Source organism: Trichosurus vulpecula, chromosome 8, assembly GCF_011100635.1.
Source record: "Trichosurus vulpecula isolate mTriVul1 chromosome 8, mTriVul1.pri, whole genome shotgun sequence".
In the NCBI taxonomy this organism is placed as follows: domain Eukaryota; kingdom Metazoa; phylum Chordata; class Mammalia; order Diprotodontia; family Phalangeridae; genus Trichosurus; species Trichosurus vulpecula.
Window position 1 is genome coordinate 17255395 of NC_050580.1, and position 72089 is coordinate 17327483.

Sequence of the window (72089 nt, forward strand, 5' to 3'; positions counted from 1 at the left end):
TCATAATGACAACTTGGGTCTTCAGAGCAGGGCTGGACATATGCTGAGGCTGTGATGATTGTATTGTTGTCCTCCTCCATTTGGTGATTTTTTGGCAAAGGTAACTGAAGTGGTTTGCCATTTCCTTCTCTAGCTCTCTCACAAATGAGGAAACTGACAGAAACAGGTTAAGTGCCTTGGCCAGGTTCATACAGATAATAAGTGTCTGAGGTTTGATTTAAATTTAAGTTTAGGAGCCAAGTCCAAAGAAATAACCAAGTTTCACAACCTGACTCATAAGCAAAAGAGAACAGATATGAAGAAAAGCCAAAGCTAGGTGCCCTCAACTTCCTAAAATGAAGGGAAATATATTTTATGCCCAAGTGCTATACCAAATAGAACAATTTTGTAACTCAATTTGTGCTTCAAAATATTTCATGTCCTCAAAACCCTTTAAATCATATTAGTGGTTAATTTCCAAAGTGTCAGCAATATCAGTGTCTTGGCAACCATAAAGACTGAGTATGGATTTATGTTTCTATTTTGATGTCTTTAATGTAAACTATCACATTGCTAATTGCTGTAAAAGCTGGACTTTCAAGAAAGCAATCACATTCAGAGATAACTAAAAAGTGTTCCAATGAGCAAGTTGGTTGAGCCAGGAACTAAATGAAGTTAACCTTTAAGAAATTTCTAGAAAGAAGTCTAAGTCAGCTTCTTCAATGAGAATCTGGTTCTTCTTGACTACAGAAAAAAAATCAGGTAACCCAAAAACTAACCTCATCTTAGGTGAGAAAGATTGGTACAAATTCCAATCTCACACTTGGAAGGGATTTCAGAGGCTACCTAAACTGGATAGCTCAACAACAGTCTGCTCTACACCACAACTCCATCAATTGATCAGTTTGGGCAGCTTTTGACCATTACTTCCTATAGTTCCATCCTCTAGCTGAGAATAGCAAATCTCACCTCCATCTTCTACATGACATCGCTTCAAAGCCTTGAATGCAGATAATATGTATGCTCTGACTTCTCCTCTTCAGGATAAATACTCCCAATTTCTTCAACTGATCCTTGCATAACAGACTATTTTTGCTATCATGTTAACCTCCAATTCAAATGCTTAATGACACCCATCATTACCCCTTTATGTCTTCTCATTCGGCCCTTCTCTATTGGATTTCTGACCTGGTCACCCTCCTCCGGACATGCTACAGTTTATTAACACCCTGTCTATAATGAGACATTCTAGTGAGAAGTGAGCACAATACTCTGGGTGTCAACTGATAAGGGCCCTGTGGCAGAGAAAGAGCTAATTTGCGATCATAAGGAACATTTCATGACCAGGGACCAAATGAAACCTCAGGTCCAGGCCTTTTCCCTAAAAGGAAATAATCAGAACAGGAAATGCTTGCCAATTTCAGAAACCACTTACAACCTGAGACACATTTCAAGGGAGTTGCAGAAATAAGTGGAAAATGGTTATGGCTTGATTTTTGTATTTCTTTAGTTTAACTGTATTTTTCCCCCATTCCCATGATTATTACCTATGTAGCCCTTCCTTAAAAGGGGGTTGATGACAAGTATGGCTTTTGTTTTGTTTTGTTTTGTTTTGTTCTTAGTTCAAAGGAAAAAACAAAGCATCATGGAAGATGACATTCATCCTAGGAAGGAAGAACTGGGGAGTTCTAGAGCCCTGATGAAAAAAAAAAATTAGTCTGGGGTTGTGTGGAAGGGTGTCAGTTCAAGTCATTTATAAAGAAAGAGCACTGCTACCCTCAACTCAATAGAATTAAGAGTGGATGAAGCATTGTCTGGCTCAGTCACCCTCTTAAGAGTGACCTGTCTAGAAATAATGTGCCACTTTACTGGAATTGAGGGACTTTTTCCCCTCTTAAGTCTCCCCTCTGCCCCTCTTCCTCATCCCTGCATTGCTTAGGTTTAAATAGTGTTTATGTTATAATGGGATTTGGCTTTAGACAAACATAATTGGAATCTATTATTGCTTTCTGAATATTTCCTGTAAAGAAGTGAAAAAGACCATGTAACAAGCAAAAAAAAGATGGAAAAATAGCTTTAGGCTTCTGAATTATGAAAATATGCTTAAGTGTGTTCTCTCTCTCTCTCTCTCTCTCTCTCTCTCTCTCTCTCTCTCTCTCAGAAGCTTCACCTGTCACTCACATACCCTCAAATAAGATAGCCTTCCTCAAACCTCTTGATTATGAGAGAAATTACATTTGAAATATTTCTGTTTCCTTTCCTTTACAGAGGACTAACCTTGTGACTTAGCATTGAAAAATCCATAAAATAATTTTATAACTTCCTTTTGTCATAGCCTATTAGAGATAGAGGATAAATGTGTGTGTGTATGAGTGTGTGTGTGTGTATGTGTGTGTGTGTGTGTGTATTAGATAACATGCTAGGCTTGCTGTCATCACCAGAGGAGGTAGTCTGAGCTGGGGGGAAGAAAGAGCTTAAAGTGAACAGCTCTCCAGGGGATGTCATGAGGGAATTCTCGAAGCATTTAAATCTAAATGGCTGAAAAGAGGAGAAAAAAAATTAGCCTTTCTAGGGCCAAGTCTAGGCTCCAGTTGGTTCTACATCAAGAGTCCAACTGGAGGGAATGAAGAGGAGCTGTCAACCCAATCTTGTGAAAGAACATGCTGGAACTACTTGCTCAGAAAACCAATATTCACCAATATTCCTGGGTCAGGATCCATTCTGGCATATCACAATTCATCAAAGCCCAAGAAAGAGGAAAATCAGTACTCAATAGCAGCTACCACCTGCCAGATGCTGTGTTAGATGCTGGGGACACAAATACAAACAAAACAAAAAAAAATAAAACAACAAAACAGTTCCTAACCTCATGTATCTTAGAATCTAATGGAGAACACAACACAGAATAGAAAGCTGGAAAGCAGGGCAGGGGAACATGATGGAGAAGCCAAACAAGTCCAAAATGAGTGTCCCAAGAAACAATGTGTCCAAGGTATAATGGAGTCCCGAGGTAAGATGCAGATTTTGATACTACTCCCCTGTTTTGGAAAAGGTTCCTACTTTCTGTTCTCTTCCCTTGAAAAAGTCTTGCCAGTTAGCATCCTTTGTCTTCTAATAACATACCATGGTGCTTGCAACATGGTAGGCACTTAATAAGTACTTGATTGTTTGATGCAAAAAAAGATTGATTAATGGGATAGATGAAATTACTCATCACGTCTATATTTCAACTAGATGACCTCGTAAATGTCAGAGGAGGAATATAAACCCACCCTATTATCTTCAGCATGGTTTGATCTCTAACATGAACTTGGAATTGAGGGGTGGAGGGAGAAGACTGAAGTCTGGCCTTTTATTTTGTTCAGGTCATTTAGTCATTTAGTCCTTCTTCCTGATTCCAAGGTGGAAATGATATTTCTAAGGTGCTTATTTATCATTGCTCAAATGTAACATTGTAAAGGAAAAATCCAGACTTAAATTCAAGGAAAGGAAAGAAAGAGATGATCCGGGCTCTGACCTTAGGATCCAAGAAGACTTTGCCCAGCCAACAATTTTGTTAAATGTTTCAAGGACATTAAAATAAAATAATCAAGAATGAACACTGACAGATTTATTCTATCATTAGTCTCGTCATCTTTTTCTTTGTGCTTCTCAAGTATGTATTGATCAAAAAATTCATTGCAAATAGTGATGCCCAAGTTATTTTGGTTTAGCAACCTCAGGGATACGTCTGGGTTGAGAGCTCAGCTCAATCAACAGGAGCATCTTATAGCTTTCAAGATTCTTTTTTGAATCTCTCTTTTTCTCCCTCTCTCTCTTTCTCTCTCCTCCTCTCCCACTCTCTCTCCCTCCCTCTCTCTCTCACCCCCTCTCTCTTCCTCTCTCTCTCTCTCTCTCTCTCTCTCTCTCTCTCTCTCTCTCTCTCTCTCTCTCTCTCTCTTTCTTTCCTTTTATCTCTCTCTCCCTGCCTTCAAATACAAATTGGGCTAAATGATAAAACAATTTAGTTACAGTTCCTCATTAATGCATTCAGCTTCTACTGTAGACACCAGGTTCGATACTGAGTCTAGAATAAAGTAATGTTGTATACAAAGAGAGCACAAACAAGAGGAAGGAGTACCTGGGTGGGAATTAGAGGGCCTGGGGTAAGACCCTGACTCTGATGTTTCATACCTGCAAGATCCTGACGCCTCAAATAAATTCACTTCCAAATTCCTTAGAAACATCAAGGCTACAGTACAAGCCAAGTCAAGGAAAATCACTAAATGATTCCCAGAAGGGCTCTGGAGTTTGGAGTTCCACATTTTCTAACCCAAAGTCTTTCCTTTCTGTTGTCCCACATAGAGGGAAGGTGGGGGGAAAGGCCCAGAGACAAGCCTATCCCTGAAAGGAGATTATTGTCCTTTAGGCCTTGGAACTGACATCCATAACCTCTCAATAGGGAAGTACAGCTAGCCACAAAATCTCAGAGGGGATTTGAGGCTTGTTTTTAAATATGCAAGAGGATGAGCTAGGTTCTGGAGATAGAAACATGCACACACACACACACACACACACACACACACACACACACACACACACACCTTCAATCTACTTATATTTTAAACATTTTAAACAAACTTCAGTGTTTTCACTGCAATATGAATGGTGTTGGTGAGGTGATTTAGGTAAGGTCCTATGGGGCCTAAACCTTATGACACTATTCAATTCAATTCCATATAAATCATACGAACGAACGAACACTCTACTATGTACAAGGCACATTGCATACAAACTTTGTGAATCTTAATTTTCTCTTCGGTAACCTTTCTAAGGTTCTTAATGGCTCTAAATCTGTGAAAATATTGAAATCTATTCCACAAACATATATGAAGAGCCTACTTTGCTCAAGACACCGTGCTAAGTCATATCCAGAGATCCCAAGACAAAAAAGCCAAACCTCTTTACAGATGCTAGGAAGCCACCTAATTTTAGATGCCTGGATGTGTATTGACTTTTGTTCTTCATTCTCAAAGAGAACCAAAATGACATCACTACGTTGGGGCCCAGGTACGGTGTGTCCAGCGCTGGCTGATCAGACTGATATGAGCTCAGAAGGTTCTACCACAGGTTGGGCACAAAAAATCCACATGAGCATTTGTATTGGAGAAGTCTGTAAAATTGTACATCTCACGTTCCTTTTGAGCTACAGAAATTTCTCTTGGTTTGTAGAGCACAGAGCCTTCTTTGATGTGGGCATGCCATGCTGGGTGGTCCTGTATGTGTCTAGTAGGTTTCACCATTGATTCCAAAGTTCTTCAGAAAAAACTTGGGGGTGTCTTTTGTAGACTGTCCAGGTTTCACAGCAATACAACAGTGAGAACAGCACAGCACCTCTGTAGACCTTCTGTTTGGTAGGCAGTCTAATACTTCTTCTCTCCCACATTTTCCCTTCAGAACCTCCCAAACTTGAGATAACTCTGATAATTCATGTGTCAACCTTATCATCTATGTGTACACACATGTAAAGTATACTGCCAAAATAAGTGAACTTATCCGCAGTATTCAAAACTTCTCCATTTGCTGTAACCAAGGATTTCACCTATGGCTGTTGCAGTCCTGGCTGGCAGAAAACCTCTGTTTTCTTGATGTTGATTGGGAGGCCAAAATTAGCGCAAGAGGCAAAGAATTGATCCATACTCAATTGCATCTCAGCCTCAGAGGATGTATTGAGTGCACAATCAATCTACCTAGGATTGGTCAGAGAGGTAGGAGGAAAATCAAGGAGTCACTGTAATGCCAGATTTAAGTCATGAAAAGGAATCTGCCTGGCTCCAGGCCCAGCATTCTAGCCATTGTGTCACCTAGCTGTCGAATGGAGAAGTACCTAGATGACTTTTCTAGGAGTTTAGCTATGGCAGTGAGGCGACCTATGATGTGATAGGCAGAAGAGAGAGCAGAAGCAGGAGAATTTTTTTATTATGGCTATGACGATGATGACAACACGACAACGACAATGTTGTTGTTGATGATGATGATGATGATGATGATGATGATGATGATGGTTTGGTTTTAAGAATGAGCGTGACCTGCATACATTAGGACGTAATGAGGAGGGAAGCAGTATATAAAGGAAGCTTCAATATAAAGGGAAAAGGTTATCCAAGGAGTAAGATCCTTGGAATATATGGACTCAGAAATTCAGAGGAGCATAGGATCAGACATTTAGAGTAAGAAAGGAAGTGCCTTGCTTAGTTTCTCAGAGCTAGTAATTATTTAAGGTGAGATTCAAACTCAGGTTTTTCTTGTCTCTGTCTTCAAGCCTCAATTAAAACCTTACTTTCCTCTAGAAACCTATCCTGACCTCCCTATGATTGCCAGTGCCTTCCCCAAATTTTCTCCCATTTATCATGTATTTATGTATGTACGCATGTATGCGTGTATATAGGCATGTGCATACACACATATGCATATATATGTGTGTGTGTATATATATATATATATGTATATACACACTTTGCAGGTTGTCTACATGTAAGTGCAGGGGCACCTTAAAGCCAGAGACTGTTTTGGACTTTCTTTCTCTGTACCCCTGACTTTTGACACAAAAGTTTTAACATGTATCAGGTGCTTAATCAATGGTCCACGGTTGGCTTCCAGAAGACTTCTATACTCTATTTCCTATACTATGCTGCTCAGTTGTTATCAGCAAGGGCAAGGGCCACATATTCCTTAGTATCTGCAATGGAGGAGAAGAAAATGTTGACTGATGAAGAAGGATTTCAAATTTCGATTGAGGGAGGAGAAGAAGCTCACATAAGAGAAAAGACATTTGGGAAAAATGCAATTATAATCAAAGATACATTCATGAATGTAGACTTATAGCAAACTGGGATACTTTGCTTGTTACCCCACACAGATTTGGTGGGCCCATTCTCTGGTCCACATCATGAAAAAGGTTGCGCAATTGGAGATGGTCTCTCTATTTGTCTAGCTTTATCACCAAGACCTCTGCCTATAAGATTCTATATGTGGGATTCACTGAGACACTGCACAAACTAGGCAAGTTTCAAGTTAAAATCCTCCTGCTAAAATGCAAACTCACCTAGATTGGTGGAGAGGTGAGCTTGAGAATCCCAAAGCATCACAATGAAAGGCTAAGTGAGCTACCACCTGGGAAATGTTCAATGATCTAAACCAAGAGCCTGAGCTGCTTCTCTGTAAGACCTGCAGCCTCACACAAACCTCACAGTGAAAGGAAAAGTGCCAGAGAGATTTTGAAGAGAGCTCTCCCCTCCCACGTGTGTTGTGTCTGCGCTTTAATGTCACTTTCACAGTGGCTTTGCAAAAATGGGCTGCATTTATTCCATCGGTGGATGCAAACTGATGGCTTGGAAAGGCCTTCCCCTGAGGGAGATCAGAAACTTTTCAGTACCTTTAACAAGATGTACCAAAAGTCTTAGTGCAGCTTTAAGCTTCAGTGCCTTCCAACCGCACCGTCTTCCCATAAACTCTATATCTTAAAGAGTGGCTAAAGTTTAAGGAACTCATTAGAAAAGATAGTGCTAGGTAGTGTCAAAGGCAGAATTTGAACTCAGCCTGGTAGTTCTGCCCCTATGAACAGTTCTCTATCTCCTGCATTTCTCCTTTTCATCGATGAATATGAGAGAGAAAGAGAGAGAGAGAGAGAGAGAGAGAGAGAGAGAGAGAGAGAGAGAGAGAGACAGAAACAGACACAGAGAGAAACAGAGATAGAGAGAGAGAGAGAGGGATACAGAGGCAGAGAGTCAGAGAGAAATACAGAAGCAGAGAGGCAGAGACAGAGAGACAGAGGCAGAGATAAGAGACAGACACAGAGACAGAAGGAGAAACAAAGAGACAGACAGAGAGACAGACACAGAAAGAGATAGAGACAGAAACAGAGACAGACAGAGATACAGAGAGACAGAGATACAGAGACAGAGAGACAAAGAGAGAGAGAGACAGAGAGAGATTGTGTTTAGGACACCTAGATAAGAGATCAAAAGGATGAGATCAGTGGGTGAGATAACAGATTCATTGGATGAAGTAGATTTAAAATTTGAAAATTCTTTACATAAATTATCTCATCTAAGTATTATAAAATACCCCCTGTAGTAGGTGCGGTATAGGGTCATTTTATCACAGTATTACAGATGCCTAAATTGACATTAAGTGACTTCATCATTTTCATGTAGATGTAGAATTTGAATGCAGGTCTTCATGACTCCAAGTCTAGTACTAATGGCTAAATTTTGAATCTTTCAGCTAAGAAGAAATATTTTTCAGGTATTCAAAAGTCCCTGCTCTGGGGATAAGGAGAGTTTGTTTTTCTATGAGCTAGTAGCTTAAAGGTCTCACCCAGTTTTAAATCTAAGATCTTTCTCTTCCTTCTAAAGCCCTTCTACACTCTCAGGGAATTGATTGTCAGGGTGACTTTACTGACAAGCCCCTTGGCTCAAGAGCTAGAAAGGACTTGATGGCTCATAATCACATGCCCCTCCGACTGATCAAATGTTCAGCTACCATACCTGTTAAAGATCACTTGCTAAATCTGAAAGGGGGGTGAAATCAATTTGAACAAAGAGATTGTCCACTGTGGTAAAATAAAATATTGTGGATGTCAGGAACAAAATATACATGCTGTATCCTGGTTAAGACCTGCTTTAGTTGTTCCTGGACATGTTGGTTATCCTTCATTCTAGAAGAGGACCATATGTTCCTGGATCTATCCCTCACAAGTAACCAGGCTGGGAGAGCATCGCTTTGGCACAGTGATCAGACATTTTCACTGCTAATGAAAAACTCAAAATATCTATAAAGAAAATACAGTCTAATAAATTACTTCAGTGGATAGAAATGATGTGCTGGCATAAACCAGTGCCACTCCAATTCCCCAGCATGGTTTTTGCTGTTGTTGCTGTCTTAAACATGCAAATTAGCTGCACATTTCTTGCTGAGTAAATTTAAAGGTGCATTTCACAAAAAGCCTTGGTAGTTTCAAGGTCTTCTTAAAAAACCTCCCATTCTCATCTACAACATGGGGAGGTTTCCATAAGGAAGGCGAGTTCTGATCTGATCGGGCTTTAAAAAAAATGAAACTATTTAATTCAGTTACTTCACAGAATTTCTCAGGGAATATAATACTTCAAGTTTTTATGAAGGAAGTTGCTGAATTTAAGAGAAAAAAATTAAAAGGAAAAGGAAATTTCAAAGGATATAGATCTTTGGTAGAATTCATTTAATTTTATCTCTTAAGAAACCCTTTCATAATGTTGTGAATTTATAGAAATGTTTCATTTCATGAAAACAACCAGAAAAAAAGACAAACAAAAAACAAAACCAAACAAAATAACTAAATTGTTAACACTTACTTATTAAATAACAAAAAATTTAACGGGGCCATCTAGGAATCTCAAATTCAACATGTCCCTCACCAAAATCATTACCTTTGTCTTTCATTCACCCTTCTTTTAACTTATATTGGGCTTGCTGGAGCAGCAAGGTGGTCTAGTATAGGTTGTTGTACTTGGAGTTAAAAATATGTGAGTTCAAATCCTGTCTCAGATAACCATCCGTTAGTCAGTCAATAACAATTGAAAAGGACTTACTGACTTTCAGGGATTCTGCTAAGCCCTGTGTGCTCCTGAGCAAAGTAACTTAGCATCTGTCTGACTTAGTATTCTCATACATAAAACAGGGACAATAACAGTATCTACTTCACAGGGTGGTTTTGAGGGGATAATAAAAATGTAAAAAGCTTTATAAATTTTAAAACATTCTAGAAATGCATTTCTGCTGAGGAAACCACCATTCTTTCATCTAGGCTCAAATCTTTGGCATCCTACCCAAAACTTTATTTCCCTATATTTAATCATTTACTACTTCCGTTGTTGCTACCTCCTCAACAGCTTTTACATCTGCCTCCTCTCCGCTGTGGAAGTACTTCTAAGATTGTTATGTTTGTTTCCTAAGAGTTGTCTTACCAGGCAAGGACACTGGACAGAGCATAAGCCTGTTTTCCAAAAGGAGCCAATCAGGAGCCTGCAGTGAGCTGAAGTCTTGCTCACTCCCAGATGCCTTTGCTGTCATTTGCTAGCTGACCTTGCTGAGCTGTGCTGCTCTTCCCCCACATAAGCCTAAACCACCCTTTCGGTGAACTGCTCCTATGAAACATCCTACTTCTGTGTCCGACCTGTTGCTGGGAAAGATTGTCCGTTCCTTTTCAACCCTTCCCTGAACCTCCCCTTTGTGATTTTCCATCATAAATCTCCCCTTCCTCCCCTAGGTTATGGGCTTTCTTGTACTTGAGCCTAAGCACTAGGGTCTGATTTTCACCCCAACACCCTTTCTGCTTTGACCTTGGCTTGTACTCCTATGCATTTTGAGCAGTGGGTTTCGGCTAGTTGACACCACTCTCACTACAACTCCATCTCAACTGCCACCACACTGATCCAATAATTCAATTCAGTTTAAAATAATAAAGTGCCTACTGTGTATCAGACCTTTCCATTCTCTTTTGAGGAAGTCTTGGATATGAGTCACGCTTAAGCTTTTCTACCTAGAATCCAGGGTAGGGGCTTAAAGAGTCAGCTTACATAAGAAAAAATTGGTCCTGACCTTTCTCTTTTAAAGCCACACTCTTTTCTCTTTCTTCCCCCTATGCTGAAGCTAGTTCTTTGGAGTCTCGAGCTGAGGGATCCCTTAGTTGGTGAGCAGACAGACTCCAACAAAGCCTACTGGGATGTATATTTTAAAACCAAAAAGTTCCATGTGATTCTTGAGGAAATCAAATATTTAACTGAGGGGTAGGCTTAAATAGTGAAAACCTGGGGAGGACACTTCATTTGCTCTGCCTCAGGGCATCCCATGCTACAGTTGAGGAGCAGAGATGAGCTTTCTAGACCACATATGAGGTTAATGACCTGCCCAGGTTCATCCACCCAGTAAGTGTCTGAGGTTGGATTTGAACTTAGTTCTTCCTAACTCCATGCCCATGTGCCACCTAGCAAAGCATCCCAGTCCAACCCCCTCATATAGTAGATGAAGAAAATGAGACACACAAAGGGTCAATGATGTGCCTAGGGTTATAAAGACAAGTAGCAGAGTCAGAATTCAAATTCAGGCTCTGTGAGTCCCAGTTCAGTTCTCTCTCACTGCACTGCAGCAAGTCAAGGAGAGAGTACAAATCTTCTTTCTAATAGGTAACATCTGTGTGTTCATAGGCCCACCATCGCATCTCTCTAAGCCTCAGGTTCATCCATAAAACAAACATAACTATCCATGGTCCTTCTATCATGGTGTCATTGGAAGGATTAAATGAGATAATGGATATAAGGAATTTGGCAAACTTTAAAACACAATATAAATCTCACTTATTATTAATACACCAAATAATATTGCTGAAAAGATGGTATTTTATTAAACCATGTCAATTTTCATATTATTTTCAGCTATATGTTTGAGCTTTTTCTCTTAAAATATCATTACCTTCCTATTAATGAATGCAGATTAATTTTTCTAAATATTTCATTCAATAAGTTATTTTCCACTTAAAAGGTAAAAAAGGAAATTCCAGTCAAGATGAATAAATGCTATAGCCATCTACAAAAGCCAGCTGATTTGCATTCAATTGAATGATGAGAGTAAACTTTGTCAGATTGCGATGTTCCCTCAATGAGCTGCTTGTCTGATCTGGGAGACAGTGCAGGATTTTCTGTTCCTTTTATCTTTGTTTCCCTTTCAACTCTGTCCTGTGTGTTATCATTTATATACATGGTTATAATTAAAGCTAAAAATTATGGCACAGCATGATATTCCCTTGTAATTTTTTATTTTAATGAGGACTACAAAGATTATATCCACTCAAGTGTATGAGATTGGATTGATGGGAAATGCTTTAATTAAGTGATACTGAAAAAAACAGAAGAGAGAGAGGTGGTGTGTGAGCAGAGCAATTTGAAAGTGTAACATGCAGTACCTGATCCCCCATTGTTGATTAGGAATCCATCTTATGCTAAAATCTTCCTTTTAGTCTGTGAGTTCCTTGTAACGGGAAACAAAAACATCTGAGCCTCATTGATCAAATGTCGGAGCTTCTGTAGGAGAGGTCCCGGCATGGAGTGCCAAGTGTGATGACTTACAATGTCAAATTTGGACCTTAAATTCTGCAACATGGTTATTGTGTAACCAATAACAACTATTGGTTAGTTCGAAACTGGCTTGTGAAGATATTATCACTTGGACTGCCAGACAGGAGAAGAGAATGTTTCTCAGGTTCAAGCAATGGGAATACAAATATACTTAGTGTACTTTGATAATGAAAGGGTATATGTCTCTCATTTTCCTTCAGATTCCATTTTTGTTAGATGTCAGGCAGCTCACAAGTGAACCAGTGAAACCACTGTGAAAAAGGAGACCATTAAGGACAGTATGAAGAATAGATGTTGCACTAATAAAATCCTTGATGAGTACCCCCAGGCTAGAACTGTTTTAAAACGTACCTACAAACAATTAATCCTTGAGATTGGAGGTGGACAGCAGCAATCCTGTCCTCTAGCCAAGGATCTGATATAGGATTAGTAATTCTCAAAATTCTCTCTGATTGCCAATTCATATTAATCGGAGGCTGAATAAGAACTAAGAAAAAAAAAGGTCAATGTACTCTAAAACCCTAGATTACATTCCCATCTTTAGAAAATAGAAGCAAGGGCAAAGAATAAAAGATGAATAAAAGGGTATGACATGGTTCTCTAAGTATGGGAGAAAAAATGCAAAAACTCAGAATGAGCTAAGCTGGTTAGAAAATCTAGAGATAAAAAGAACAGCAACAAACAGTTCTCTTTGTTTTGTTTTGTTTTGCATATATTGAAAGTAACAGGAGGTTAATGGAATCTTCCTCATGATCTGACCTTGTGTTATTAAAGATTTTGCCAACAGAATACAAACTCTTGTAAATCTTCTCAAGCAAGAAAGGCTTGAAGGATAGGCCAAGCAAAAATAACCCTGAGTTTCTTTTGCTCATGGATCACTCTAATTTAAGTGTGTGGAGGCTTTTCTCTAGATTATTTGCCATAAGCTAATAATATTACAACCTGTGTAACAAATAATGACAATGAGTCATATGTATTCCTTTTATGCTTCTGCAGGGAAGATGATGGCATGGTGTGGAAAGAGGCAGAAGAATCCAAGAGGATAAAAGTTCTTTAAATATTCACTGATATTAAAACAACTCTAAACCCTAGAATTTCAACTTTGTTTAATAGGAAAAGAACTGAAACCCTACTGCAAGTTGGGGCCTCCATCTACCTCAACATTCTATTAATAATAAAATAATGACTGATTCAATGAACATTTTAATAAATAATTCTGGGAAAGAATTAGTTTGCAAAAGTGCAAAGGTTGGCATCAGCTCTCTATGTACAGTCATATCATTGACTGGTTAAAGCAAAGATTAAAATAAGGATCCAATGAGAAGGAAGGATAAAGAAAAGACAACACTATAAGCAATGGAGCAACTCTTGCCCCAAGATGTCCAGATCAAATTATGAGAAAGGGGGAGGGAGTGATTCCATGAATAATAGGCAAGCATGAAGATTTGCTCAGGGTAGAGACCTCCTTTTAGCAATACACATTAAAACCTGTTTGAAACAGATGCCTGTTAGAGGGTATCTGAGGTACATAAAGGTAAGGGCCTTCCTCAGATTCACATGCCTAACAGACGACAATAATAATACTGGAACCTAAGTCTTTCAGACTCTAAGCTTAGTGCTTCATCCTCTATCACACATTAGTCTCAGAGAAGTTTAATCAATGCAAAAATAAATAGAGTGAAAAAATAAAAGAACCACAAAATATCAGCATTCAAAAAGCATCTCAGTGGCCAGCTAGTCAAATTTCAACCTGAACGAATATCTCTTCTCCAACAACTGATATAATCATCATGCCCAAAGTTTACCTGGTATATGTCCACAATTATCAACAAATATGCCTTCTTATACTTTACATAGATGATAGAAAGACAGGTGGATGGATGGATGGATGGAGAGACAGAGCAGTTAAGAATGGACCACCCTTCATGGTAGAGAAGAAAGAGCACTAGATTTTTAGTCAAATTATAGCTGGGCTTCAAATGCCAGCTTTGCTACTTAACACTTGTGTAACTTGGGGAATTTCAATTAGCCTCTTGGTTCCTCAGTTTCCTCCTTTAAAAAGTGAGAGAGTTTTACTCGATGGCCCCTGAAGTCCCTTCCAACCCTCGAGTTAAAATGCTATAGTGCAATGATAATTATGGCTAAATCCAGTTTCTATAGCATCTCCTGAGCACACAAATTCATGAACTGGACCAAGAAATAGTTTTGAAAAAATATTTAGTGAAATATTATATATTCTACAGAATGTAGTATAATTATTTTGTGTTATGTAATTATATCTAATATATGATTATATATTATATCTATATTCATTCATAAGACTTTTTGGAAGTATGCATTGTCTTGTGCTTTGTGTATGCTATCCCAAAATGAAGAATTCTCTACCCCTACGGAGTTTATATTCACCCACTGCGAAAATACAGCTATTCTTCTTTGCCACAATGCCCAAACAGTACCATTATGCATTGAGGCTATCTTTAATGAAACAAATAAATAAGCAAAAAGGAACAGGAAGGAACTCACAAATGAGCTTTCACTATTTTCCGGTCATACAGCTGACTTGCAAGGTGTAAAGAAACTATGACACTGTTGTTTGATTAAATTGATTATATTTCAGATAAATGGATTACAGTTCTTCACCTTTGATAATTACTCTGAAGAACAAGTCTAATATAGTCTGATAATTTGAAATTTGCATATTTGCCTCCAATTATTCAATAAATTCATCAAATAATCAACCAAAAAGTATTTACTAAGTAACTACCATGTGCCGGCCATTATGCTAAGCAATGAGAATGTAAATGCCAACATGTGTCTGCCCTTGAAGAGCTCACATTCTAATGAGAGAACATAGCAATATATGACATATACAAAATGAATACACTGTGTCTTGAAGAGAAGGACCCTCAAAGGTAGAAGTGGAATGGGGAAGGTGAGTCAGGAAAGAACTCATGAAGGAAGTGCTATTTTGAAAACATAGATCCAAACAAAAAACAGTGACCGCAAGATTCTGTAAGGGCAAGCAAAGTGGCTCTTTTTACTGTTTTGTTTTGTTTTTTCCCCTTTTGGAGAGCTTCTCAGCACCAAGGCAATCAAATGCCTTTGATTGAGTCTTGCCTTTGTTTGTAGGAAGCACCAGACCATTTTGTTAATTAGGTCACAATTAGAAGCCCTTGAGAGGTATGAAGCCCTCAGGCCCTGAAAAAGAGTACACACTAAAACTCTTAGAACTTCAGGAGGAGAGCTTTTGCTTGGGGGCTCACTCATTGGAAAAGTGTTCCTGTGACTTGGCCAGATGAGACTCTGGGTAGCATTTAAGGAACCCACCCCCTGCCCCCACCCTGGTTCTGAAACCCAGATTTTGGTGCTTCTCTCTCTGGTAATTATGTATGTATCGCTATGGACAGAGAGTTAGAAGCTCTGTCTGCTGATTTGTGTTATTTAATCTGTTTATTTATTATATTTCTGCTTGTAATTTCTGTTTGTGTTTTCTCTGAAGTTCAGGGTGCTGACTTTCCCTGAACTAAGTGCATGATATATGTATGTTTAGTGGGACTGGTAACTCCTTAAATTTGCTTTCCTTAGAAAAGCAGATCAAATAACCTGTGCTAGTAGCCCTCCTGTGTGCTGGTGTTTTTGGCCTTACAAAGCCACAATAGTGGAAAGTAGCTTTGTTGTTACAGATTCATAAGTGAGAAGGGACAGCATTTATTGTCATAATTACTAAGGATTCCATGTTATTCTAATGCAAATATTATCTGAATAAATTGTCATTTTTTTCCCACTGTGGTTACTTGCCCCACTCTTCTCTCATTAGTATAAGCCTCCCCTGCTTTTGTGTTTTCTTTGATTCTAATCAATGCCCTTCTACAAATTTTATGTAGTATTCATATTATGTGAGGTTTTCAATATGGCCTATATTAAGTTTGAAACGATTCCAAGACAATTGTTCCTCTAGCTATCCCTGAAACTGACAGAGTTCCTTCTCAAGCCTTTGGAACAGTTTAACCAATATTTGTTGGGAGTTTATTCTGTGGCTGTATGTGACCATCTCCATGATATCTCCTCTTCCTTCCTATAAACTCCCTGAGCTTCTTCTGATAGGCCACAGCCTGGCACCCTGTAACAATGGACAGCTTAAAATGAACTGAGGGATTTGTTCAGTGTAATCCACAGAAACGCTAAGGTAATTTTAGAAGAGTACGTAGGGGATGAAAGCTATTCTTTCGAATATTTCCTGAGGAGGCTAAAGAGACAAAGCTGATGGCATCCTTATAGACTGAGTGATCAAATTTGTCCATTATGAAAAATCAAAAGTTTAACTTTTCATCTCTTGACAATTGGGCTTCAGGGAGAAAGGCACCAAGAAAAAAAATATCACTTGATAAAATATAGCCATTTCCAAAAGCCTAGAGTAAAGGTTATAAGATGGATCATTCACTCTAAAGACCTAATGGGCTGAACTACTTTTCCATATTGAGGTAAAATTATAGGCTGTGGTTTTTGAACAAATGGCACCAGCAGGTACCAATTTGTAGGTGCAATGGGTCAGATGACTTCGCAAGCCTGAAATGGAAACAAGTATTCTACATAATCAAAAAGGAACAAAGTTCAACTAAAATGAGCCTTTAAGGGTGACCAAATGTCTAACAAAGAGAGAACGTTTATTCTGAAAAGCACAAATTAGCCCTGGCTGTAAGTTGTGATGAATGCTGTGTTGATATAAAATATAAGCTAGAGATTTCAATACATAAACACTTGAACTCGACAAAGAGAGGGCAAATTTTTGCTTCAGGACATGTTCTCATTCTCAGTCTTCCAATAAAGAGATATTTAGTAACAGAAAGCAAGAATGGAAATTAAAATTATGATTTCCCCCACCTCTGCAAATGATGGTAGAGATCTAAGTAGACTTCTACCACCCAGTTACAAACTGGAAAGAAGGGTTAGGCATTGAAGATTTAACAATGAGAAATTGTTGGAATTGAAAGTATAGATTATTCTCGGTAGAGACAGTTCCTTCCTTGTTGGCATATATCGACAGCAATGAAATCACAGATCTGCTAGAAGAAAAGCAAAGTGAAATATGGACAGATAAATACAACATTCATCTAAGGAGGGAAGGAATACTAAAAACTCTGAGTATCAGAAACCTTTTCCTCTAGGACACAGAATGTAAACTGGGACTTATAGGAAGCTACAGATTTCATGTGAGGAGAGAGTACATGACTCACATGTGGAATATTGTGTACAATGGCGTGGAGGTGAGAGATGTAAAGTTAAATTATAATAATACCAAAAAGGCCAGTTTGATGGGAAAGCAGAGAGTGGGAAAGGCCTTAACACTCATGGAAATGCAGATTGTATGTAGATTGTAAAAAGCTTTCAAAGCCAAGCTGAAGAGTTTGTGTTTTATGCTAGAGATGATCGAGGGCCCTTGAAGATTCTTGAATAGGGAAATGATATGGGAAAACTTATGTTTCTGAATAATTATTTTGTCAGCTATGTGGTAGATGGATTGGATAGGGGAGAAACAGTGAAGAAAGAGAATCTGTCTTATCTAACCATTTTATCTTTACCGTAACCAAACTCAGTGTTCTGCACACAGCAAGCACTTAATAAACGTTCTTGGAATGATTTTACTAAATGTGTTATTGCCCGCTTGCCAATAATTCAAAACGAAATGCCAGACAATAAAAGCCATCAATGATTCTCTTATAACGGGTTCTTTTTGCTTTTCAATTTTTATGAGACATTTCAATAGGAGAAAGCTGAAAAAAGGAAGAGAGATGACATCTGTAAAACATGACAGTATGAAAGATTATGCAGCATATATTTTTGCAGTTAAATATTATGATGTAATATAAACTCGAGAAAGTTTCATTTATGGGCCTTTCAATTTATAGACCATGAGGTTACTCCCGAATGGAAATGAGCACATTTTGAAGGAGCGACCCCAAGGTAGACATAGGCCCCTAAGAGACGAGTAGGATTTACTCTCTACTGAATATGCTTCAACAATAAATGTACCCTGTTACTATAGAATCGTGGGATCTATTCTCCAGCCTAAATGTTGCCAGCTCCTTCAATCAGTCCCCATACAGAATGATCTCAAGGCCCTTCCCCATCTTGGCTGCCCTCCTATGGACGCATCCCAGTTTTTCTACGCCTTTTCTAAAATGCAGCCCTTATAACCAAACACAATGAACCAGATGTGATCTAAATAAAGCAAAGGAGGATGGATGAACACGGCTGATACGGAGCCTCTCAGAAGCAGGGAGAGCACAAAAAGGAGACTTGTCACAGAGACGGGTGTCCTCCCCACCTCCACAAACCCAGATCTTCTCTATCTCCTAATCCAATGATATTTTCCCCCAGTGCACAACATACCTTGTCCTCAAATGTGGCTTAATAAATCTGTGTTTATTGTGTGCTGTGCAAAGGCATCAATTTCAAAATGTCCTGCTTCTCGTCTGAAACCAGAGACAGGAATTTGTCATGTTACCACGTGATGGGAATCTCCTCTGGACATTCCCTGCTGCAATATACCTCCCATCCAAGTTACCTCATGTGTCATTCTGGCTTATTTAAATTTTCCGTGATACAAATAAAGATCACAGATGATAAGGTCCTAGATTTGGAGCCATAAAGGACACTCAAAATCATATAGTGTAACCCACCTCATTTAAAAGATGAGGAAACTGGGTCTCAGAGGAGTGGGATTTGCTCAAGAGCAGGCACATTGGTTTCCAAGATCTGAATCAATATCTCTTGACTTATGTTAATATCCATACTTGAGGGATTCCAGCTATGAACATGTTGCCGAGTCTCTCAGTGCCACAGGGAACTCTCCAAGATGAGAACTTATGGAGGTTTTTTTTTTTTTCTTTAAATCTGTGGAGGGAATTTTCACAATGGGAGTTCACATGGCCCATTAAATGAAAGAGTTAGACAACACTTTCCACTCAATTTGTTGTTGAGTCATTTCAATCTTGACTGACCTTTCATTACTCCATCTAGGGTTTTCTTGGCAAAGATACTGCAGTGGTTTGCTATTTCCTTCTCCAGTGCACCCATTTTTATCAGGCAATCAAAGGTTAAGTGATTTTCCCAGGTTCACACAGCTAGCAAGTATGTGGGACTGGATTTGAACTCAGGTCTTCAGAATTTGAACTCCAGGCCCAGTGCTCTATCTACTGTGCCATTGGCTCCTTCCTATAGATAACATATAACAAGATACATACCTACATACTCTTACACATAAACACACATAAATTAAAGGCATCTTTATAACTTTACACTGGCTCCAGTACCATATTATATTCTGAATAATAAGCATTTTTCATCCACTCTGTTTTTCCTGTGTGGGTAGTCGTATCAATCCCTTTCAGGTTACTTTGGGCTTCAGTGTAAGCACTGGAATTTGAACCCAGGATCTGTGATTCTGTTAGAGTTTCATCACACTGCCTTCCTTATACTACTAAGACTAATGCACAATAGTATCTCTAAATTAAATTGAAGAAGTGTAGGTAGAAAAGTAGGGAGAGAACAAGACTCTGACTTCCATAAGGACCCAAAACCCAATTCAGACTCATCTCTATTTATACAATAGCCATGTAGGAAAATAAATTTGGGCACACCAAATTGTTTGCCCCACATTGGCTTCTAATATAAAAGACAAGTGACTGCTTCAATTATAAAGAGCCCAGCAAGAGTTCAGATTTACTGGAAGCAGGCAACAGCTCCAGTCTAGAAGATTTTAATTTGAACTCACCCTTGGATATTTGGGCCTGCTGAAATTACCTCCTAAGCTTCCAAGGCCATCATTTTCATTTAAATTCTGCTGCCACACAGAGCCCAAATGTCAAAACTTAGCTCAGTGTTTAATGAGTGGATAAATAGTAGAAACCACATCTCTCTAAAATGCAACTATGCTATTGTTAGGGACTTATAGCATTCAAATGTGACATTTACTTCCCTTTTGTGTGGCTATTTTAATTTTATTTCCTATTATATTCTCCTCTGATTTTAGAAACTTTTTTAATAGAAGCAGAAAACAATCCCTCCCCCCATTTATTTTTTGGTTTGTGTTTGTTTTTCTTTGGTGTTCACATGAGCTGCATCTTAGTGTTCTAATTCCCAGCTCCCAAGCAATGGATAGTGGAGTTTTTACAGGTATCCTTCCAATATGAAAAGTTGTTGATCCAGGCAGAAGAACCCCCAAAATTGCTCTTATGTTATATGGTGTCAAATTCAGATGACCTCAATGTGGAAAAGCCTGAGAACTCAGAGTCAGATGCCATCTCAGAGGTGATTTAGACCCACTGAAAGGTGAATAGGAGTCTCTTCCACAACATAGGGAATGAGTGACCACCTAGATTTTGTCTCCAGACCAACAGTGAGAGGAAGCCCACCACCTTTCAGAGGCAGTCAAATTCCCTTTGTGGATCAATCAAATTGTTTAAAAAAAAAGGTTCCTGACAGGACTCTTTAAAACTTCTAATGATTGTTCCTAGTTTTGCTCACTGGAACTGAACTGAACAGATCTGTCCCATCTGCCTGGAATGCACGCCTCCTGTCCTCCAGCTCCCAGAGGCCCTCTCTTCCATTAAGATATGACTCCAACAATAGCTTCAGAATAGAACCCTTCCTGATGACCGTACTGCTATTATTCCCTTCCAAACTACCTTGTATTTAACTAATTTGTATTCATTTATATTTAGATTAGGATTTATCCTTATTACTGTATTATTATCATTTGTTCTTTTCATATTTATACTGTATATGTGAATGCATGTATATTTATATGCATATATGCACATATACAAATGCATATACGCACCCATATACACACTCAAACTTTATAGGCTTGTCTTCATCATACAAATGTATGTTCCTGGTGAGTAGGATTGCTTCAGTCTTTGGACATGCACATGCTAAGTGTCTGGAACAGTACTAGCCACATAGAAGTATTACAAAATAAAAATACTTGCTAGTTGTTGATTGGACTGTACAAATTTAATAATCTCCCTCCCACATGGCAGCTTTCAAATACTTATATAAAGCCAACATGCTTCATCTCTTTATTATGATTGCAGAAAAAAGTGATGGGCTGCAGAGCAGGGAAGATACAGGGAGACTTCATAAAGACAAGGGATAGCTAAATCATGGTTTTATGTTTCAAAAGTAACTATCTTTTAACTTTCTGTTTCTCTTTCTCTGTCTGTGTCTGTCTGTCTGTCTGTCTCTCTCATTTGTGTGTGTGTGTATGTGTGTCTTTGTGTAATGTATCTGAGTTGGGGGGATGTCTTCAGGTCTGGAGAACTTCTATTCTGATCCTTTTGATGGGTTTTGTTTGTTTAGTTTTTGTTTTAGAATAATACAAATGCTTAGTATAGTCCTGTCACAAAGTTTTTTGATTTGTTTTGATTTTTTTAATGTCTATTGTTTGTTGACTGAAAGGTACTGAACTTGGAGTCCAGAAAATCCAAGTTCAAATCCTACTTCTGACACCAACTAGCTGTGTGAATTTGGGCAAATTCCTTAGCCTCTCAGAGGTTGAGGAAACTCTCTAAAAAGAGTATTGGCTCTGGAGACAGAGGATCTGAGTTCAGTCTGCCTCTAATACTGCTATGTGGATAACCCTGGACAAGCAATATAGGCACCTTTGGCCTCAGTTTTCTCACCTATAAAACAAGGAAGAGAATTTGATTATATGGCATTCAAGGTCATTTCCAAACATACACCTGTAAGCATCTGATCTCTGGTGGATGGAGTTCAAATACTGCTAAAAATCGTTGATCCATGAGTGACTTCCTCCCGTAGACTAGGAATTTCTCCTCTTTAGAAAGGTTGATTTATCAGAATCTCATAGGTAGAAGAGTCTGCAGAGAATATTTAGTCTAATTCTATATAGGAATTCAGAATAGATTGAGGGTTATTAGCTTGAGGTCCATAGATTACTTGAGATTTGAGCAAAGATTTTAGAGGGTCTTGAATGTGGATAGAAAAAAAAATCAAAAAATTTATTTAAACATAACTGATTTCCTTGTACTATTTTATATTTTCTACGTTTTTAAAAAGTTATTTTAAAATTATTTTATAGGTTTCATGAGATTGCCAAAGGAGGGTAATAAAACATTAAAAACTTCTTCTCTAGATTAATGAAGATCTTTTTAAAAGTTGCTATCCAACTTCCATTTAAGTCAGCAAGTCCACAATCACTAATTAAGCACTAACTGCATCTTAAACACTGTGAAAAGGATTGGCAATAGAGAGATTTAAAAAAAAAAATCTGTTCTCAAGCAGTTCACGTTTAATTAAGATTGAATGGAAGGGGGCAGCTAGGTGGCACAGTGAATACAGCACCAGTCACGAGGACCTGAGTTCAAATCTTACTAGCTGTGTGACCTTGGGCAAGTCATTTAACCCCAATTGCCAAATTGCCAAAGAAGGAAAAAATAAAGATTGAATGGAAGGTGGAGGTAGGAGGGTCCTCAAGGACCATCTAGTTCAAAACTTTATTTCATACATGATATACTTTGGAACTAAAGAGGGGATAGGCCAAGGTCAAATAGGTATTAAGTGACAGAGATGAGCTCATATCATCTGAATCTTAAGGTGGTATCCTTTGCTTAAATATGCTAAAGCCCTTACCTTGTTCCCCTGAGAAAGCTCAAATCCATGTTCAGATATTTCTAAGTGTTAGGAAATGTTTTCATTTTACAGACCCTAAGTTTAACTCTTTGTAATGTCTAATCTGGGTCTGCTTTCTGAGGCTGAACAGAATCCCTCTCTTCCTTTTCACTGTCAGATATTTCAGCTTCGATCAGGGCACACGAGTGTCTGCCTTCACTGGCCCTACTCATTTGTCCTATCCTGTTTAATGTTCTTTCCCTTTCATTACCATCTGTTCCACTTTCAGATTGTCATTTGGAAACCACCTCCTTCCTCTCTTTACCCAGACTTCTCATTCATGTAGAGAAAACCAACAAAAAGATCTAAATCTAAACATTCATATACACACAAATTGTAAGGGGATGTGTCAGACTATATTTTTACCTCCTCCCCAAGCCAATAGGCTCTTTGGTTTCTCTTGTGAGTGGAACATTTTTTTCTGGAGTAGATCTGTTATTAACAGACTTTTGTGAGTCTTAAATCACTCCACTGACTTTGCTCTGAGTAATTGGCACCTCAATTAACCTCAGAGTCACAGAATTTCAATTTCGGAAGGGATGTGGGAGTCTATCTAGTTCAAACCATAAATGACAAAGATCCATTCCCCAGAATCCCCCAAATGTTGCCATTCAGTCTCTAGAAGACTTCCAAGGAAGATCAGCCTCTCAAGGCAGCCCATCTCACATCTAGGGTCCCGTAATTGCCATGCCTCCTGATGTTATGGTGTGTCCAAATGCTTGTGGACTTTGTACCACTCAATTGATCCAATACCGTGAAGAAGATACACACACATATGTATACATCACACACACACACACACACACACACACACACACACACATTACAATTCTAATCTTTGGAAAAGGTCATCAGTAGGTCATTCATGAATGGAGGTTTTGCTGTCTACAGCAAAACTATTACAAATCATAAGGAGCTTGACAAGGAATCTCATATCCATCCATGACCACAGTTTTAGAAGATCTCCTTATTTTGCCATTTGTCATTGCCAAAAATTAACTAATTAGGGGACCAGTAATTATTCCAGTGAAACAAACTGTAAGTTACAGTAATGAGCCAATACTGGTGCTATGAGGAAGACAGGAGGGTATCATGTTTAATTTAATCCTATTGAGCTCAGAGCTGAATGAATTTATTTGGAATAAAAGGAATAAATAGATTAAGGGCAGACAGATACACAAGAGAAAGACCTTGATGCCCAGGCCAATCTGAAACTAAGGGCAAACAAGCCCAGACCGAGCTTTGGCAATAAGTTTGAGCAGCCCAAAAAGAAGATCCTTTAAAAAGTTGCTCTCCAGGATCCATTTAAATCAACAGTCTAACAAGCATTGATTAAGCACCGACTGTATACTAAGCAGTCTGCAAAGCACTGAAAATACAAAGACCACTCCTAAAAAAGGAGCTCATATTTAATTGTGATTAAGTATTTGATTAAATATGCTAAATATTTCAGTCACTCCCACCACACCACAATGCCGACCTGCTCAGACAGTACCCAGGAGCATTTTTCTGAAAGAAGGCTACATTTTCTGAAATTAACCTAGAAGAAGCCTTGACTTAACAGAGAGTGGTGAGTTCTGTGTATAACATATTCAGGTAAAGGCCCTTGTGATGCTTTAAGATGGCAGAATAATTCCACTGCACATACACACACACACACACACACACACACACACACATACATGAAAACTTGGAATTCTTTACTGAGGATCTCATCCCTATCCCATTGACATCAGGTAAGCTCTCTGTAAGCATGTCGTTATTAAGTAATTTCAGTTCTTTGTGATCCTATTTTGAGTTTCTTTTTGCAAAGGTACTGGAGGGGTTTGCCATTTCCTTCTCCAGCTCCTCTTCTGGATGAGGAAACTGAGGCAAACCAGGTTAAGTGACTTGCCCCGGGTCATAGAGCTAGTCAGTGTCTGAGGTTAGAGTTAAACTGAAGAAAATGAATCTTCTCGACTACAGGCCTAGTACTCTACCTACTGTTGTAAACCAATCAACCAGTAAATTAGAGGGTATTTATTTAGTGCCTTCTATCTACAAGGCACTGTATAGGAAGGCATAAATCAATGACTACTACTACTTTTACTATTACATTAGCATGGTATTCTTATTTTATTAGTAATTTTAATGATAATAATGTTACCTGTTATCTGTATAACCCTTTAAAGTATTCAAAATGCTTAATAAACATATAGTCAATTGAGATATATTGAAGTACAGGGAGGTAGGCATCAAAGGAATTCTGTTTCCATTTTACTGATAAGAAAACTGATAAGAAGTGGCACAAGAAATGAATGTCACAGGATCATATGTTTAGAGACTGGAAGATATATCAGAGGCAATACAGTAAAACTTCCCATTATACTTGAAGAAACTGAGGCCTAGGAACTTCAGTGATTTGTACAAGGTCTCCCAAGTTAGAGCCATCAGAGCTGTGATTTGAATCCAGGTCTTCTGACTTCATAGTCTCTCATTTGGCCCATACACTACTTTATTTCCAACAGCTATGTCAATGTGTTCTGACAAGATCTCAGCTTAAAGTGGTTTCTCTTCAAATCACCTTGCTGTAGCTGTTTCATCATATGTGCTTTCTCCCTCCAGGAGAGTACAATTTCATTCAACAAGCATTTATCAAACACCTCCCATGTCCCAGGCACTGTGATGCATGTTGAGTGTAAGCCTCTCTGCTTGAGGCCAGAGGCTGTGGGTTTTTTTTTCCTTTGTCTAACACTTTCCATGGTACCTTAGATAAAACAAACTCTAAGTGAAAAGGTGACTTTAGTTGAATGAAACTCTTAGTGGGTGAAAGTCGATCTGAGATTGAAGCCATGTCAGACGTGTTATAATGGTATTTCCTATCATCCACAGCTTAGACTCACGAGTCTAGGAAGTCACATCCATCTTTATCTCTATGATTCTATGATTCTAACTCTTAGGTACCCACCATATGCACACTTAGCTAAAATGGAACCTGAAAAAAAAATGGCCCAACCACCAGAGATCTTCCGTGAATAAATACCCAATAGTACATCCAGCATAAATACAACAGAATAGAAGCTTGGTGACTCCTTCACTGACCGTGTTCTTCTGGCAACCTTAAGACCCAAAGCAGTACATATCAAATGTCTAACTCAAACAGAAGGAGGGTGTATGGACCAAAATACTTCAATGATCAACCTAAAGCTCCAAGAAAACTTAGAAGGCATCTGATTCAACTACCTCATATTACAATGAGAAAAAAAAAGTGGCAGAGCCAGGATTCTAACTCAGGCTCTCAGTTGCTTGTTGTTTATCCTTCATTATCAAAGAAGACCATGACCTCAGGGAGCTGATTCGAAACAGGCAAGTGAATTGGATTTAAGTGAGGGAGGGCTTTGCCAAGTCAACAGCCTCACTTTCTCCTCTGGAGCCGTCTGTGTCCAGTGGCCAAATACAGATCAGGACAGCTAAAGATGTCCCAGGATGCATTGGTTGCCCTTAGCCTTTTCAAGCTAAGGTCTTTAACAGATCTCAGTTTGACTGAGACCCAGACTTTTAGTTATTGCACAATGGATAGGTTCAGTAGTCAGTCAGTACTTCAGTCAAAAAGCATTCATAAAGCTCCTAATACTAAGTTCCAGGCAGTGTGCCGAGTCTTGTGGATACAAAAAATGGCCAAAGATAGTCCTTGCTCTTATGAAGTTCACAGACTTATGGGGAAACATGTGTACATATGTATGCGTGCATGAATGTATGTATATATATATATATATATATATATATATATATATATATATATATATATATATATATATATATATACATATACACACATGTGTATATGTATAATGGATGGGTATATGTATATGCATGTATATGTATATGTATGTATATATGTATATATAAGTGAGTGTATACGTGTGTGTAATATTCAAACTCTAGATAGGATATATTAGAGATCGTAAGTAGAGGGAAGTAAATACCATTAATTGAAGGGAATCAGGGAGAGCTTCTTGCAGATGGTAGGATTTTAGCTGATATATGACGGAAGCCAGGAACAGAAGGAGGCAGAGATAAGAAGGGAGAAAACCCCAGGCACAGGGTATAGAGCGTACAAACACATAGATGTTGAAGGTGTCATTTGAACAATGACTTGGGAAGATTTCTTTTTCATGCTTTTGTCAATGTCTAGTTTGGTTGCTGGGGAGGGAAGAATTCATTGTGTGCTGGACTTGGAAACAGAATTGGTGAGTTTAGATTTTATCTCTGTCACTTACGTCCTGTCCCTTAAGCTCTGTCACTTATGACCCATGGGCCAGTCACTTTTCCTGCCTGGGTGTGACTCCCTAGGATGAGAAGGGATTGAGGTTGGAAGAGATCACTGCAGTTACTTCCAGCTTCCAATTAAAGAATTTGGTGTTTTCTGTGGGTACCAACATCAACTAAAAATCCACTTCATATTTACAAGGATGAGGGATTCAGTAAATCTCAGTCACCAGACAGATGAAGTACTCCTTTGAGTTTCAGGTAATCATTTCAGGGAAAACAAAGAAAAACAAAAAATGACCTTAAAGGTTGTTCTTCCAATACTTCACAGTGATGTGCCTTAAATAAGCTGACGAGAGGACATAGAAGCTTCCGAACACTGTAATTCAAGAGCATTTTTTTTTAACATTTGCGTCATTTTACTTTGATCAACAAAAACAATGAAATACCAGAAAGCTTCAGTAAAAAGGAATTCTGGATGGGTCACCTCATCCTGACCTAACTCGTTTAGATAAATCCTAAAATAGGGATTAAAAAATATAAAAAACCCTTTTTTTAATTTTGAAAAGAATCCCTTTATAATGTTAACCTGATCCTTGTTGATCATACTGTCTTCAACTGAATTTAATTCTAGAAACATTTACTAAATGTTATCTATGTGCCATGCACTGAGCTCTGTGTTGGGAGATACAAAAATAAAACACTCCCCTCAGAGATTCTTTTTTTTTTTTTGACTAGGTAAAGAGGCCTTTCTCTGCCTCATTTCTTACCCAGCCCTAATCATTAAATGGATATTGCCTCAGTCAAACTGAGACCTGTTAAAGATCTTGGCTTACAAAGGCCAAGGTCTCCCATAGCATCCGGAGCCATTTCCAGTTATCCTGATCTACATCTTGCCACTGTTCCCAGATGATTGTAGAGAAGAAAGTGAGGCTGGGGACTCTGCACAGCCCTCCCTCACTTAAATCCAATTCACTTGCATGTCATGGTATCATTTTCCTCACATCAAGGTCCTCTTTGAGAATGAGGGACAAACAACAGAAACAGCAACAATTTTACTAGGGGGAAGTCAGCATGAAAAAAGAGAAGGAAATAAAAATATGTGCAAAGACATACAAAGTTAGTTGAGATAAATTCAAGATAGAGAAAACACAAATGTATATAAATGAAGAGTTGTGAAAATATTAATGTAGATCATCTCTCCCCTTTTTGTCTACAACCCTTTTCAAAAATTCAAATAATCTTACATATGTTAGAAATGGAATAAATTAACATTTTCACACTTCAGGTTTTGTAGGACTCCAAGACAGAAGGGACCTTGGAGATTATCTAATCCAACTATTTTATTTTATAGATGTAAAAACTGAGGGTCCAGAAAGGGAAGTAACTTCTCCAAGATGTGACAGGGGTGGAATTTGAACCCAGGTCTTCTCTCTCTAAATAGTTTTCATTCTACTGACCCTATGTTGCTTCTATAAATACATCCCACACAGTGGGAATGAGGACATGGATGGGAGTAGGGGGAGGGAGAGAAGGACATTACTCTTATTGGCCTAATGAATAATGTGACCCAAAGTTGGTGTTAATTTTCAAAGCAGGAGACATGAGTCTCCAATACTTTTAGCAAATATGCAAATAGGGTTTTTCATAATGCATGACTAAGTCATTGGTTACAAGTGAGGCGACTTTTATAGGGCCTATTTATGCATTTGCCTCATTACTTCACCACAAAGGTTATATTTTCATTGAAAATTTCCATTTTTGTCTCTGATTATTTTACATCAAGCATATGTTTACCTCCATATCTATCACCCATTCCTCTTCATTCTGCACAATAGGGCTACAAAAATAAAAAAAAAAAAAAACAAATCATGTCTTACTCTTTGTGACCCCATTTGGGGTTTTTCTTGGCAAAAATAATGGAATGGTTTCTCATTTCCTTGTCCAGCTCATTTTACAGATGAGGAAAGTAAGGCAAACAGGGTTAAGTGACTTGCCCAGGATTACACAGCTGGTAAGTGTCTGAGGCCAGATTTGAACTCAGGAAGATAAATCTTCCTGGTTACAGGCCTGACATTCTATCTACTTTGCCACCTAGCTGCCCATGTTACTTTAAATCCACAACATAAATGAAAGAGGAATTGCTTAGAATACTGATGTAGAGATACACAGACATGGATAATCAAAATGGGGTGGCTGAGTTACTTAAATCCAACCTGGTTCAAGTACATGGTTAGATCACCTTGTATCCTAAAAGAATCCTTCAAGGGGAAACATGTTCAGAGAGGCTAAGGGAACTTGGCTGAATGCAGGTGACTTGTCTACAAAAGATCAAACTCGATAGAACTACTCATTTCGAAAGGCTGGACCTAGTATGGCATCTCCCTATAAAGGAAGTTTGAGTGTGTGGGGGCTATAGAGGGGAGAGATCTTTTCTTCTACCTTGGCCAGGTCTCCTCCCTAACCCTGTCCCTCTTGGCTAGAGAAGGACCTTGAGAATTGTGAAAAGTAGAGGGGATTTTTACTTCTTCCATCTTCCTCTCAATGTCCTAGCAGTATCCCTGGACTAGATCATAGATCGACAATCTCGACAGTAAGAGTTGAGGATAAATGGATTTCTCTAGGTTTTAGCAGAATTTTTTAAACATCCCCTAATTGAGAACAAAGGATGTCTTAATCAAGAACTATTTGAAATTAGTTTTCCTTTTCCCACATTACTTTCTAAGCTTGAGACCACTTTTCCTTTTCCTATGCATGTACTTGGAGGAAAATGTGTCGTAGTGTTGTAGGAGAATGGCTTATATCCACTGTTTTTATGTGTTAGAAAATATCCTTTTCAAAAAGTTACTGAAATATGTTTGTATAAACAATTCCCAGAGTATACACTTTGGGCAAAACACACTGGTTGGATTTGAATCACTGGAATTAGACATTCACCCCTACTCCTAAAAAAGTACTTCCAGAACCCAAAAGGGAAATGGAGCTTTGAGCTGTTACCCAAAACTCAACTTCAAGCATGAGAACTAAGAAAAGAAATGGGAGTACTCATGTGAGCTATTCAAAACTATTGCTGTTGTTTTTGGATTAATCAGGGAGGATTATGTCCTATTTTAGAAAATGAGGCATTATCAAATTAAGCAATTTGAACTCAGGTCTTCCAGAAACTGCCTTCTTATTAGTCTTTTTTTTTTTAATTTTGCAGACAAGTGGTTAGTAATGGTGAAAAGGGTATAGGTATTTTGTGCTTTACTTTTAGTATTCCTGAGAAATTGTCTGGATTTGTGGGTAGAAGACTCAAGTCTTACTTTTGCCAGGATCGGATGATCAAAACTTTAGAACTAAAAGAGTTCTTAGAGGTCATAAAATCCCACTTCTTTATTTTACAGCTGAAGTAACTGAGGCTTACAAGGTTAAGTGACTTGTTCAGGGTCACATGACTAATAAATATCAGAAGCCAGATTTGGAAACATCTTCCTAACTCCAAGTTCATATGTTACCATTATATGGAGCAGCCTTCTATAGTTACCACGAAGCTTCAGCCTACCTGTCCCACCTTGTTGCACATTACATCCATTTCACATAATCTTTTTCCAACCAAATGTTGAGCTATTCATTCACCGATTCATTTTCTGACCCTGACATTGAATCTTTGGTGTCTTTTCGGAAGCTACCTCTTAAGGATCAGAATGTCAATCCTCCTTATGTTGATCTTCAAAACCCCAACTTTCTTCAAGGACCAGCTGATGTGTCTTTTCTGATGCCCTGCCACCTAGTGTTTTTGCCCCCAACCCTCAAATTTTCATGTTCACTTTTTGGGTTCCCCCAGTAGACCTCAAGGACCTTGAGAACACAGACAACTATTAGTCTTTGTTTTTATCCCCAGCACCTAGCACTGGGCTTTACAGATGGGGGGTGGGACTTAATAAGTGCTTGTTGGATTGAATAGAATGGCATGACCAAGTCACCTCTGATCTTTGAGCCTCAGTTTCCCTGTCTATTCAATGGAGTAGAATAGAGGACATATATGGTTTCTTCTATCTCTCTGTATATGACCCAACAGAACAAGGAAAGATATTTAAGCAAAACTAATTTCACTCCTATGAGATCCATATGACTATATCATAATGGTTTTTCTTTACTGTCAATTCTCTTAACAGTACTTTCTGAAAGTGTCATAAGAATTTCTGAAACTTCTTTCTAACCTAATTTTAGTTTTTAATGTTTTTGTTTTTAAAGTGGCCAGAACAAAGCTGCTTGGAGTACAAAGTGAATATTTCTTTTTCCGGATGTCTTTGATCTATTTTTTTTTAAACATTTTGGACTAGGTCACTTTGAAAGCATCTATCTTATTTCCCATCTTTTTTTGCTTTTAAAATTCCATATTTTTAAGAAACCCAAGCCACATCCACAAGGATCAGTAAGTAGCTAGCCAAATCATCTCTGCCAAGTCATCACTGCCAAGTCATGGCTTCCAGCACCTGCCACTTAAGGACAGAACTGTTAGAGAGCTCTTACACAAAAGGTTATCTGCCAATAGCTATCTTTCTAGCTAAATATGTGAAAACTTGATCCATAAAGAAGTAAAAGAAATAGGAATTTATAGAAATGGAAAGTGAATCAAACTGAGGCTGATAATATTAGCAATGATAAAAGCCACCAGACCTATGTTACACAGGTAACCAATACAAGTATCCTCAATGAGAGTCATACCTGAGTCAGATGTATTTATACTTCTGGCTAGCATATGTCAATGTAGCAAAGAATTCACACTTAGTCTCTGTCCATTCAGTTGAGTCCACTGGAGGAAGACAGCCATAGGAGACAGACAACAAGCTATACTCCAAATTAGGAAACACAAAGAGATACCCACTGGGGGAACTGCACAGAGAAAACTCTTCCCAAGTTGGTCCCTGATGTAAAAGCCCATCTTTTAACACCAACGTTCTTGTGCTGATGCCATGTGGCGTGAGTCAGAGAGCTCCTGATGTCTGAAGAGTCAAAATTCCATGTCATAATATCTTGAGGTTTGTCAATCACTTTGTACACTTTGCATAACATTTGATGCTCCCAATAACTCTGTGGGATTAAGTGATATCAATATTCCCATTTGAAAATTAAGGACAAGGAGGCTTAGAGAGACTAATTCATTCATTCATTTCAAAAATAATTATGTGTCTCCTATGTGCCATGTGCATGTGCTATGAGCTGGAGATGATATTCAAACAAAATGCAGAAGAGACCTTCCTGTCAAGTAGATTACTTTCTGTTTAATGAGACTGTATATGCACATAAAAGAAATCACTAAGCACAAATTAAATTTAATGTAATGTGTTTATGTATGTGTGTGAAAGAGAGCAAAGGAGAGAGTGTGTATGTCTGAGAGAGAGAGAGAGAGACAGAGAGACAGAGACAGAGAGAGACAGAGAGTCAGAAAGAGAGACAGAGAGAGACAGAGAAATAAGGCAAGAGAGAGACAGACAGACAGAGAGCAATTGACTAGAACCTTCGAGTAACAGACAAGGCCTTATTGAAAAAAAAATGATTGTTGGGTTGAGGCTTGGAGAAAGTTATGGAGTCTAAGAGGCAGATTATCTAGATAGCTAGGTGGTTAACTATTTAGAAGTTATCTAGATATATTTGACTTATAATATAGACATAGTAGATACAGACAGGACCCATGATTTCATAGGTTCAGAAAAGTTGAGGATAAGGAACATTCCTATCCTAATGAAGGTGAGTATCTCAGAATCATGGATGATTTCCTGGAACAGTGAAAGGTTGTGGGATATGTACCCAGCACAGTGCTTAGCACTTTTTACAAATATTATACCATTTGATATTCACAAACTTGACAAGGTGATGTTACTGTCATCACCATTTTAGAATTGAAAAAACTGAGCCATATAACCATTAAGGAACTTGCTCATAAGTCTCTGAAGACTGATAGAATATTGGGTCTTCCTGATTTTATACTCAGTGCCATCTCCACCATTCCTCTAGTGCCATCCCACCAGATACCTCACAAATTCAACTGAGAAGTAAAATGACTTCCCCAAGGTCACAACAGCCTGCGTGTTTCAGTGGCACAACCTGAATCCAGGACTTTCTGGGTCTGAAATTGGTTCTATATCCAGAATGATTTGTATAAACATATATATGAATACACATAGAAAAAAAAAATATATATATATACATATACATGCATATGTATACACACACACACACACACACACACACACATATATATATATATATATATATATGATGAGGGCACAGTCTCTGGGAACCCCCTTGAATCTGGAATACAGTCTCTGGGACGCCCCTTGAATTCTCCTCCAATCTTCCAACTAGATCTGGCCTTCCCCTAAGGCCATAAGCCTTCCATTATTATTAAGCCAGAATCTCTACCTAGCCTAGACCTTTATTGTCCAGTTGAGTCCCACCCTTGATACTATCAATATCCATGCCTTCAGCTACTTCCCACCCTTAATCCCATTCTCTTGGTTCCTAGAGTCTGGCCTCCTCCTTAGACTCCTCCTCAAGACCCTCCCTAAAGCCCTCCTCTAGTCACCCCAGACCACCCCTCAAACCCTCCTACAGTCTTTGTGTATATAATCTCCATCTTGCCTCCATGAAGGTGCTCAGGTTCAATCTAGCTCAGCTTAGATTGCATCTGGCCCACTTGTGAAAACAGGCATCACAAAGGGTGGGATTTCTTAAGACAACCCATTGTGGTGCATCCCTAATAAACTTTGTCTTTTCCCTTGGCTGTGAAGGCTTGAGTCAAATTCTTTCGGCAGGAGCCAGTGTGTAGGTATTTTGGGGTCTCGAGCACCCCTAGAAACCTTTGGTTCCCTACCATCATCATTTTTCTTAATTTCTTCATATATATATATATATATATATATATATATATATATATATATATATATATATATATATATATATGTATGTATGTATGTATGTATATGTATATGTATATGTACACATATACGTACATATATATACATATATATTATATGCAAATGTCTGGGCAGTAACACATTTGCTTTGAAAGACTTTATCATTCACATCAAAATCTATATCAATTGAGAAAATATTTTGGCTGCAAACATACACCAGGCCAGTTTTCCAAGGTTCAGACATATTGCTCCATACAGGCATATTCCTAATCTCTAGATTTCTGAGCTGAATAGTTGATGTCAAACTTGAAATTGAGGGTTTATAGACTGTAGCCTGAGGAAAGAAGCCAGCAAATAGTGAGATAGTGAACAAAGTAGTGAAACATAAATTGCCAGTATAAAATCCTCTGGCCAAGACTTTATGTTAATGTGAAATGCTGGCAAGTATTGATGGATGTACTAGACCCCAATGTTAAGATGGAGGGAGCTTGCCTTGGAAACCTGCATTGACACCTCTCACAGGAGTCTTTGACTGCACAGAAGTTCCTTCTTGTAAGAAAAAGTTGAGGAAAGTCATGCAATTGGAAGATAAGAAGAACTGGAAGAAAGGCTAGAAAAGAGGGAAAGCAATAAAGGAGCACAGTGGTGAGAGCAGTGTTAGTATACAAAATGGAAACTAGGAAATGACTGACATTGAAGTTGAATACCACAGTGGATAGAGTGCTGGATTTGAAATGAGGAAGATACGAGTTCAAATGTTGGCTCAGACCCCCTTGCTGGCTATGTAATCTTAGGCATTTCTACTTCACTACTCAATGCCTCAATTTCCACTTCTGTAACTTAAACATAATGATCTCACCTATCTTGAATGTTTCTCATGTACATCCGATGACATAATTTTATGTGAAATACTTTGAAAAACTTAATGCACTGTGTAAATGTGAACTACTATTTTTATTAGTGAAATAAAAGGGTTTTATTTGATGTGGATAACTTGTAATCAGATGACCTAGGTTCATATCTCACCTCTCATGTGACATCTCACCTCTTATCTCTGTGACATTGGAACAGTCCCCCAATCTCCCTAGGCCTCAGTTTCCTCCTCTGTAAAGTGTGATAATTGGACTAGATGTGGTCTGGTGTTCCATCTGGCTCATAGAATCTTTGAACCTATGACTCTATTTCTGCATGAAGGTTCCCCTGCGTTTTGAAGATTATTTAGACAAATTAAAATGAGCACAGGAAAGTGAAATTTTTTGTTCGAGATGTTGTTGGACTTAACAACAATGTGGTTAGCAGCTACTGTGACTGTGTAAGACCAACAACAACCAGCACATAGAAGGGCTGCTAACGCAGGTACTTGGATCTGCTTTTCTAAAGAAAGCAACTTTAAGGGGTTAACAATCTCAGTTTAATTAAACATATACATATCATTCACTTAGTTCAGGGGGAAAAGATCAGCCCTCTGAACTTCAAGGCAAATACAAAGAGAAATTACAAACATCAACAGAGAGACCTTGTCTGATTCAATCACAATTCATAGTTACCAAAGAAGGACCAACATCCATCTATTTTGGTTACAAAGCTGGGGGTGGGGGTGGGGCAGGTTCAATGGCTTGCCTAGAGTCTCATCACTCACATTCTTTCAATGACTTTATCCCCAAAAGTCAAAAGCCAACTTCAGATTTTATATATCAGTCTCAGGGCAGTGGGTTGCTGAGAAGCACTTAAACAAAGAATAGTGAAAATTCCCATTTAGGGTGTGGAAAAGTTAGTTAATCCCTAGTATCATTTTATACAGGGTTTCCAATCAATTACTCCCAATTGTCTTAGTGCTGAGAAACATTCCAAGACAAAAAAAAAAAAAAAAGATCCCACTTTATCTGCCCCATTCAAACAAAGGTCAGACTCATTAAAGGCATTTAAGAGAAGAATAGGAAAAAGCCCTGCTCTGATTAACTTTGCAACTAAGGAGCAGAGTCAAATCTTAAATCTAAGTCCTTTGACTCTAAAGACCCTCTTCCTAGCTTCCACCTAGCTTTCTAGTGGAAGGAGGGCCTATCTCCATCGTAAGAGGCTTATGAATACAAAGACCTAGAAAATGGCGATCCTTACAGCTAAGCATAAGTGGAAGGAGTTCGCCCTCTTTGGGGGTCTCCAAGCAGGGGGGCCCTTGTCAGGTAGAGTAGAGTAGAGTAGGGATTCCTTTGGTGTATGGGATGGACAAAACAGCTCTTAGGGTTTCAAAACATCTTGTGATTCTGTTGTTTGTTTTGTTTTGTTTTATTTTAGCCAGAGAAGATGAGCCACTAGATTGTGGAGGACCAAGCATATTTGTAAGTGGACATGGACACCCCATATTGCAATGGTCTTCGCTGTCAGAGGGAACACCCATAAATATGAATTCATTTCAGTGCAACTCATCAGACACATCATAAACACCAGCTGAAAATACTTTTATCTCCAAAACACTTCCAGGAGGATGGGTGGACCAAACTAACCCCTAGAAGAATTAAGGAAGGCTGCTTGTAGGAGGTGGCACTTGAGTAAAGCTTTGATTAATGATGGAAATTATAGAGAATTGTAAAGTTTGCAAAGTGCTTTACATAAATAGTGTGTCCCTAAAGTCTTTAAAAGCTTAAAACTTTAATAGATTAAAGCTGCAGTATCAGTTTGGGAGTATCTCACATCATATTTAATCACCGCAACAGCCCTTTGTGTTAAGTACCATTATTATCTCATTTTATAGAAAGGAAACTTTCTATCAGCTGAGAGAGATAAATTGCTTTCCTCAGGATGGTCTAGCATGTGTCTGAGACATGATTGGAACTGAGATCTGCTGTCTCAAAGTCCAGCTCTGTAGCTACTAGCACATAGATTCAACAAGAATAAGGAGCTAAAGGTCTAAGAAATGTTAGGTCCAGTGCGGCATACCAACATGGTCCTAGTCAATGGATACCAACAATGTCAGAATGAAAGGTCCTCAGAGTATAGGTACTTTGTCTAAAAACCCTTTCCTTCTTGTCCTCATTAAGTTTCCTTCTTGAATCTTGCTTACCTCTTGCAAGAAGGCCACATTCCTGAAGTTTTTTGTGTTCTAGGGATTCAGGGGGCTATGCCTTCCACTTGCTCCCATCATACTATGTGAGGTAGTGAGAGAATAAAGTGTGAAGACTTCACAGGGAATGTATATGTATCTATATCTAAAATGTTTTCAATATTTAGAGAGAAGGGAAATGAGATAAATTAGAGTCTGTGGGAATGTGGTTATTTGGCCTTTAGGAAAGTTTTACTCCCCTGAAGTTTTTGTACTTCTTCTAGTTCTGGTTTAAAGATCTACCAAATAAGAACAGGGTCACTGTGACCTGCTTTCTTTGCCATGAGAGAGAAAAGAAGATTTCCTCCTCCCCTTTTACCCTATTCTCCTTTTTTAGATTTATAGATGTCACCTCAACCTAAGTTTCATTTTCCTGTAAATCATATGATTTTGGGGAAATCAGATGGTATTCCCCTTTCCCCTTCCCCTTGCCTATTTCCCCCTACAAGGTAATTCTGTAGTTCCTGTGCTTATATTGGGTAAAAACTTATTTCCTTATTCCTGGTTAGATTGTGAGTCCACTTGACCCTGCCAGTGGTAAATGGAGGTCCAGTCTCTGGGGGTGGCAATTCATAGAATTATTTGTACAAGGGTATATAATTCCCTGCTTGCCTTCTGTACTCTGTCACCTTCTGTTACTCCCGTCCTGGCAGAGGACACCTTTTTCTAGAGAGAACTGAATAAAATTTATTTCTGTTCTCACCCTGAGATGGCTCCTTATTAAAATTATTTTTTTAATTGGTGAGGATCTTTCATCCCACACATTACCAATACTCTTCAACAGAAATTACTCAGGATAATCAATCTATCTACTAAGTGTCAGACACTATCCTAGGCACTGATGAGACAAGTATAATGAATTAAATTATCAGTGTTCTCAACTAATTTACATTCTAATGGGAAAAACAACAATATTATGGTATGTGTGTGTGTATTCGAAGGCCTCCATAGTTATATAGAGTGAGTATGTGTATGTGTGTGTATGTGTATATGCGTATGTATATATGTATGTGTGTATGTATATGTGTATATATAAATATATAGATAAATATAGATATAGATAGATATATAGATACAGATACATGTATAGATATACATATAGATACATCTATATCCATACACACATACACCTATAGGTGTGTATGTGTGTGTGTGTGTGTGTATCTATCTATAGGTATATCTATCTATGTACCTATACACACACCTATATCCATAGATGTGTGTATGTATGCATGTATATACATATATACATACACATATATATGAATGTGTATATATACGCACACACATATACATACAAACAATATATACACACATATGTATTTTATGCATATAGCATAAAATTTAAGTTAATAAATATATGCAAAATTGGTAAAAACAAATTAGTTTGGGAGGGAGAACAAAAGTATTTGGGGGGCAATCAAGAAAGGCTTCACACTGAAGATGCTACCTGACTTGTATCTTAAAGAAAACTCTGAAGAAATGCATGTTGATTGGTGGGTTGACTCCTGGAGAAAATGATTATAAATATTCTTTCTTTAATCTCAATTGATAAGCATTTAGTTAATCACTTTCTTATCACCACCACCACCAATACTTATTTAAAGAAGAAAACCCTGGGGATATCTATGCATAATGTAGTAAGACAAATGCCTGCATTGGCCATGTCCCAAAATGCAAGTCACAAAACTGCATGTTTTAAATGCATGCTCTCCTGCCTTTAATGTGAATATCTGAAGCTATGCAATCCAAAGCCAATTGCTTCCTAGCTATTTATTTTTTATAATGACCGACTTTAGACAGAAAGGCTGAGGAGTTTTTTTATTTTTTTGGGGGGGGTCTCTTAAACATATCTACATATTTATCTTCACCTAGGAATTGCTTAGTATCTTTTAAACAGCCTCACTTCTAGAAGTCAATGGGACCTGAGAATAAAAAGCTTCGTTCTTGAATGTTTACTACTGCTGCAACAGAGGGCTAATATTTGTGTGAAAACACTTACCTAAAGTTGTAGTCATCTTTACAAGGACTTTGGGGGAAATTTTTTGGGAGTAGGGAATTCATGGGCTCTAAACAACTCATGAATCTCTTAAATGTTATGACATCTTATTTTTCATAAGTTGGGGGTTCAGACAAGGATAGCTTCTAACAGAGCATGTGCCAATACAATAGATAGGGCCCTGTAAATTTACACTCTCAACTAATAGCACAGGAAAATGAATACTGGATACAGCACAGACCAGGGTTGAAATCCCAGGTCTTTCACTCATTACTTTGGACAAACATAATCCTTTGGGGCCTTATTTTTCTCATTTGACAAATGAAGAATTTAGACTTGATAGATTCAAACATTCCTTAAATCTCTAAATCTGTGATCTGATGAAATGTTTTCATTCAAGTCTTCTATTTATCTATGCATTAAGTTATTTACTTTATTTGTTAATTCATTCATTTAAAGCTCTCCACCGTCTTCTACTCTCTCATTGGAAAGTTACCATACCGTGAGGGGAAGGGGAAGGAAATATGCATTTACATAGTACCTATGATGTGTTGGGCACTGTACTAAGTACTTTAAAAATATTTTCTCATTTGGTCCTCATAACAACCCCATGAGGAAGTCCTATTATCTCAATTTTTCCTCACTTGAGGAAACTGAGGCAAATAGAGGTTAAATTATTTGTTCAGAGTTATATAGCTAGTATCTGAGACGAGATTTTTTGAAAGAGTATTGGCAGTGAAGTCAAAAAAAACTTAGGTTTGAAATCTGTTTGATGTTGGGTGTCATTTGAATCCCTCAACCTCATTCCCTTGTCTGTAAAATGACTAGATTGTAGTAGATGATCTCAGGAGTGCCTTACAGGTATAGATTGGAAGATTGCAGATATAAAGCTGGACAGAACCTTATGCTCGAACAATTCTAATGTCTTCATTGTACAGATGAATAAACAAAAACAAAAAACAAAAGGAGACATTGAGAGGCTAAGTGATTTGCCCAAGGTCACAAAGATGGTAAGTGTCTGAGGCAGGATTGATGAAAGATCTTCCTGACTCAAGACCTGAAACCTTATACATTACGTTAGACTGCCTCTCTACAAGCATCTTATCTTATGAGCCTTCCTTGTTCTTTCCTATTGACCAGCTTCAGTTTTCCTTTTCTCTCCTCACTGCTGTTCTCCATCTTCTCTGTTGCTTCTTCCCATCACCAATTCAATTCACAAACATTTTGAAGTGCCTACTCTAGTTACCCCGATAGGAACAGGGGATGCAAAAGAAAAATTAAACATTCCCTGCCCTTAAGAAGCTTAAACTCTAATGGAGGTGGACTAACAATGTGAATGCAAAAGAGAGTTAACTGTGGTGGGGAGGATGGTGATTAGGGGGTTCCCAAAAGGCCTCATGCAGGAAGTAGCATCCATGATGTGTCCTGAAGGAAACTAAGGATGGCAGGTGGAGGAGGCAGCACATTTCAGACTCGAGAGTCCACTTTTGCAGAAGCATGGGCACGAGAAATGCAATCAATGGACAGGGACAAGCTAGAGGTCTTGTTAGACTGGAATAATAATAATAAACATGAGTGAAAAAGGGTAATAGGTAATGAGTGTGCAAAGGGTGGTGGGAGATACTTGAAAGAAGGTCTTCAATTTAAGCCTGAGGATTAGGAATTTAACTTCAAAGAAAGAGGGAGCCACCGATGGATTTCATGTAACATGGTGGCATGATCAGAAATGTAGTATCAGTGATGGCTTTCCATTAACCTGAATGTCAACCCAAATATATTTCCTCTGTTTCTTAGTCTTACTCTAACAGCTATTTGGCAAACTCAATACAGAAATAATGGCTCCAATTAGATGTGACACGACACCTAGAACACTGCTTTGTAATAATAAAATAACTTGCAACAAGTCTTTTTCTTTAAGGTTCTCCTTTAGGGTCATAGCTACATAAATTTAGAGCTGTAAGGGAAATATGAGATCATACACTCAAACCTTCTCATTTCCAAGAACCTGAGACCCAAGGGTGTCTTAAATCAAAGAGCTACAGCAGAAAGGGACATTGAAAGTCAGCTAGTCTAAGTCCCTCATTTCACACATAAGGAAATGGAAGCGCAGGGTTGTCATAGATCAGAGACCTAGATTAGGAAGGAACCCTAGAACTTCATCTAGTCTAACACCCTTATTTCCCCCCCCCCAAAATGAGACCCATTGAGGTCACTATACTTTCCTATAAAAGTAGGAGTTAAGCAGCGATACAAGTAGGAATTTATGCACCCAGGGCAATTACTCCTACCATACCCAAGGCAAGTGACTCTGAATGTAGATTTTTTTTTTCTTGGCAATACGTACAGGGCAGAGATTCTGGGCTACATATCTGTTGTTGGGAGGATGGGTGGCCCAGAGTTATGGTAAATAAGAGCGAGGTCACTCTAAATTTCCCCTGGTAGCTTTCTAGTTTTACTAAGTACTCTTGTTAACTGGCTACTAAACCTTACTTTTTCTTCTACATTGCGGAAACATTCCATATATTTACAGCATTCTCGACCAAAGGTCCAGTCATCCTTCTCTAGCTACATTTCCAGAGTTGGTATTCAAATCCAGACCTTCTGACTCCAAATGCATCCTTCCTTTCCATTGGCCAACAAAACTAAGTGATCAGCTCAAGGGACTGTTTGATAAAATCTATACAATTACTTTTTTGGAAAAAAGGAAACAAACCATATTGTCTACACTCTGGCTATCCTCCTTATGCTGCTCCTACCAGAACTAGGACCCTGAGCTCTGATGGGTGAAGTTTCATCCTGACATTTCCAAGTAATGTTCCCTCTTACATGATCTCCCTCCTCTTATTAGCTCCCCTTTACTTACTGTCCCTCCCCCATTAGAATGTAAGCTTCTTGGGGGCAGGGATTGACTTGTTTGCTTGTATTTTTGTTTGTATCTCCAAATGTTTAGCACAGTGCCTAGCACATAGTAAACATTTAATACAAGCTTCTTTCATTTTGTTTTGTTTTCATTTTCCATTTGAAAATTTGTAGGAGGAATGTCATCCTATTTGCCTTGAAGTTTTCATGCTAAGGGATCAAAGCGAGTGTTTATTTTCTGTCCTTTCTTGGCACAACAAAAATGAATGAAAAGATCATGAAGTATTGTAAAATTTGCCCCTCTGTTAACTCTGAGCATGCCCATAGATGACAACGGGAACAAAAAGCAACGCATGATAACACACACCTACATACACCCATATAAAACATATATAAACACACACGCACACAAACACACACACACACACACACACACACACACACACACACACGCTCAGAGTCAAACTTTTGTTTGACAGCCCAGAAAAAAAAATGTGATATTATCAGGTTTCTATTGGAAAGACAAATAATCCCTCATCCTATTTTAAGATCCCTCGTTGGATTCCTGCAGCAGACAGGAAAATGGAAGAGACCTGCCTCCTAAATATTACAGCCGAAAGAAAGGACGCTGTCCTCGTACAAACAATTTTCATTTCCATACGGATTCAGTGATCCAGAATCAGACTGGCCTCGTTCAAATGCCTCCCCAGAATGACAGGGAAAGCATTCATTAGCCGGGCCCGCCAAGTGAATGATGCACTTCATTAAGTACACTGCAGTCTTCCCCAATACAGGAAACTGTATTTAATTCTGCTAGACACACTCCCTTTCACTGGCATTGGGAATGAAAGAATCCTCCAAATAATAGGAACCAAACATCTGCCCAGTCCTGAGAATACTTACACTCCAAGGACAGTGGTGAAAGTGTGAAAGTTACACCTCTTGTCTATTTCTTATCAAGACAGTCTTGGGATAATGAAGTCCAAATACTTCTCTGGTTTAGTCTGAAGCTAGAAAATGATTTGGTTTCTCTATTTGATCTGCTTTTGGTTTGGCCATTCAAACCTTTCATTTGTGATTTTATATTTGATTTTTTTCTGGATTCATTGCAATCTTTGTTGAACTATTTAGTTAAATCCATATATACCATGATTGTTGTGTGGGGACATCACATTTGACCCACCCCAACCCATTCGAATGGGAACATTTATTTACCTGGGATTTCAAGCTAGATGGAATTTTAGACATCATCTCATCCAGTTCCCTGGTTTTATAGAGGAAGAGATCAAGACACAGATCAGTGAAAATATTTTTGCTATGTCACATAGGGAGGAGGTAGAACCCACACTCAAACCCAGGTCCTCTGATGCCAAGTTCTATGCTTTCGTCAATATAGTACTCTGCCTTTGAAAATTATATTGATTAAATAGTCATGAAAGTTACAGGATGAAGGCCTTTGAGGGTGAAGTTTTCTGATTTAGGCAAAGGTCAAAGAAGGAGCAGTGATCCGTGGAGATTTTGTTTCTCCACCTAGATTCAATTCCTCTGACAACTTCAGTTTTAACCATGTCAATTCATTTCTTTGGCTGCATTCTCTTCAGTTGTCAGACAAAAGGGTTTGACTCTGGCTTCTGACTTCCCTTTCAGCTCTAGACCTATGACCCTGAAAGCCCCTGTGATCCTGGGTGCCATGAGATTCCAGTTTAAGACAGTTATAAGCACATACTCGGTGAGATGTTGGGTCCAGGTACTAGAGTCACAGAGACAAACAACAAAAAATCAAAGAAGTAAAACTGTCTTTGCTCTCAAGAAACCTCTGGTCTGAGGCCAGTAAGATGAATAGATATGTAAATTGAAACAAATTTGAGGAGGAGGAGGAGCGAATGCTAAAACCTATTAGGAAAGAATTCCTCTGGGAGTTGCTCTGTGGGTTGATCCTCAAAAAAATCTAAGGGTGCTATGGGGTGGAAGTAAGGAGAATGAAGGATTTATAATTATGGATTAAGATAATTTGGTTTCAAACCATGCTACCTGTAGCCTTGAGGGAATCACTTCTGTCCTTGTTTCTTTATCTATAAATTAAAGGAGTCAAACTAAATGATTCCTTCAAGCTCTAGATTTATCATTGATGAGTATGGATCAAGTATGGGGCATAGTGGGTACTTGGTACCAATGCAGGGGTGGAGCACCAATGTCTGAGAATGGCAGAGAGGACAATTGGGCTGGATCACCAAATGTGGACTTGAATGGGAGTAATGTGCCATAGGCCTAGAAAGGTAGACTGGAACTGAAATGTGAACAGCTTTAATTTAAATGGGAAATACAGAAGAATTCAGCTTCTAGGCCTATTGAACCTTTGAACATAATGTGGAGATGAACAGGAGAGAATACATTATTCCTCCCAATCATGCCTAGTGGAACTACTTTCTCACTAGAAATAGACAGAAAGCATTAATTGACTTTCCAGCACCATGTGGTGGAAATTCTACATTTGACAATGCAATCCTTAAGTAAGGGGACCAAGTCAGGGAGGCCCAAGATGCCAATGTTAGTCATAAATCCAGAGCACTTGATTTTTAAGAGGGAATAATGGAATATGTAATTAAAGCGTTCAGCTATGAAGGAAAGTGGTTCTACATCAGAATATTATTTGGGGACAGAGTAACCAAATTCAGGTCTTACAATTACTACTACACAGCCAAAGTAACTGTTTCTGCACCAAAACAGCAGGAGGGCAGTTGAAACACAAATAGATATTACAGACGGAGCCATCAAAGAAAAAGGCTGTAATGGTTCAGAATTTAGAAAACAATAATGCAGAAAATAAGAAACCTCTAATGTACTACAATGACCCCAAATGACTTGGGTCAAGTTATTCCATAACGTAGAAAATAACCCTTGTAGGGGAAGATAGATAAATAGATAGATAGATAGATAGACAGACAGACATATACATCTATACATTATATAAATACTCATATATATAAACATGCATGTATCCGTCTCTATATCCCTATACACATATCTACGTATCTATACAGCTGTGTTTCCATCTACCTAGCTAAATATCTCTATCCTCTATCACTTTTTTATTCATCTACATCTATCTATCTAGCTAGCTACTGAGCTATCTTTCTATCTATCCATCCATGCGTATGTATATGTGAATACATAACGACATGTAATGGAGAGATATGTAGCGTACTACCCAAATCATTCATTTCTTACTACATGTATTTATTCGGAGTTTCAAGATCCAAATGAAATGCAAACTAACAAACGGGTAGACGTCAGAGTCATGTTCTGATTTCAAATCCTGACTGCTACTTAATTACCTTTGGGAATTTGGGAATATGCTAACCTGTGGATTAGTCTTAGTCTTTGTGAGTCTCAGTTTTCTTCTCTAAAAAGGAGGGGGGGGGGATGTTAGATTAAATCATCTGCAAGGTGCCTGTGCCATTTAAATCTGTGATACATGACTTAGATTAAAAAGACAGTCATTGTCCCTGATGAGTGGTGTCTTACAATGACTAGGTCTCATAAAAATAATGTAAGCCATCTGAGAGAGTGGTCCATGTAGTTCATTATGAAACCCCTGCCATTTCCCTAATGACTGATGAGTTCTCCCTTTGGAAAAACTTTCTTTTAGGTACAGAAAATCCATGCATCCCCTAAATCAATAAATATGAATTGGTATCACATGTTAGTGATGTGTCTTTGTACATACTGCCAGTGTCAGTTTCCTAATCTCTAAAATGGGGATGAAACTACATTTAAACATTACTCTCACAGCTGGGGTCCACAGTAAGAGATATAGCTGTTATCACTCACTTCTAGTTGGCTATTTTTCCTGCCTTCATTTTATTTTAGATTATCATATGTTGCAAAGTAGCATCTTCTCATAAAATTAAATGTGCTGTTTATCTAAAGACTCAATAGGATAGCTGACCCTTCTGCTGGCCAAGGCATAGTTCCTTAGCACCCACACTGAACTCCAAATTATTCTCATCTTCCAAGATACTTTGAGCATTTTCAGTAACTGCTCTGAGATGATGTCAGCAACTCCCTTGAAAAATATTCAGCATGAATCAAGAAGTAATAACTGAAATGGAGCATCATATGGCTTACAAGGCACGTTAACCACAATAAGCTTGTGTCTGTTGAGCGGGGTGATCTTGAGTAAGTCACTGCATTACTGTTGGCATCATCTTCATCATCTATGAAATGATGAGATTGGACCAGACAACCTCTGCAGGACGTTCTAGTTCCAAAGCAAGGATGGTCTTCGCACTGTAGGAACTGCATGCTTTCCCACTCCCATTTTTCCACTGAAGAAACTGAGGTTCAGAGAGACTCAGTGACTTAGCCATAGTTCCAAAGGAATGCAAGGCAAAGCTAGACTTGAATACAGGTCCAGAAATCATTCAATCCACAAGCAATTATTTAGTATCTCTTGTATGATAATCAAGGGGATACAAATACATAGAATGAAATAACCCCCATTCTCAAAGAAATTATGTTCTATTTTGTTGTATGAGTATATGTAAAAAAAAAAACAATATAAAAGGAATAAAGACAAGGTAGTTAAATCAAACGAGTTCATATATGTAAAGTGCTTTGCATATATTAAACACTATACAAATTCAAATTACTATTATCATTAATGAAGTTAGGAAAGGATGTTGGGAGAATGAAGAAAGGTTTGACTGACTCGGTGCATAATGCTCTTTCCACTAGACCAGGGTTTCTTCATCTTTGCAGGGTCATGGACCTTTTCAGCAGTCTCTTGAAATACTTTGAGAGTACATTTTTTTTAAATTTATAAAATAAAACACACAGGATTACAAGCAAAATCAAATATACCAAAAGGCAGTTATTAAAATATTAAAATAAAACAAGTTACTGAACCCTAGGCTAAAAACAAAACAAAGCAAAAATAAAACAAAACAAAAACTTGATCCTGTGATTGCAATGACAAAAGTACTCTGATAAGTACACGACTCTTTATGAAATAAGAATAAACCACAAAATCTCGGAAGTAAGTTCAACCTAAACTTTGGATTTCTTTATTTAGGCTCAAACAGGTTAGAGTCTTGAAGTGAGTGAGAGAGAGAGAAAGCTAGAGGGATATGGTGAAGAAGATACTATCCTGTATGTCCTCCCAGGGGTGTGTGCTAGTTAATGGACTGGGGAGAAGTCACTAAGTCTCAATTTCATTGTCTTTAAAATGAGTTCACAGAAGTACAAAATCTCAGTGAGGCAGGACGTCAGATGCCAATTAGGTCAACCTGTATCTCAATGAGAATTCCCTCTACATAATCCAAGAAAATGGATAATCTAGCCTTTGATGGAGGAATGTTAATGAGGAAGAATCCACTACTTCTTGGACTATACACTCTATGTCAGGATATATCTGATCATGGATTTACAAATGAAAGAGTTTTGAGATCATAGAAGCCAAGTAATTTATTTTACAAATAAAAAAATAGTCAAGACCAGAGAAGGAAAGAGACTTGTACAGGATCACAAAGAGGGTAAATGTTTGTAAAGGATTTAAACCCAGTTCTTCTGATCAAAAATCCACCTCCCTGTCTACTATGTGAATTGCTCTAATTATCATAAAATACCATTTTCTCCCTTACAGCAAGCCTAATTTTGTCTCTATAGTTAATAATAAGATTACAAACACAATATTGCCATCCATATTCAAAAGGAAACATCTCCAGTCTATGGAATTGAATAGTCTCTACTTGGATCAACTGATTATGGTGGTGGCTAGAATGTAATTACTATGAGGGCAGAGACTTACATTTTTTATACTATCAGTGTCAAGCACAGTATCTGATGCATAGTAGGTGCTTAAAATATGTGTTGGTGTATTTATGGTGCAAATTTCAGCTAAAACAAAAATCTATTTAAAAAAAATTGCATTGTATACCACACAGCTCAGAGGGGTATTGAGTGGCTCACAATACATGTTTATATACATATACACATATGTGTCTACATATGCTTTTCAATGTCTGATGTTCTGTACACTTTCATTTTATTAATAAGATAATATATCTAAAGTGATTTGTAAAACCTTGAGAAATACAGAAATATTAGCTGTTTTATATACAGATATTACATATATTTTCATACTGAGATGCCCAATATAATATTATCTTTTTATAAATGTTATTAAATAATTTCAGGCAATATCTAATCAATAACTGATGGAAGACAAAGCTTCAGGGCTGTTGTTTGGTTCTATAAACAAATATGTGAGGAAGGATATTATAAACTCTCTGCCACAATTTCCCAGATGACTACCTTGCTGGCTGACACCTGGGTGACCCTTAAGGGAAGATGACAAGTGCTGATGATATAATTATCCCAACCAGGGAACGAGGTCAGACAGCTCCCTGCAAAGTCAAGATTAAGCTCTACCTTTTACAAGAGATGAAAGGGATCCCAAGTGAAAGTCCCTGGGGAGAGATGAGGATGGGAGGTAATGGCTCCCTTTTGGCCCATTGAGCCAGCTGCTGAGAAAGTGGGGGGGGGGGGCCTGTGCCTTGTGGCCCCATACTTGTTCTTATTCACCTGTACTTTTGTTTCAGAGGACAGTGACTCTCCAGCCCAAGGGATTGAGTTGCTGTAACCTGACCACTCACACATGCATAGTGAATTGAAAAGCACTTTGTTATAAGTAACCCAAACTCAGGGGAGTCTAGCTAGGACCCAAGAGCAAACTTGCCAGTAAAACATGGAATTCAAGACAAATAAAATTATCTAAGTTTTGTTTTTCTCTCAGAAAAAATAAGACAGAGGGAATTTCACGTCTAAAACATGTAACCAACTGGTAAATTATTCGCTTTCCTGATGGCCAGGGACGCATCAACTCTACCCCCAACATATTTAGTTACTAGATCTGCCAATTAGCTCAATTTCTGTGATGCTTTGAGTTAACCTTACACAAGTTGGTCATACTATCCTCTGGTTAACAATGGTACTGTGAAGCCAGCCTGCAACTCTATTAAATTTATGACCATCTGTTTGCACAGGAGACACACTTTGAGACTACCAACAGGCTGGTGTTCGAACTTGTTACTCTTCTCCAGTGTGCCTGAGAGCCAGCTGCCTGAGGTGTAGGCTTTCAGTAAAAACCGGCTGCTAAAAGAGGGGTCTCTAGTCTTTAGGAGGATCCTAAACTTTGCCTAGGTCTACAATCCAGATGATCCTTTCTTCTGGACCTTGCCATTTACAAGGGCAATGAAAGGTGCCCACCGCTACAAAGGCACAAACAAAGAAACATAAAATTACTCCCTGTTTAATGTAGAGGAAACCACTCTAGCTTAGATACCAACTTAACCCTCTAAAAATGGCAAAATTGGGAGGGGGAGATATTCAGTCACCACCAATCCAGCTGTCTTTCTCCACTTTCCTTAAATGCTTTCACACATCAAAACAAACCTCACAGATGAATTCTTGTTTCCTTTGGCTTTGTTGGGGGTGGGAGGTGGGGGGTGTTACCACTAGGAATGGCTGGCGATTAAAAAACAAATTAAGAATGACAAAAAAAAACAAATTATAATTCAATATCACAGTTCTCTTTAGATTAGGCTCACGGTACCACACAAGGAAGAGAGTACAGAAGTTGATGTGAGAGACTCAGAATTCTGCATCTCACCTCCCACCCACCCCCACCTCCCACATACACACATGCACACACCTGACTGCCAGTTCTTATCACAAACATCCCACAAGGAACTATTTTCTGGCAATGATACTCCCCCCAAGAACAGAGGATTAACTTTCTGGGGAGTTTCTCCTGCCTTGCTATCATTTGGGGTAAGGGATGATGAACTTACTTGTCAGCTTAAAGTTTCCTGCTCAGCCCATGTAAGGTTATGCAGCAAGTTTTCCTGCCAAGCCTGATTACTGAACATCCTTTTCATAGCAATGACTGTTCACATTCTTGGTCCAAGCCGATCCTTTGACAGGTGAGGCTCATTCTTGTTTCTGGGAGGCACAGAGAGCCAGGCTCTCACCTTCTAAAGTCAGACTCAGAATTTATGTACAGGATGCATGCATATCCATTTGCATTTTAGCCCAGAAAGCATGCCATCCTCCTCCACGCTGTGCACTGCTTTCCAACTGCTCCGGCTTTCCCTAGCTGTTCGCTCGGTGCTGCTAGCAGGAATGTGCCTGCCCTCTATCTGTAGCTATTAGCTCAGCATGCTTGCTTCCCTGGCACTGAAGCCGGAGCAAATTAGCCACCGGTAGTCTCCCCGGCAAATGCTGGAGAGGTCTGAGTGTGCTCACTAAGCTAAGGAATCCAGCCACTGACTGGTGAGCACTGGGCATCAATTAGGACAGATGCCCAGGCGGCTGGCTTTGACGGACTCTGCCCAGTCAGGCTCTCCTGGCCACACTTTTTTGCCTTCCTTCACCTCATCGGGGCTGTAGAAGTTCAGCAGCTTATATTCACTGGGAAGGTTATTTGACAGGTTGGAATAATCTCTTCTAAGCTCCCTCTCACCACAAATACACTAGCTAGTTAGAGCTGTCAGCCCCTATAAAGCCATCGACATCTGTCAGGGAGAAAAGGAAAACAAAAACACCATCACCACCACCACCACCACAACAAAAACAAGCCCATAAACTTCACATACCACAGCCCAAAATAGTTTTGTTTTGTTTCTTAATTCTTCAAATTCTATTTTTTGGCATATATATATATATACATATATATATATATATACATGTATATATATATATATATATATATATATATACATATCTACCTGTAAGGGATTATGAGTCCTGTAATTCAAAAGGTATGGGTGGGAGTGAGGGTGGAGGGCAAAATCTGTAATGCCTTAGAAACCCAGATGATGGCCAGATTGAAATATTCAACCCGAGTCTTTCTCTCAGACTTCAGTCCCACATCATCAATTGACTATCAGTCATTTTGAATTAGATGCCCTATAGACATCTCAATTCAACTTGTCTAAAGCCTAATTCATTACCTCTCCCTCCCCACCACTCTTCTTCTGAATCCCTTGTTATACTTGTGAGAGAGTCATCTAGGTTCTCCTGTTAAATGATAGACACAGCATGGGCATGCCTCAGTCCAGTTCATAGAGTGATAAAATAAAAACTTTAAAGCTAGAAGGGTCTGCCCAATCAGTCCTGTAGTCTCTTTTTTCCCCAAATGAGGAAACAGAGGCAAAGAAAAGTAACATGACATATTCAGGGTGATACAAATAAAAAGTAGTAGAGAAGAATTTGAATTCACATTCTGAGATTCTAAGCACACCATTGTTCACTGAATTGTGCTGCTTTTAAACCCAAAATGTTTACATTGCTACAGAAGGTACTATATTTTTTTCTGAGATGAATTCAGTGGTAGAATAAGTGAGGCACAATGGAAAGAGAATGAAAGTTGGGAATGGGAAAATCAGGTTTCAAATCTCACCTCACCTTGCTTAGCCTCTCTCCCCCAAAGGCCAAGTGTGAGTTCGACTCCAGGTTCCCTAATAGCCCTCCTTTCTCTAAAGCTGTGATATGCCCTACTAAAGTTTCATTATTAGATGTCACCTGGAGTTTGGGCCAAGTCTCAGAAGATCAAAAATTGGAAAAGGCAGGTCATTTTATATCATAAAAGGCAACCAGGGAAACAGCACAGTTCATCCTATACTGATCATATGCAGAGAGCACTGGCATGAACCCCTAAGAAGAGGGGGTTTTTATTCCAGGGAGGGCTGACCATTCACAAAATAAACAAACAAGCCAAAAGTATACAGATAGGAAAAACAAACATGCAAACAAATGAGTAAATGAAAGAATAAATGAATGAAGAAACAAAAAAGCTATCTTTTTAGAAATGATCTGAAATTTGTGTGTGTGCACTTGTGTGCAGAGGGGTGTGTGTGTGTGTAAGTGCAGACAAGTCAAGTCAGATCAAGCCAACATAACATAATGCACTATGTTGCTGTTGCTGCTTCTGCTGCTGCTCTTGCTTCTGCTGCTAGAAATAGAAAAGACAAACCAGAAATAGGCATTGTCCTCAAGCAACTTAAATTCCACCCAGTAAGAGAATGTGGAATCAATGATATATGTACTTGATCATTTAAGATGCCAGAGAGTAGTAACTAGGGGATAAGGAACAGAACCAGAACCTAGTGACTGGCACTAGAAGATGCTAAATGGATGTTGCCCCAGTGTCTGACTCCAGAGGAGTGCCAGCCCTACTAGATGGCTCTTAAAACAGTTCATCTCTCTCCCTGATGGTTCTGTTCTTCATTCTTATGAGAGCTTCACACTTGGTTTGCAGCTCTTTGATACACCACCTTCTATGTGAAGCCTTTCCCATCCATTCTCTACTTCCAGCCCCCTCCCTCCAGAACTACTTTGTCTTCATTTTGAATAGATTTTTTTTATACTCAGGTGTTTAAATTATCTCTTCTAATTGAATATAAGCTCCTTGAAGAAAGGGACAGATTCACTTTTTGCTACGCACTTCTAAAATCTAGCTTAATTCCTGACAGAGAGCAGGTGTTTAATAAATAGTCATTAATTAGTTAATTAGTCATACTTACCTACATGCATACATTACCTCATTGGTAAAAGTGTAACTAAACTCCTTGAGAACAGAGATTGATTCATATTTTTTATCAGTTATTTGTGGTTTATTCAGTTTTTAGGGTTAGTATGACACTTGAGGAATCAGTTGCATTCTTTTACATATACAGATCTTTCTATATAATGTGGAAATTTACAACTATTTATATATCAATTTATCTATGTAGACAAAATCAGGTCCTCTGGAAAGGTGGTATGTGGAGCCACGCTATAGAGCCCTAATGGAAGGGAACACAAAGGTAATCAATGCATCAATAAATTATTAGAATTGTGTGGTGTTTTATTTCTAGGAATGTTGTCTTCTGGACCTATGGGAAGCTTTAGCACCTACATACAAGACAGGTAGTTTATATACCTGTGGGTCACTGGCTCTGCTTGACACCATCTACTGAGACTACACAAGTCACATACAGCATCATATGCAAACAACATCAGGGTTTAGCAAAAAGTAGTCACACTATACTATTCCCAATTTTTAACTTTGGGAAGAGACTAGAGTGTGTTCACAGGTTTTACATTTCTGGTGTTTAATCACAAATCAGATGAAGGATTTGACATATTTGTAAAGTGCATCATACATAACCATTTAACCATTTTGATGTTCTCTTGATAGTAAAATGGCAGGACATTAAAAGCCTTTAAAATTGCAGCTCCTACTGGATTCCCCAAAGAGTATCTGTGCTCTTCTTTAAATGGCTTTCCTCTTCAGGATTCAGGTTTACCTTCACCATATCTGAAATGCCATTCTGCCCCAAGACACATGGAAGACATCCTCATTAATGCCACATAGGCCCTTAACCATGGTGGAAATTGGACGCACTATCTTCATAATGCTTTCTGCCAGATCTGCCACAGACAAGCCAATGGTCCAGGAAGTATAGCTCTTCAGCGTGATCACCTTATAAGCACTTTCAAGCACCTGTTTGTGAACATTTTTTCTGATTCTCTGAATCAGCACCAGTTCTCAAAGCAGGATAAAGATTCTTCAGAGACATACAGTTGACATTTACACCACTCCACACAGGAACACTGGAGTTTCCATGTTCCACAAGGACCCATCCATGATCACTTGAAGAATGGTGACCAAGTCTAAACCCCATTAGGTAATGGAAACAGGTAGAATCCACACTGCAGCCACTTCCAATAATACAGTTTTAAGAAAGCCCTCTGGCTTCCAGGACACATATGTCAATGTATTCACTGGATTGGAAACAATAAGAAGCTTGCAATTGGGGCTGCATTTAACAATATTGGGAATGACGAATTTAAAAAATACTCACAGTCTGCTGGACCAAAGTAAGATGACTTTCTCCCTCCTGTTGATGTGCCCCAGCCGTAACAACAACCAGCTTTGATTTTGCAATCACACTGTAGTCTTTGCCAGACATAATTTTTGGCATTTCGAGGAAAAGTCTGCCATGTTGGAGATCCATAATGTCTCCCCTTAGTTTGTCTTCTATCACATCAACTAGGGCAAGTTCATCAGCCAAATCCTTCATTAAGATACTGATGGCACATGCCATGCTAACTGCATCAACCCCAACAACAGTGATCTTGTTATAGGGAACCTGGTCTTCCTTTAGGACCCGCAAAATCAGCTGATCTTTGATAGTAGTTGCTATTTTGGGGGAGATCTGAGCTTAAATTGAAGTTGCTGGTGAGGCTGTGAAAGTTCTGAATTAGATGTGAGACTACTGCTCCCACACTCGAGCATCATTCTTTTTTAATTTGTTTGTTTGATCTGAGAACAATGTCTTAAATATATTATGTGCTTACTTGTTGTTGGATGAATTTGATACCTTATTATAGTTATTTGTCTAGATACCATACCTTGTAAGCTACATGAGGGCAAGACTCCTGGAGAAGTTGAATAACCTCTCTTTGCCTTAGTTTTCTCTTCTATGAAACAGACATGACGATAATAGCACCTGCTTCAAAGATTTGCTCCATTTGTTGCTCTATTTGTAAATTGCTTAGAACAGTGATTGAAGCACAGTGGGTGCTTAATAATTGCTTGTTCCCATTCTCCTCTATAAGGAAGATACATTAAAATATCAGCCGAAGGGGAAGGTAGCATCTTGTAAGACTTACTTTGTTATTTATTTTTTTTCTCCTCCATTAGAATGTGAGCTTTTTGAGGGTGGGGGGCCATGTTTTTAAAATTTCTTTGTGCTTAGGACAGTTCCAGGCACATAGTAAACCTTTGATTAAAGCCTTGTTAACTGACTGACTGATTGATTGGCTTGGAGGAGCTCATTTGAAGTCCAATCAATTCATATCCTTACATAATGCCTGCTTTCTCGCAAGCATGGTGCCAGGTGAATATTAAGACCAAAAGGGAATAGACCCTGCCCTCCAAAAGTTCACATGGATCTTAGGCTTTAGAGAAGGAACATGTAAGCTACATATAATCTCGTCCAAACACTCATTTTATAGATAAGGTAACTGAGGCTAAGAGAGGCCAAAGGCCTTTCCAAGGTTATCCCAAGAGGGAGGAAGCTAGAGACGTACAAGGAGGAGAAGCCAAGTCCTTTGTTTCCATAGCCATCATTCTTTCCATCATACCACAGGCCTTCTGCATGGACCTGGGCAGGGAAAAGAAAGAGAGAGAAAAGTAGAGGAGGAGAAAACTCATGATATCTGACAGACATGGCCAGGAACGTGGGCAGGGAGAGGAAATGAAGAGCTCATTCCAATGAAATCCTTCTAATGAGCCCTGTGTTAAATCTAGAGTATTAATTGTTCTATGAGTGTAGCAAGTGTAGGTGTTATTTCTGTTTTTGCTGTTGTTTTCCCCACAGTAATGTGGAAACAATTGTTAGCAGAGTAGTCCATCTTGGGCAGGCAACTTTGTTCCTGTTTGTAGGAAGCTCACTTATTTTGCTGAGTTTTTGATAAAAAGGATTCCGTAAAAACTGCCAAGGTAAAAAGATTGCAATGTGCATTTCCCCAGATAACTTAAAAAATGGTGAGAGTGGTCCCCCTGGGTTCTCTCTGTTATTACATACACACCGTGTGCAAACATGCACAGAGATTCAATGACTCCTCATGTACATTAATGATTATCTCTGCAGAAAGAGGACAGAGCACCTCTGACCACTTTCCATCTCCTAAATTTGTGTGAAAAGAGTCAAATTTGCACTAAACTTTGAGAGTGGGTCTTCCTTCTTTCCTTCCTTTCTCTCTCTCTCTCTCTCTGTCTCTCTCTCTCTCTCTCTCTCTCTCTCTCTCCCCTTCCCTTTAGTTAGTTACTAAAAAGTATAAAGCTCCCAAACAAACTAGGGAAATGGAAGAGCAGGGGAAGAGACAGGGAGGGGGAAGGTGTGAAGGAAAAGGAGAGTGGGATGAAGGTGGGGTAGATAGAGAGAGAAACATTCAGAGAAAGAGGCAGAGACAGAAAAGAGGGGAGAAGACGAGGGAAAATATCTCCCCTACTTCTTCCAGTCTCCTGAGAAATCCATCAATGAGCATTCTTTAAGTGCCTACTATGTTCAACACTGTGCTAAAAGTTGGAGATAGGGACAGAAATCAACCTGTGATTTCACTTGTAACTAGAGCTCCCTCAATCAAAGCAGGTCAACTTTTTATCTGCAACTTGCGTGATTGACTAGAACACTGACACGTTAAGTGACTTGTTCCTAATTTTGCAACCAGGATATAGCAGAAGACTTTGAACTTAGATCTTCCTGACTCCCAAGAAAACTGTCTATCAATCAGCTTTCATGAGTGCTCCATAGTACTGGAGGGAAAGAGATTAGAGGATGGAATAAGAGCTAGTAGGCAAGGGTTTGGGGTTGATGGGGGACCAGGAACCTTTTTAAAAATACATAGATTAATAACTATTCAATATAATTGGTTTTCTTTACAATCATCTGCATTTCGTGTTATGGATTTAAACCCACTATTGTAAGAAGAGGTCTCTGGGCTTCACTAGACTATCAGAGAGGTCAATGATACAAAACAAACAAACAAATAAATAAATAGAAATTTCTGGACTAGGCAAAACTCAAGCTAGTCTTGAACATATCTAACCTTTTCATGATTTTTTATGATAACCTGGTCATGGGTTCAATCAAAGAGGCAGCATTGTATGGTGGAAAGCCTGCCCGATTTGGTTTCCGAGGAGGAGGGCTCCAATCCAGGCTTCTCACTTGGGCAACTTGGGCAAATCCCTCTCTTCCCATGGCCTCCCTTCCTCACCTGAGCATGTTGGGCCAGATGGCTTCTAAGGTCCCTTTCAGTTCTTTATGTTCCCAGGATCTTTTGATACTTGTATTGGCAACCAAAAATGGGCTCCTTAGCACTTAGTCAACAAGTGCCCTTGACTAGTTTGGCTTTTTCCCCTGAACTGAATGCTGTTTGTATGTTGGACTGGAGTAAGCTTGTCGGCCCCTTCACCTTGCTTCCCTTGCTTAAGCTGATGGAAAGAACCTGTGCTTTCCCGGTCAACCCCTTCACCTTGCTTAAGCAGATTGAAAGAACCTGTGCTTTCCCCGGCGTACCTTACACCCCCGCAGAAGCTGGATGGTTAAAAGCAGCTCCCGTTGGAGCCAGAGGCTGCTACAGCCGCAGCCGCAGCCGCAGCCGCAGCCGCAGCCGCAGCCGCAGCCGCAGCCGCAGCTGCCAGTAGCAGAGCTGACCTACGGGAGGAAGCTGAACAAAGACTTCAGGCCAGTGGGTAATCTTTTTACCATAGAGGGGGAAGCATGATTTTGCTTTACGCGATCATGCTTCTCTGTAGCCTCCTGGTTACTCTTTCAAGGCGTACTTATTGGGCCTGGAAGCTTTTGATCAATATATCAAAATGGGGTTGCTGGTTCATGGGTTGGTAACTGTGGAGCCTAAATATATGTTTTGATTCTCCTACCTTCTACTTTGAGAGTTTCTTATATCCGGCGGTTCCGAACCTTTCAGACATGTTTATGATCCTCTTTGAGATTATAAACTCTGCCCTCCTAATACAATACTGTGAGAAGAAAATCCCTTTATCCCCATTTACCTAGGCTGCTTTTCTTCTCAGATGATCTCCCCTCTCTCTTCTACCTTAATGAATGCTAGCCCTCCTTTGAGTCTGACACTTCCACACAAAATCATTTCCAACCTGTCCAGTCATCACAAAAATCTCCTTTCCTAGTCCTTGGTACTTTCCATCCCTACAACGCCATATATATTGGAGTCTGCTTATTACATTTAAGGATTTTGTAACATGCTTCATTGAAACTATATCAATATTTTAAACATCTGTTACTTTGTAGTCTCTGACAAGATCCCCCAAAAGTGACCCTTTGCAGCTTTTCTTCTGCGCTCATAATATCTTAAATTTAGAGCTGTCTTGTCTAACATTCTCATTTTACAGATAAAGAAACTAGACCAAAATTACCTTGCTTGAGGTCACAGGCACAGAATACAAACACAGGATACAGGCATTTTTGGAATTTTAGTTTGCTATTTTTTCCTGCTAGAGAGAAAAAAAGTTACCCAGCAAATGGCCAAATTTCTGATGATGAGCCCATTTAGATATAGCTAGGCTAGACCTCAGGTTACAGACATAATCTTAGCTATAACCATACATGAAGACATTGACTTGCTAATGCTTGAATGCTTCTGCTCTAGACTCTGAGATCACAGGGGACCTGCATGCTGTAGTGGGAGATTTGAAATCCTCATTATAGTGTGTGTGTGTGTGTGTGTGATTCTCTAGGCTTTCATGGGACTAGGTCTTATATACCTAACAAAACAAACCGAAATCAGGAATTCTATTATTTGCTTTATTTCTGTAGAGCAAATAGTTTAACATAATGCTTGGCTAGCTAGAAGTCATCTCAGAGTCATTAAGTCCAACCAATACCTGAACATGAATATACAATAAAGAGTCAATATAGCCTTCCCAAAGTCCTCTAGGGAATCATTATCCACTTTCTCCGAGGCAAATACTTCTCTTTTCAAATTCTCCCCTCCCCCCCATCCCCCACCCCCATTGTTCTTAGTTTGTGCTTTGAGGCCAAGTAAGAGAAAGCATAATCCCCCATTCACCTGTATGCCCTTCACTTTTTTGGAGGAAGTTAACTTCAAGATATTAAATCTTTTCTTATGATTGCTTATCCATTTCCTATTTCAAAGATTATTCCACTTGATGGAGATGACACAAAAGTAGTGGTACTTTCCCTTAACCCTCCATCAATATCATATTCTCTTCCCAAAGCAAGCAGAGGATGCATCTTTTCATTTTCTTTTCTTTTTCTTTTTTAATCTTCTAAACATAACTTTGAAAAAAGTTGTAAAAAAGCCATTTTCAATTGGTCTACATTTTTCTCCAAGGCTTAATGTTGTTGTGAAGATCAAACAAGATCATAATTTACAAAGTGTTTCATAAATCTTAAAGTGCTATGTAAATTCTAGCTGTTGCTCATGATAGTTGGCTTTAAGCGCCTGTAATTTGGAAATGGTTTTCACTTTCTGCTTTACCTGAGAGGGAAGAACCAGGAGTTTGAGAGTGGAAGTTAAAGAAAAGCCTATTTCAGCCCAATTAAGGAAAAAAAAAAGGAATTATAGTTATCTCCAAGTGGATGGATGCCTCTGTGGTGGTGGGCTTTGTGTGTGTGTGTGTGTGTGTGTGTGTGTGTGTTCACGCACATGTGTGTATGTGTAATAGGTTCCCTTCAATGAAGATCTTCACCTAAATAGTTGAAATTCAGTTGTCAGAAATGATGTAAAGGGATTTTTGGTTTAGGACTATATGCCATTTGGGGTACCTGGCAACACTGACTTATTGGGATTCTATAATTAATTAATCAATAGATGATATATTTATGTGTTTAGTTCAGCACATGCTAGGTGCTGTATAATTGTTTTATTTCAAGAAATAATTGGTCAAGCGATTGAAAGTAAGACATGATGGAGAGCCTTTGAGACAAATCAAGATTATCGTTGAGTATTTGTTATTTAGGTGAAAATAAATAACATAATCTAGAGAAACTTTGATAGTCTCTATCTCTAGTCATGCTAGATTTCTGGGTCAGATACTTAAGGAAATGAGGTTGAAAGCAATGTTTTCTATTCTTGTTTAAGGTGAAGGCTATGACTTTGTTGGATCAAAAGAGATACAGGATGTGAAAAGTCAACTATTCAATTGAAAGGGATTTGCCTTCTGAGGGTATGCCTTAGCAAAAGGCAGGGGTGGGGGGGACCTTCTGTCAAAGCATGGAATGCATCCTACACAGGACAGAAAGAATGTACATGACAGGAGTCTCACCCAATAAAGAAAAGGGCTTGATATCAAAATTTGAGTGGAATAAAATTCTAGAACTAAGTATTACAGAGAACAGCAGTTATGGAATAAAAGGAAACAGAAGGGTAAAGTAGGTACACAGTAATTTCAAGGGAATAGAGAGAAGAGAAAGAATAATAACCACTGTGGAAATAGCACTTTAACATTTACAAAGAGTACTTTACATATATCATCTCATTTGAACCTCACGACAACACAGTGAGGTAGGTAGTGCAGATGATTCTCCCCCATTTGTACAAATGAGAAAATTAAGGTACAGAGAGATGAAGAGGAAAGCTTATACAGCCACTGTGTCAAAAACAGAATTTGATCCCAGGTTTTCCCCTCTGGAAGTCTACTCTGGCTCTAAATATACGACTTATTTTTTAAATATCTCCATATCAATATATAAAATATTAGTAGGCAGTGGGGAATTAACACAATTGTCCTCTCCAAAAGTTAGCGGTATAAGCATCATCACTCATTAATAATATGAATAATAAATGACATTTGTTGTTGTTTTCCAGTCACTTCCCCCTCTTTGTGACTTTATTTGGGGTTTTCGTGGCAGAGATATTGAAGTAGTTTTCCATTTCTTTTTCTGACTCATTTTACAGATGAGGAAATGGAGGTAAACAGCATTATTTGCCACGGCCAGACTTGAACTCAGGAAGATAAATCTTCCTGACTCTAGGCCTAGCTCTCTTCACTTTGCCACCTATCTGCCTTAATAATAATAATAGCTAATTTTAACATGGTGTTTACTATGTCTCAGTAAGAACTTTAAAATTATTTTTCATTTGATTCTCAGAACAACCCTTGGAGATAAGTTCTATTACTCTCCCCATTTTACAGATGAGAAAATTGAGTCAAACAGAAGTTAAGTGACTTGCCTAGGGCACGTATGGAAGGATATGTCTTTCTTATGTCAAGGGAAAGATATATCTTATTTATTAGAAAAAAACTAATCATTAATAATGAATAGTGAATAAACCCATTTATCTGAGCAAAATAGAAAACAAACTTGGTAGATGTTATACACATTGGAATATACCAGAAAAAAACATGAGTGAATATGGCCTCTCCAGTTAGAAGCAGATCTCAGCTCAAACTCAGAGAGAGATCCTGATCTACACAAAGGGAAATTCCTTTTCCAAAGTCTCTATGGATACAAACTGGGATTCAGAGACATGTTGAGGAACAAGGTTCCCCCAAATGTCTTCAGCTTCTCCCTCCATATGTCTTCCACAAAGAGTATCAAGTGTCGCTTTCCCAAGCTCAGTTTAACCTTTATCATTTACACAGGAACATGAAGTTAAGATCAGCTCTTAGCCAATCATAAGTTGTGACTTGTGTATCTGCAGTCACAGATGAATTATTCTAGCATCCTTTGAAAGCCCAGTTATAATTGAATACTTCAAATCTCTGCAATTTTTGGTACCTTCACTAAGAATGTAGAATCCAACCCTTTGCATACCATAACAGTCTTCCTGATATGCTTTCATCATCCTGAAATCTATCATTTTGAAGCCAGTTGGGTAATTTATTGAAACCATAAGTAATATAGAAATCCTGCCCTGGATCCAGCCTTGCAATCTTAATTAACAATGGGAAATAATAATGATTCTGATTTTAAATTCCTGAAAAAATGGAGTTTTAAATCAAAATCCCAAGAGTCCTTAATTGTTGAGTCTTGATTGCACCATAATGCAAGTCAAGAAAATCTATCTTTGGTGTATCACGGAATATGAGGTCAAATGTTCTTCCAGGGAATCATTTCAAAGCCACATGAGTATATCTTTATGAAAATAGTATGTTCTGGAAATATATAGATAATGACTGTTTATAAGCAAAATGCTAATTCTGAAGAATATTGACACTCCTTCTCCTTGTAGGCCGAAAAGCTTATGTGCCCTATCTCACTTTCGCTAACCCTCGGCTCTAATACCAGTGTGTTTGCTGCTCACTTTTACTGTCACTCTACTCCATTGAAAACATCCTGTCTCTTCTTGGCCATTCTCTACCATCTTGCTTTTATTGATTTTCTTTTTTCCATCCCTACTCCATTCAATCCAATCCTTTTTAGGGCATTCTCCCTACTGTATATATCTTTATGTTAAAGTGTGACTTGATTTGTCAGTATATACAGGTTTTACTCTCTATACATAGCACATAAGTTCTTCGGAATGTTTTTCTTTTTGCTTTATATCCCCAACATTTAGTGGCACAATGATTGGCACAAATTAGGTGCTTAATAAATGCTTAGCGAATTACTTCTCTCCCCTCATCCAGTTTCATAGGACTATAAATTTAGAACTGAAAGTGATGTTAGGGGTCATCTAGTCCAACCCCTTATTTTTGAGTTAGGTGATAAGATCTATCTCTACCCAATGGCCTGGCAAGCTACTGGCGTTAAAGTTTTTCTGTGGTATTGGGGGGGGGGTAAGGGTAGGAAACTAACAGTTAACATGGATCTTCATATTACCGAAGGGCATCAATGTAACATTTTGAACACATTAGTACACGGTCTAGTTCAGCCCAAGCTGAGTAGGAGGAGTGGTATTTACTATAAATGTTAGTGAATATAATAACTAGTCACCATGTTTAAGATGCCCTTCAGCCCCATGATGTTATATTTACATCTATAAGGATCATAACTGTTTGTATGTATTAAATCATCAAGAAAAATGGCTAAATTATATTTTTTTTTTACTCTGAGTTAGAACTAGCCCTAGTTAGCCAGCAATTTACCTAACAGTATCATGGGGGTGGGGGATGGTGGTACTTTTCCATCTATCTCTATACTGTTATATTCATTCAGGCCCAGGATACCCACTCCCAGGTTCTTGAGTCAGTCTCCATACGTGACCTCCTGGTTCTACATTAAAGGCAGTCCTAACCCTTACTAGCTACAAAACATTACCTAGCACCTCCTCCTAGCATAACTGATCCTTTCACAATCCCCAAACCCCAAACAGGGCCATGAGGGAGGAGTTGCCATATTTTTGAATCCTCAACACTATTTTCATATTCTCCTACTGTGCCCATCATTCTTCACTGCCTCTTCTTTCTTAAAGACCTTTCTATCTTGTCCTGTTCCTGGTTTCATCACAGTCCATCATCTCTATCTCCAGTCTACACCAACCATGCATGCATAGGGAAAGTCACACCTCCACTGGAATTCTAAGTTACAGACCAGTTTATAGTCTCTGATTGAGATGGCCAAGGAGAATCATTTGTTAGAAAGATTCCCATCAACAGGCACACAGAACACAAGTACTGAGGGCAACATGGCTCAATGGAAAGAACAAAGCCTTTTTGGTCAGAGGACTCAGACTCCTATTTCATTTCTGCGCCATTTCCTATTTGATTAGGGCCAAGGCACTTCACTGCTGTGGACTGCCAGTTTCCTCCTCTCTAAAGTGAACATACTGCATAAATGGATTCCAAGGTCTCTTCTAGCTCTCTATGAACCTCTCAGGATATGATAAATTATCTGGTTCATGTCACTCACATCTTCCTGTAAAGTGGGGTGGGTGTTGGACTCAGTAGCATATGAGATCCCTTCCATCTCCAAATACATACATACATACATATATATATATGTATATATATAATATATGTGTGTATATGTATATATATGTATATATATATATATGTGTGTGTGTGTGTGTATATATATATATATATATATATATATATATTAATTCTAGGGATCTTGAAAACTCACTTTTCCAGAATAGTTCATTTCCCAAATGTAAAAGAGGATTTCCTGGTACTACCCAGGCTGACCATCTGTCCAAATGCTCCAAAAGGGATTATGTTAAATCCATTTGGATTTACATATTCACATGTCCAGCAAATAGGATTAATTGGTTATTAAACAAATGGAAGGCTCCCAAATCTATCTTGCAGTAGTGTTAAGGAAGGTGGATATTTTCAGTCACAGGTCCTAACTTTTCTGCATCTTCCCTATATTCCCCATTCCTAAATGGATAAATATAATTTGAATAAAAACCATAGAAATCTACCTTTTCATATTTCAATGTTTGCATGTCTTCTTTGAGTTAAAAAAGTTATAAACTTGATGGTGTGAGCATTCATGTATATTTGTTTTAAGTGGGAGAGGGTGAGATGTATCTGTTAACATGTACTTCATAGAGATATGAATTACACACCCACAGTGCTCTAGAGGTATCCGTACTCAGACACATTCTGCAAGCAGCTGGGCAGATTTCTGGAAGCATTTATATTGATACCCACTCACCTGGGCTAATGGGTTTGTTTATCTGTGTGCTTATGTGTGTTTAACTGTGCATGTTTGTGTTGATGTACATATATGTTAGAGGACATGATCAAGGACATGTTCTTTTCTTTCTCTTTCCTTCCTTGATCTAAAATATGGGGAAGCAGCAAATTCAAGTACACAGTACTCTAGACTGGACCTGGTAGGAGACTGTTTTCCTCAAATGACCCAGTAGGGCTCCAATTGGCTGTAGCTTTAGCTAGGCAGCTTTCACACACAAATGGTGTGAGATTTCTCAGGCAAGCTTTGGCCTTCAATCTCCAGGAACCTTAATTCCATGGATCTAACTCCAGAAAACAAGCCAAGAGCAAATCCTAAATCTAGGCACACTCCTCAATGCTGTCACAGAAACACCAAAAGAATTCTGCATACCCTTCAGAAATTTGTACTGAATCTCAGAGTGGACCCTTCTAGGAACTTGCAAAGAAGGCTTAATCCATGTTAATAAAGTGTTTCTAAACTGAGCTTTAAATGAATGTCATGCTGAGAAAAGGACCCTCAGTTTCGAGTCAAAAGACCTGGGGATAAATTCTAGCTCCACCATTTACTCCATTTCCCATTTAGGGCAAGTTATTTTGCTGCCTGGGGCTTCATCTTTTGACTACATCACTTTTAGGATACCTTTTAGCTCCAAGTTTATGATCCTGTGATCCAACCACTCTACCTTACATTACAAATTTGTGGGATTTTCCTCCATACACTATTAATGAGAAGATATTGGACTTGCATAGTATCGTTAGAGGGTTGATCAAGTACTAGGGGATGCAATCCTTCTAACAGAAGTACCTTTTTATCGTGCCTTGAGACTTTGAAATTACTGCATGTACTTTATTAGAGAAGATTGAAGTTCAGAGTCTTTTAGGGATTTGCACACAGCCACTTAGTTTGTATCAAATATTTCTTGATTTCAAGACCACTGAATTTAGTATTTTCAGAATACTATCCTACCTTGTGCCTTACTAAGTTTCTCATTTATATATAAGAATACGAGACACTAGATTCACTACTGTGATAACATCACAAAAAGGGGCTTGGAAGCAGGAAACCCACCTATATGGATTTGTCATGTTGTTCTGTCCAATGACATTTTTTTAAAATCTAAACTCTTGAATGGAATATGCCAAGCTAACTCAGTTCATTACAAATCTCTGTCACTCAATCATCCCACCTTGAGTAATGCTTATTAATTTTTAAACTTTTAGGAATAAGAGGAGGCAGTGACATTACTGTGGTCCCTTTTCTCTACTATGTCTTCCAATAAGATTCCAGATTTAGGAGTCATTGGAAGATGCAGTAAGAAGTTTGTTGCTTAATGACAGAGCTGAAACAGTGACTGTGTGGTGTAGTAATTAGAACACTGGGCCTGGAGTCAGGAAGACCTGACTTCAAATCCAGTCTCAGAGACTTATTAGCTGTGACATTGAGGAAGTCATTTATTCCTCTTTGCCTCAGTTTACTCATCTGTAAAAGGAGCCGGAAAAGTAAATGGCAAACTATCCCAGTATCTTTGCCAAGAAAGCCCCAAATGGGGTCAGGAAGGGTCAGACCCTACTGATCAATAGCAACAAAGAGCTGAAAGGAAGCTTTTCCATTAATGGACCTCTCCCAAGAACTGCAATGCACTTAGAATTTTCCTTCACTAAAATCATAAGAAAGAGGGCCTTTATTATGCTCAAATGCTTTAAAACAAAGTAAACTAGAGCTACGATGATGCTTGGTACAGTGGTTATTTTATTACATACAAATTCATGAAAGATTTTTTTTAAATCTAATTGTAACTTAAAATCTTAGAGAGCTACCTCAGGTTCATAGATCTTAAGGAATGTGTCCATGGACACATAACAATATCAGAGGTGAAGTTTGAATTCAAGTCTTTCTTCCTGATGAAATATACTTAGGACATTGATTTGCACATAATAGGAACCCAATAAATACTTGCTGGCTTACTCTGACCTCCACTTTATATTCTCTTCCTCCCTTTCTAGTTATCTTCCGCCTTCTTTCTTCTCAACTTCATTGCACTCTGTGTGTGTGTGTGTGTGTGTGTGTGTGCATGTGGGCATTCATTTGTTTCCACATGAATGTAGCCTCTTATTGGCAAAGCATTATAGGAAACATTGGGGGAAGGGATGTTGTAGGAGGAAAGGACTCCAGTATGTTGAGGAATTTTGAAGGGGAGAGAAATCTGGGGCATTGACAAACACCAGGTGATAATAAATAAAAAGGGTTGCTAACCTTAGCTGAAAATAATCATGAAAAGCTGCAGTCTTGAATGGCTCACTGACCTACTGGAGTTATCTTTCTAGATAGACCTTTCTGTTTCCATGCCTTTTCCGTCCCCCTACTGACACTATGAATTTCTCCCCTTGTTACTTCCTCCTCCTTCTTTGACTCAGAATTACCCATAGAATTGACATCACTTACCTATGCTGGTTTGCTGGTTTCTTTAAATTTTATTTTTCCTCTTGTCTATGCTTTTTTCTAAAAGGTTGTATCTCTAAATGAAGATAAATTGTTTTTCAATGGAGAGGACAACCCAAAGGGGCAGAACAACAATCAACACATTCATCAATATATCTCTAGACCCATACTCACTATGAAGACCCCAAAGGGGGCTTCACACACATATTAATAAATATGTGTGTATTTCTATCTATATCTATCATTTATCTATCTACCTATGTACTCAGGTATAAATAAAAAAAGTCTATACATGCAAACACGCAACCACCTTCTATTGAATCCTTTATTCCATGAACAGAAAATGCTAACTGGAATGGTATGAATGGTACTTTGCTCCTGGAACTCCAGGGGAAGGGTGGGGAAAGTTCCCATATTTTTCTCCTGTCATTTTCATCTCCTCCAGTCCCTTGTCACCCTCTGTCCTATCACCACAAACATCTTCTCCTAGGGTCTTATTATTTTTTTTTACCCAAACAATTCTGTTTATCCCTTATCACAAACAGTAATTCCATGTTATGCTTCTAATTGTTAGTGATGTATCTGAGATAAATGTATTTGCCTTTGAAGTGTGATGACCAGAATCATGATTTTTTAAATGTTTTATGCAAAACATTCCCTGAAACATCAATACATTCATCTAAACTTGCTTAGTGACAATTTGCATTTAAATTAATTACTTTCAATGCATAAAGAATCAAAACATTATTTCAATCACTCCTCCCAAGTCCCCATCAGAATCCATTGTCCTTTGATTTCATTTAATTCTTCTGCTATGATCATAGTTAGGATTCCTTCTGGAGCTGTCCTTTTCTACTCAAATTGCTTTGTATTACTCATACTTGTCAGTTTCAATTGCAACATACTATTCCATTATATTAACATACCATGATTAACCTCCCCCTATTATTGAACATTTAGGTTCTTCACAGTCTTATTTGTTTGTTTTTTGGTGTTGAAAGTGATTACACATCTATCCTATGAAAATCTTTCAAAGATTATTATGATTGTGATTACTTTTGATGACATGTTCAGGCTATCACCACTAATAATTGTGTCAAAAAGTGAAGGTATCTTTGTAACTTTCACCATCTACTGACAAATTGGTCTCCCCTAAAGATTCTATAAGTTTATAATTCCATGAGCAATGAATAAATGAATGAGTCATCATTAAGCCTTTTCAAAAGATTTTGCTACTTATAAATAGAAACACAAAAATACACTGCCACATATATTTTGGTGTGCTAATTTCATATATGGTATTTTGGTGTGCTAATTTCATATATAATAATTAACAGTATCTCTCCTTAACTCCAACCACTATATAGGGAAAGGCAGTATTGTACCATACAAAGTATGTCACATTTGGAATTAGGAAACCTGGGATTAAATCTCCCTTTTTTCCTTCACTAGCTATTTGAACTTGGACAAGTCATGCATCAGCATCATTTTACTTATCTGCAAAATAAAATGTGTGGACAAGCTAGTTTCTAGGTTCCCTTCCAACAATAAATCCATGATCCTCTATGATACTATGAATTCCATGGATTGACTGTTATATAATGACTTCTCTATTTATAGACAACTCATTAATAATTTGATTTTATATTTTGAACCATGGCTAGTTCACTCTGGGGAAGTTGTTTAAGAAGCTGGCAATAGATTTGTTTGTATGTTAATGTAATATTTAAGAATACTTGTAGAAGAAGAAACTGATGAAATCGGGTCAAACTGCTATTCCAACACAAAACTTTAAGATTTTCTTGCTAAAGGCAAAATTCCCTTGGCAAAATCATCCCATAATTCCCCTGCAATCCCTGCAAACTAATGTCTTGGTCACCCCTGGGTTGTCTCACAGCAGGAAATGGAGTGAATCTTGGGTCACACATTTCCATAGGCCTTGGGTTGAACCCACTATAAGTTCCACTTTGAATCAGATGAAGATGTGCCAAGAATTTGGTCTCCTTTGTTTCTGAGACATGAGTAAACTAATAGAATGCTTCAGATCAGCTGTGGACTGCTGGCTTCCCTCCCTTTAATAGAGTAACTCTCAGAAGATTAGCCCTGGCATCCTCTCAGATCTCTAGATTCTAAAGCCTTTCCCTGAGCAGGAGCTCAGCTCTTGTGTACAAACACTACCACTTGTCCCCTCTGGGCAATACCTATTTATAGACCAAGTCCTAACAGCTTTCAAATTTACAGGCAGTGTCTGAACAGTCCTAAAAATGACAAGGAAGAATTAGAATGGAGACAAGCTCAGAATTGGTCCTTGTTTCACTACTGTACTGGATTTTGACAAATGAATATATATGCAACAGCATTTTCGTCCACCTTTTAAATGATTTTTTTCAAATATCTTCTTCACAGGATTCTCTAGAAATCTCAGATTTCTTCATTAAGGCATTCAAATCACTGTTTAACAAAGATTGATTAAGAGTATTTCTCTTGGCTCCCCATGACCAAGATTCTTATTACATTTATGGTTTTGTATCCCTGACTCAGGGATCACATTTTGTCTCTTAGGAGATTGCCATTCAGATCACATCACATATAGCCTGATCATTCTCCTGCAATTTTGAAAATACCTTCTCCTCCTCTCTTAGCTGAAAATTGGGCATAGACGAGTGTATGAAGGCAGAAGGCTCATATATTTAAAAGTTTAATGCTCATCTGCCTTCCCAGACAAAAGTCCAGCAATTGGTGAGATAGAATTAGAAAATGGCTTCTTCTTAGACAACCCAAGAAGAATAAGAGACATATAGATGTTTCATTCACCCATTCTTCATCAACTCAGTCAAGAGAAAAGGCAGGCTTGATTTTCTCTATTCTTTATAGAAGTGGGGGACATGGGGTAAAGAACACTGAATATATTATCATGTTTGGTGCAACTTTAGATCAATACATGGAGCTGGAAGCAACCTCAGAGTGCAACACCCTAAGTTTACAGGGGAGGGCACTGAGGATCAGAGATGATAAAGTAGTTTGCCCCAGGATAATAAACATAGAGAGACATTGGATTGGTACTTGGGATCTTTGGCTGTGAAGCTGTGTTGGTTACTTCAGTTACATTGCTCTCCTCCTCTTTTTCTTTCTCTTCTTATTTAGGAGGAGTGCCTCTCTGGGAAGGAAATGGGGGAAAGCTATATTTGGAAATAACCATGATTTAAAAAAACAAAAGATATCAATAACTATTTAAAAAGGAAAAAAAAGTCAACTCAATTTCTAGTTCTCACTCTATTTTTCTGCCACCATCAGCAGCTGGTTCTTAAAGCCGTACATATAGCCAATTCCTTTCCTGGTGACTCAGATTTCTTTATAAATTATGAACTATTCCCCCCTTTAAATCTGTGCCCTCAAGAAGAGAAGTTGTTTTGACCTTAATAGTTTTATTTGAAATATCAGGGACATTTCCCTAGCTATGCATTATAATGCCAGAAATGATAGTCTAAGGTCAAGTCCTCCTCCAACTCTGGAAGAGGCGACACAGTAAGGTAATTTGAAATTTAATGGAAACATGCAAAATGGAGAGGTTAGGATATGTTCCCAGCCAAGAAACATACTTCTAACCACATCCCAGATGCTTTTTCCCCTGTTGATTTAGCTTTTAAAGGAATTAAAACAGATGAGAAAGCAGATTGCATTAAAAAAATAATTTATGTTATCAGAGACAACTTGGAAACCAGTGTTGCTTCTGGTGATTTAGAAGACAAAACTTGGATTATAAATAGTGACCCAGTAAAAATTGTAGGCATAACCTTAAATAATGCCCTGTGTACCTTAGTAAATTGTAGATTTATACAGACTGTTTGCATTTTGTGCTCTGTATTTGAAACCCACCTCCTAGATTCTAGAATGCAGACAAAATCTGTCTTTTTTATTTTCTAGACTTTAATTGTTAAATTAATATTTATTATGGTATGATGGCAGATTAAGCCTGGGAGAATACTCAGGAATGTGGACATGAGCAAATGGAATTTCTGAAGTCAATGGTATGAAATACATCTGAGAATATGGATGGGTGTTTACATTTGATGAAGACTATAGGGTTTTCACATCTCAGAAATGATAAGGACATCAGAAAATTCAGCTCTACAATGTCCTTAGCAAAAGTCAGCCTCTTACACTCAAAAGAGCTCCATATTTGGAATCAAAGCACCAGGGTTCCGAATTGGTCTCTGCCATTTACTTATTCTATAGCCTGGAGGCATCTAGGTGGCACGGTGGGTGGAGCACTCAATTTGGAATTAGGAAGACTTGAATTCAAATCTAAACTCAGATACTGTGTTGACCCTGGGCAGGTTGAAATATACATAATAATATTACCTCCCTCTTATGGTGGTTTGGATGAAATATTTTAAACATACTTTGCAATCTTAAATCTCCATATAAATGTTTATTACTACCTCTGCTACTGCTGTTTCTACTACTACTGCTACTACTACTGCTACCACTACATTACCTTGAGTTTGCAACTAAACACCTCTAATCTTCATTCTCCCATTTCTTCCAAACTTAGTAGGTTGGGCTAGGTGGTCCCTACATTTATTATCCTATGAAGGTAAGCTCAATAATTGCCATGATAGCTCTCCCCATTTTGGAAAGGTATAATTGCCGTAGAATTTTCAATTCTATTCAACAAACATGGATTAAACACTTACTATGCTAGAGATCCTGTGCTATGTACTGTGGATACAAAGACAGAAAAGATCCAGTCCCTGGCCTCAAAAGCCTTACTTTCTACGGGGTGGGGAGGGGAACAAATCAACTATCAGATCTGACAATAAGTATTTATTAGGTGCCCTCTATGTCATACTTGGGTACCGTGCCAAATGCTGGAGAGGCAAATGCCAAATGAAATATCTCCTGCACTCAAGAAACCTTAGACTGTGAGGATATATTATATATGTTTATCAATAAGTAAACACAAAATAGTTTGAGGAAAGTGAGAGAACTAATGATAATATTAATTACATTTACATAGCATAGCCATGTGCTAGTCATTTTCTAAAGTTTCACAATGTTTTCTATTAAATCTTCACAAAAACATGGGAAGATAGGAGCTTTTATTATCCCCATTTTCCAGTTGAAGAAATTGAGGCAATTTGGTGACTTGCCCAAAGTCACATTGCTAATAAATATCTGACTTTTGATGCAAACTCTTCTTCTCCTTCTTTCCCCCACCTCCAGTAGCTCCTACCTTCTCCCTTCTGGATTGGGGAGTGGGGTAATTTGGTACACACTTAAAAGCAGCTTTTCAGTTTCTTAATTCTTCAAACTTGTTACCTGTCTCTAAGTCTCTCTCTACTTTTACACACTGTATTTTATGGACTGAGACAACATGAGAGATGCATGTAACATGGCCCAAAATCTTCCAGCTTTGGATGGCGGTCAGTGAAAAGTTGCAGAGTCAAAGATGGAGTGCCATTATCAAGGAACAGTGAGTAGGTCAGTATTTCTGGTTTTGTAGATTTCATGGAGGGGATTAAAGTGTGGGAAGGC